This window comes from Rhamphochromis sp. 'chilingali', assembly GCF_963969265.1.
Source record: "Rhamphochromis sp. 'chilingali' genome assembly, chromosome: 6".
In the NCBI taxonomy this organism is placed as follows: domain Eukaryota; kingdom Metazoa; phylum Chordata; class Actinopteri; order Cichliformes; family Cichlidae; genus Rhamphochromis; species Rhamphochromis sp. 'chilingali'.
Genome location: NC_137933.1, coordinates 10,347,782 through 10,419,870, shown reverse-complemented (window position 1 = coordinate 10,419,870; position 72,089 = coordinate 10,347,782). Strand labels below are relative to the sequence as shown.

Genomic DNA, 72,089 nt, shown 5'->3' with positions numbered 1-72,089 from the left:
GTGCCTTCTTTCACATTAACAGCAGCTATGTGATTAACAAAACATCGATCTGGCATGCAGTAACATTTGCTGTTGAGAAATCAATTGTTTAATAGATAACTATGGGGAATCACTAGCTATCATTAACATAAAACAGCCAACAACAAGGATATTAGCAACAAGGATAATACATATATTTCCCATCAAGATATTTCAGCACTTAGGTATTAATATTTTATTCCTGTCCACACTTACTGGTTTGGAAATCCCAATGGTGCAGGTGGTGCAATGGTCCAATCATGCAGGCTGAGTGGTGTTTTTTTTCCCCAGCATAAATGGTCTAACCTCAATATGAACATTAAATTCAATACATTAAATGGCATTTGTATTAAAGTGTCTAATGCCTCTCATGTTCACTTTCATATATGAAATGATTCTTCAGGCATCTTATAAGCACACCTCTGGAGGCCGGAGACTTAAACTAGTCTGCCTCAATGTGTCTCGTGATGACACTACAGAGAAAGCAGCTTTATGGTAACAGCTCAGAGGATATCAATTTCAGCCTAGTTGAATAAAATGAGAGCATTTTATAAAATAGAAAAAAAAAATCCACTGCAGTGCTTGTGATAATGCAAGAAATAGTTTTCTTCTATTCGTTTTTAAACTGAACTGAAATAGATTACAGCATCGTTATAAATACCATCCCATAAGCAATTAGCAACAACAAGGAACCAGCAGAGGGCAACAAAAAATCATCATCTTCCCAGTCTCCCATTTAGGGCACCTCCAGCAGCTACACTTTATAAAACGGATGCACTGGAGTCAGCCAGGAAGAAAAGAAGAAGAAAAATAAGTAAACAATGTGAGGCAGCCACATGCATATGGGACCTGCATCTGACAGTTAAGCAAGGCAAACATATTGCTGCAATATTGTGCGCAGTAGTAGAGCTGTCAGTTTGCTTAAATCTAAACGCACCAGCAGTGCACAACTGGACTGTGCTGGCTTTCACAAAAGCACAAACTTCAGAAGCAGTTGAGTTGTTTATGCTTTACAGCTGTTTGTTAGTTTCTGTTTTTTAATCTCTCTCAAAAAAAAACCTTTAATTACCACATTTCAATAAATTTGAGGGGGAATTTGGTACATTGCTGAGGCACATTGATTTAAGGCAACACTGTAAAAAAAACAAAACTGAAACTTTTTTTGTTTTAAATTAACAAATAATGGCACAAGCAATGAAGTAACTTTCTAGTTACATAGGAAATGGCAGACTATCACATTTTTTTTTCGCAAAAACATGCACAATGCATATTTGTAACATTTGTTCAGGTTTTCAAAATAATTTCTGCACATACTTTTAAAATTGTAGCATTTACAATTTCAACTTAACAAGCAATAACAACAGTGTAATCTATAATTTCGACTTGGACCATGAGAAACACTTGCTAATACATTGCATACTTAAGCGTGACAACATGAATTTAACTGAAAAAGAAATTATTGGAAATACACCATGTAATATTAATGGAAAAGTGAGAATGTTTGTGGGGCTAGAGTACTCTACAAAAGTCTTGAGCCACACCTCATTTAAATTTTTTATTTTATTATTTTGCTTCCAGGTGGATTTTCCTGAGCTTTTTTTGGGTCTTGAAACAATAGTTCTTCAGGATCTTTGAAGGTCTTTCAAAAGTTTTCTTTGGACATTGGCTTGTTTTTTAGCCGAGATCTTGTACCTGACCATTTTCAGAGGAATTGTTTCTTGTTAAGCCATTTAACACTGACCTGTGAATAATTCAAGGACAAAAAGGAACCTAATTTGAGGGATGAACCAGTGTCTACACATAACAGGCAACTTAGCAAAGATTAAATTTGAAATTATATCTTAGCTCTGGCATGAATTGGTGTGGCATTTCAGCCAACATTGTTGAGGAAAAGTCAAAATGAATAGAAATATGAAAGCAGAAAAATACTATCAGACTTTGATTCACCATGCAGTACCTTCTTGAAAGTGTCTTATTGGAAAAGGTGTCATTTTTCAGCATGGTAATGATCCCAAACACGCTGCCAATGCAGTAAAAGGATACTTGGATAGAAAAAAAAACACTGTAACACCGGGATTCCCACATGCCGCCAGGCAAGTCAGGCAACAGTTTGGGCTCCCAAGGCCAGTGGGAAGCCTCAGAAGGCTGACAAACTTCAAGCTACATCAGTGGCAATGCACATTCTGTTTAAACAAACCTAATCACAGCAATGAAAGCCCCTCAACCAAAATTTAGTTATTCATCTAAAAGAGGAAGAAAAAAAATAAAATAAGAAAATGATTCAAAAAATGAGACAGTGGTGAGTGGCGCAAATAACAGCAATTCATTTTAATGCTAAAAGACTAAATGCTGCTAAACTATCTGGATGACAGACAGTTGAATAATGTAACTTCAACTAACATAGGATCATTTCTTTTACTTACTTTAATTCAACTTTAGTTATCTTAGCTTACAAAAGCCTACAGTGCTTAAATCTGATATCTAGGATTTGTGTGGGTTGAGCGGGTGCTACTGAAGTCAGAGTCTGGACACTGGCAGTCAGCTTGTTAGTGCTGTGTTGTTAGTATTAACACTTCATAATCAATCAGTTCTTGTCTTGTCTTGGCCAATGTTACTAAAATAATAAACATAGTATCTGGTATTTCTAGAATAATGGTTTACTTCTTGTTTTATAAGACTGCTGATGCAGTTTGTGGCGCTGTCAGAGTACTTATAACACACGGTGATGAAAATTGGTTGAAAGGGCTTCTTATCAATTTTTCTCTAGGGTCCCAACAGTCTCTAGACGCTATCAGTCATGTATTGGTCTCCCCAGAGCCTGGACCTCAATATTATTAAAGCAGCGTGGGATCATCTTGAGACAGACATCCAAAAAAGAACTTTGAATGCTAGCTGGAGAGCTATTCATGAAGACTACTTAAAGAAATGATAAGAATGCTTGCATAAGAGAGTTCAGGCTGTGTTGAGGAATAAAGGTGGTCACATCAAATATTGACTTTCAAGCTTGTTAGATTTGTACAAATGCTGTATTTCCATTAATGTTTGCACGTTTCAATAAATTGGTATAAATGTCCATTTCCCTTTTTCCTAGCAAAATATAAAGAAATGACAGGTGGCGCAACTCTTGCACAGTACTGTATACGTGACTGAGTGAAAACTAGAAAAGCATTTCTATTGAAGCAGTTCTTCTGTTAAAGCAGAGGCAGAGACTTTTAAGTCAGAGCAAATGACGCTGACAATGCCTTTGCTGACAGGATTTTTGTTTTTATTCGTCATCACTTGACCTTTACTCATCTTCAGCGTCATTGTGAAAATGATCAATCTTGACCTTTTTACACCCTTCCCATGGAACACTGACACATTCACATTCTAAACAAAAGAAGTACTGTTTAAAAAATAAATTTAAAAAAAGGTAAGCATGTCTGTGCTTTTGTATATTGCCCCATTCGTCTGCCTGCCCCTACTTACTAGTTATTTTGTTGCACAATTTTGCAGTCTGGAAATTTATCTAAGTTACTGAATAAAAACAAAACAATTAAATTGGAAAAATAAAGCCATATCACAGCATACGACAGAATTTTTCAGTATTTTTAAAAATGCTGATATAAACTCAATTTGGAGAAATCTTTGGAAATTCAGGAAAAAATATTTTATTTTTCATCGGGGATCAATTAAAAGAATTCGGAGACTGAAATGATGTGGAACCGGACCCAAGTTGATAGCTCGTTCGTTTAATGCCCCATCTCCAACAGAAAGGTTTAAACATCAGGAATTTGCAAAGAACAGATGTGCTAGTCTGCAGCTCTTCCACGACTATATACAAGGACACAGCATTTTACCTTTAAGGTTCAATGTAAGAAGTAATGTAATAATGTAAGACATCCCAATCATTTCACCAGAGAAAACAATCTCCATTCCTCAGATGTCAGATAAACCCAGTTTTGCTTTGATAATAAAATATGTGTAAAACAATGTATCATCCAACATCTACTTGGCTTGCAGCTCATTTAACCCAGATGTGGAAATAACAAGATTAGAGGCAAGCCTGCCAAATCTCCGCTGGATGTATCCAATCACATTATGTATGAAATACACTGCGGGAATACAGAATATTTCACTAGTGATAGCTGAGATGTGTGGCGGCAGCTGCATAGGCACTCTGTCTTGTGGCTGCTTCTTGAAGCAGGGATGTGCGCCAAGAAGGATCTGAGTCCCTTGCAAATCTATTCACTGGGAATGGTTGTCATCCCTCCAATCCATTCAAATTTGATTTGGCAAAAAGTAGTTTGCATGACAGAACCTTGAGCTTCAATTGGGGGAGGTGATGAGGGGGAGGCAAATGACGCACATGCCCAGGAAGCTAAATGAGTCAGGAGGAGGATTCCCAGTGTTCATACAATACACTTGGTTATTAAATTTAATCCCTCATTTTGAAATGGCAGTTTATTCAACAAGGACATAGCCAGCATTTGTTGTGTAGTGTACACTAAATACACGGAGTGGCAGAATGCAAGAAAATAATAATTAAGGTACAGTATGCAAGTATAGCTTGAATAGTAGCTGTTCTATGCAATTCTGCATTCTGCTATTCTGTACTATGCTAAAAATCAACTAATGCACTGTGATAATTTATTTTAGAAAATTCAACAGGCAAGTGGGGCCATGCTTTTCAGTACACATAGGGTATCCTTTCCTTGTCTTTCTTCACTGAACCAAGTAGCAGCATGTTAAGCAGTTACACAAAGGTGGTTATCAACCGTGGTTTCCCAATCTAGCTATGGTGACAAAGAAGCAGTGTTTGCCGTTTATGATAGCAAACATAGAAAAATCTAGATGCAGCAGAACAGCAGATTTTTACAAGCAAAGAGCAAAGCATAAAATTTGAAAACTAAGATGACTGCTTGTTGTGTAAAGTCCTTCGAATAGTAAGAAACACTATTTAAACAGCACTTTCTTCAAAGTCTATTTATTGATGGCCATGGCTCCGACTGTAATTACAGCTGTGAATGTCTTTAAATAAATGTGTTGTAAGACATTTCCACCCGCCTTCTTTCAACTGCAACCCTGGTGATAATAAACTGTCTTAGACCGAGTAAAGAACAACAAAAAAAGAACCATATTTAAAACCAGTAACTTGCTGACTTGCAAATTTCAAACCTCCCCAAATAGGTCACAAGGGTTTTTTTTTAGAATGATATTGCTATACAGCAAAACTACAGTGGAATAGCCTGAAAACTGCTTGGAGCCAGCAGAAAAAAATAAATGTGAAGAATTAAGTCACCATCTGCCAATAGCTTGTATTTGTCATTCATGCTCAGAGACAGGTGAAGGGTTTATAAAAACTACAGACTTGCTTGGTTCTGTATCCAAGGCCTGAAGAATCACTCTGGAATGGTGACGCTGTGTTCCAGACACCTGATTAGCCAGGAAGAGGTACTTTTGTGTCTTGACTCGAACATAACCTGCTCCAAAGCAAATCAGCTCTATAACATAAGGTAGCAGAAATAGTCCAATAGGTCAACCACTTTCATAACTTTGGAAAGCCAAGTACCCAGGGTTAAAGAGTTAGAGCATCTTTGCTTAATGGGCGACAGGTTTGTGCTAGAGTTTTGTTGCTGCATCTGACCCCAACTACTATATTATATTATTATAGCTGGCGGAAAGACCCACTCCAGTCATGGTTGCTACTGCTGAATCTCTTGTCAACAACGGTGTATTTGCTAAAACATGTGTCCCTGACAAAGACAGAGAGTGAGGGCATTGTGAATTTGCTGCCTCTGCTATCAAACTAACTTGATCATATAGACAACACATGTTGCAATACACACCCCAAACCACAGACACACAAACAAACTGTTAGGTAATTCATGAATGTACTGAAGCATAGTATTTGGGGCTTTAACGTGCTTCTTTTTTCAATCAGCACCAACCACCTGATTTTCTTTTTTCTGACAACATGTATATATTCCAGAAAACAAAACAAAACAAAGGACTAAGGCTATTGTTTGACTTGCAAGTCAAGACAAGACTTGACCCGAAGTGTTTGGCTGTCTTTTACTCTGTAATTCTATGTGCATTTATTAAACATGCTGATCAGTACAGGGAAAGAGTAAACTGCAGAGGAACATTGCTACTCTTGTAAAAGAGATGGGAGAGGATGCATTAATTGAATTAATGATAATAATGTAGGTAAGACATATTGTGCAGTGTGCCTCAGCACTTTCAAGGAGAATTCAACATCATAACTTTGGCTTTAGGGTCTTCATAAAGTCAATAAGATGGACCTGGTATAATGCCCTGTCAGATTTACATTATAAACCAGCTTGCAGTTTTATATAGCAAGCACTTTATGAGATTAGCACTTTTTTTTTCCTTCATGAGCTGCTTCTGGAACAAAGCACAAGCTGCATTTAGCAGTATTATTTATGGGCTTTTCTTTGTTCAAATGTATATTTCCAGCTTAGATTTAGAATAGAACAGGTTGATGCTTTGGACCCTGAAAAAATCCAGTTGATGAATTTGTGCTGTCCATGACCTGCCAATAGGGCTTTGGCATTTCGTAATAACATTATCAATTAATGATAAGTGTGACTCGTAATCTGTGCTCATTTCTTCCCCCTGTTTAGGCACATTCTAATTATCCATGAAATAAGGGACAGGTGTTGCTGTATGTAATAAAAATAAAAGGCAGCTATGGATTTCTATTAGCACATGAAAGTTATAATAAATTCAGTATTTTTATTGATGATATTTCTAGTCCAATCTTTCCCGTTTGAGGAGGTTTTCAGAGCCTCGGGGAAAAGAACCTTAACTGAAGAGAAAACAAAACAAAAACAAAACAAAAACAAAAGAAAACAAAAGAAGAGTCAAAGCAGTGTTCTCAAAGCCAAAGTTATAATGAAGTCCGCACAGACGTGCAGCTATCTTCTCTAGCTGCAAAAAACGCTGCAAAAAAAAGGGGTTGCCACAGTGGAGTAGCCTGTATGTATGAATTGGCAGGTTTTAGACCGGATGCCCTTCCTGCCGCAACCAAAAAGGGATTCGTCTCCTCCCAGGACTGAACCAGGGATCTTTTACTTGTTAAATGAAAGTGTAAGCTCAAATATAAAATTATACTGTATAAAAACAGTTGGTGGATATTGTATAGACTTTTATGACTCAATAGAAATCTTTTTTTAGTGGAAGTATACTGCATTGAAATTTTAAATCGGATATCGACTATTTTAATTGTTTCCACCAACCATTTCACAGTTGCTTCTTCCTCATAAATATCGGCTGTGTGGGTAAAATATGGCAATATGTCGTTCTGCATTCTAGACACAATTAGCAAGTTGCCATGCAGTCACCAATTAACCCAACAAGCACAATGTAGTTTTGTACTTTAACCCAACCAAGTAGCAAATAAAAAGAAAGACAGGAAAAAGAGGTCCAGGCTTTTGGGAGATTATGTAACTTTATATTAAATATTCCCTACTGTTTTTTGGTAATCTTTGATAATGCCAAGCTCAGACTGCACACACCACTGGCTCTGCCTGGCTAGCTGAAGCTGTTTTGCTTTGATTTCTCTAATGATTCTGCCTAAAATGTGATCTAACTCAGTCAAACAGTACTTTTTTATGTGTTTAAATACAAAAAAAATAAATAAATAATGAGAGGAAGAAGAAAAAAATAAACTGCTTAACTCCTGTATTAGCAACAGCCTTCATCAGACATTTCCTGTTGCTTCTTATGCAACTTGAACATAGGGTGAAGAGAAATTTCAGAGTATTCTTCCCTGCAAAAATGTTTTATTTCATCATCATATTTCTGGGATGTCTTGATTAAACAGCCCTTGTTAAGTCATGCTATAGCATCTCAGCTGGGTTGAAAATTTTTCCAACCATCCTGCCATTGATTTACTTGTGTGCTTTGGTTCATTGTCTTGTTGCATCACCCAGTTTTCTCCTAAGCTTCAGGTCCAGGCTTGCTGCTCTTATGTTCTCTATTCCCCCTGAAAGACATTTGAAAACCAAACCCACTACAACACAGTAAAGTATTCATAAAGCAGAGAACACACACACCCTTTTCCCTGTGCAAGCATTCTACAAATAGACAAATGATTGGATTTAAAGCACATTCTCTAAAGCATTAGCATATCTAAAGTTTAGAGAAAATAATTGCATTTGTGGATGCAAACAGGTTTTTGGGGGTTTTTTTTGTTTTTTTTCAAAGCACAAGAAGTTTATTACGTTTATATCGGCAAAGTCAGAGCAGGCAAAAAAACAAAACAAAACAAAAAAAACCCAAAGTGAGGCCTGAGTGAAAGGATTAAGAGAAGAAGAGGGCCCAGAGCAAGAGCTGCTGCTGGTCTGATAACTTTGCTGAGGAAACTGATTCACATTGGCATTTGGCAGACATCAAACCATTACCACTCGCAGAGGACATAAGGAAAAATAAACCGACAGTTCACCCGACACCCGCCCCTTCAAAATATAGCTTGAAACCACAGCACACACTGGTTCAAATATTCTTTTGTTTTTAGAGCTGCAGCTCACATCAGCTACAGCCACTTAACTTGATTTATACATGGCTCACCAAGCTTATTTAGCCAGCTCCCCGAGTTAGTTTATATGGCATTGATGATCAGTAAATTAACCTGATAGAAAGGGTATATTTTCAGTGCCAACCTGAATAAGCTACAGCACTTTGCCTCGAGTCCTTTTTTTCTGTTAGGTGCTAGAAATGAATGCCTAAAATCCTACACCAAAACATTTAATTGTCTGTGAGCACAGTTCATGTTTGCACTCAGTAATTACTGAATTACAAGTAATGACTCCTTGAAATTAAACAGTGATGGATCATTAAGATCCATTTGGGATTTTTTTTGTCTCTAGATTTAACATACCAGTAATGACTATGGCTCAATATTCAACCTATTACCTTTGTTCATTTTAATGGTTTTTAACAAGTAGTGGTAGAAAAATCAGCATAAGCTTTAAATTTGATTTAGTAATTTAGGACTGACAGCATGCATAGGAGTAAACATGAAACATAAGCCTAACAGTCTCAGGCGTGAAAACAATGATCTTAATTGTCTGTATTTGGAAAATGACCAAATAAATGCAGAATGTCAAGAAGAGAGGAGTCAAAGAATGTCAAAATACTGAAGAGGTATTTCATAGAGTATACTTATATCATACCCTGATCTAAATGAGTGATATTCAAGTGTTGAGTGAGTGACTATGTGCCATGTAGGGTTACAGTACTGAACGTCAATAATGTAAATTCAGGTGACCATTTGGTGTGTCATGAAGCTTTTACTGAAGCTAAAAATCATAAACTCAATTACACTTTAATCAATGAGGAAAAAAAAAAAAAATTATGGGTCGAGTGGCACCTCTACAGCACTTGACCTATTAAACATCCTTCATCTGATAGAAAAAGCTGGGCAAAACATAAGGAGATGGCCTGTGTAACAACTTGTGTGTTCTTGAGCAGGACTGCTAGCGGTTATACTGATAAATGAGAAAAGGAGTCGAATGATGTGATTTCTAGACCATTCGGCTACAGTCATGAGCCCCTTTAGAGACACCTGTTCAACTACTCGTTGATGCAAATATCTAATTAGCAAATCACACTGCAGCAACTCATGGTATACAGACATGCACAAGACAATCAAGACAAGTTCAAATCGAGCATCAGAATAGAGGAAGAAATATTGTCTGCATGACTTTGAAAGAGGGATGGTTGTTTGCGCCAGACAGGCTGGTCTGGGTATTTCAGAAACTGCTGATCTACTGGGTTTTTCCCCATGCAACCATCTCTTGGGTTTACAGAGAATGGTTAGAGAGAGAAAATGTCCAGTGAGCGGCGGTTCTCAGACAGAAAATGTCTTGTTGATGCCAGAGAATGGCCAGGCTACACATGGGCTAGGCTCCAGTCGTCCAATGACCCTGAACTGGATAAAGACAAGATAGCTAGTTGGGTGGATAGAAAAAATAAGCTCCAAGATTGTGACACTTTGTCAGAAAATCTTATGGTGAAAATTAAGGGGAAAAAAAAAAGACCCATGGAAAATGAAATTGAATATTTCACCACTGAGACCTCTAAATACTTGTTTAAAGAAAAAAACCATCAGCAGTTATGATGTGCATTTTGATGTCAAAAATGTTAAATGCCACAAGTGAGATATTGCCTCAGGAGCAGTTGACTGTACCGGCTGGCTGTGATGAATCAACAATCAATACGATAACCTGTGTGAAGCTTAATCTGAAGATAATCTATCCCAATTTTAGCAAAGATTGAAAAGAATTTGACCAATGACTTTGACCCTTTGCTTAGACACTATAGCACTTGGATCTAGAGGTGTTAAGAGACTTCAGAAAAGAATGGGTACCTACACAGCTATGCTGCTTGGCCACCAATAAACTTTTTGAGGGAATTCAAACTGAACCAGTGAGCAAAAACAATCAATTATCTGAGCTTGTTTGATTGAAAGCTTAAAGGTTTCAAGGGTTTGTGCCTTCAGCCATTTAGAGCCAGTACCCCTCAAAAGCCGGTCTTTGTATAAAAGTGGTTCCTCAACAGTTATTGCAAACTTTTTTGTAATGTAATGTCATTTTAGGCCAAGATTCAAGAGAAACACACACAAAAAAGGCTTCAAACAGCACAGTAGCACCAAGATCCAATAAGCCCTCATCTTCACCCTTCAATTACATCCTTGAAAATGGAGCTGATGACACTCCAGTACTTTTGCTATTTAAGGCCTTTTAATACACTTTATAGACACTTAAAAGGTAAATTATTAAATACTAAAACAAATACTCGCTTTGGGACAGAGGTCTTCTTCAGAAGAGATGCCATGATTTGATAACAGAACGTAAAATGTTTGCAATCCAATTTTTTTTTTTTAAAAATACCTTGCCTTTGCATTTTATTAAACCTAAATGGCCTTTCCTCCCAATACGTATTAGAGTACAAGATCATCCTGGTCACTTACAATACCAGTAGTTCTCTGCTCCTGATCTCTCGGGGACAAGTTCATACTTCATCCTAATCCCTCTTCACCATCAAAAATAAACCTGTATGTGTTTAACTTTGTATTTGTGAGTCAGGTGTCTGTACCCACTCAGCCCCACTTCAGCGTGGTTTAATGTGCCACAGCAACCCCCTGAGCTCTAATATCATCTGAGTCTTTCTTCATATTCTATTCTTAATGCGTCTGTTGCTGCTGAACTTTTCAGGCTGACAGGCGATAAATATTAATAGGAACGCATAATGGAATGAATATTGGGAATTATAATATACATAATATTAGGATGAGCAGTCTGAGTCTATCAAAATGATATTGTCAGATTTCAGTCCAACTTTCACATTGCTTTATACTTTTGAGTTTTTAAATGCGAATGATTTTTTATTTATTTTTTTTTTATAGATAAAAATCACTGAACAGCAGCTGCATAGAAAGAAAGAAGTAAAAATCAGAGAACTCATTTCCGTTGAGACATTGTGTCTCTGACATTGTGAGCTTCAGAATGTCATTTTCTGTGTTACAGGCTGGTGTTCGGTCTCTTTTGCAAATGAGCTTACCAGAGATCCTCATTAATCAGTTTGGGGGGGGGGGGGGGGGGGGGGGGTCTTGGCAGCGTTGGTGCAACACAAAAGAATATTTTTGTTTATGTTTTCTGTACATTTCTTGTTTTCACCAATTTTAAATAAGCCTGCGGCACATTTGACAGTGTTCTGTTTTGAATGAGTGTAGCGGTGGAAACAATGGGATAGTGGCAGCAGAGGGAGCTTGTTAAAAGAACAACAGCTCTGGCTTTCATGAGAAATGAGTATGCCGACGACTGAAGTCATGCTGTGCGAGGATCCGCAGACGCCGTGAGATGCCTGCACACAAATGCACATGCCTGTTCCTGGAATGGTGGTGTGAGAGCGAAACAACGTCCACGGGTACAGAAAGAGTTCTTTCATCCAACATGTGGTCACTTTTGGTAAACAGTGTTTGAGAAAAATGAGCAGCCATTTCTGTCTATGCTGTATTTTTTATAGGTTAAAGATGTGCTTTATTTACATATACAGAACGTCAGGTGTCTCCCTGGGCTTGCATTGAAAAATTAACATGAGAAAGATCGTGTTTTAGAAAGGAAAACTGGATTTTATTTAACTATAGCCGAAAACTTAAGAAACAGAAAACCTACACTTATTTTACACAATTACACATTTTATTGGCTTTTTTTTTTCTTTTCTAAATCGATTGAAGCAGTCAGTGAAATGCAGCGTGATGTTCATGCCTGGCATACACCGAGACCTTGATTTCAGTCCAGTCAGACTTGAATAGAGAAACATTTGAACCTAAGGACATTGATTTGACAGCTGCTCACTCATGAGTTGTCCCACAGTGCTTCACAGTGTTCCTTCAGATTCTTCCAGATCGCAGGCATTCAATCTCCTTCAACCCTGAATCTACCCTTACCATCAAATTTCATCAAATTTGAAGCAGGCTGGCATGAAAGGCAAATGATTACAATCTGCTCTCCTGATTGAACTCCACTAACCTTTCTGCCACAAATGTCTCTTTGAAAAGCACCATCAAATATCAAACTATTCCTTTTTCTTCCATCGGAAGGGCTGAGGGGTCCAGTCCACATTGCTTCATCTGGACTGCAACGTCAAACAGGTAGTCGTAGCATTCGCACCTGGAAAACACAGGAAAGATGCAACAGAAATTATTAAAACTAATATGCTTTTGCAAGATTATGACACAAAATAAATAAATAAAGCCATAAGCAGAGATGGTCTGACCTTTGCACTTTAGTAGAGGGGATTTGTGCAGTCAGGTAAAAGTCTTAAGTCCTGGAGTCTAAGTGGGTGTTGTACAAATTAGTTGCTTATCACGTCATGTAACCACTAGGTGGCGTTTTAGAGCACCCGCTATTTATATTTTACTGTATATCAAATGTAGAACAAACAATGAACATTTGTATCTCTGATAATGTTTATCACATAATGCCAAATTCCTGTTGAGAACAGGTGAAACTATATCAGTGAATATTGACATTGACAAAATTTGCCATGCTGCCACAGACATGCCCTGCAACAAAACCTCGAAATTTTTACAAGTTAGTTTAATCTAAAAGCTTTTGTTATGCTAACCAAAGAACAAGTATATAAGATTCAATCAAAATGGGGTGTTATTGTGTTTATTCTGTCACACAGGCCTAGAGAATGGTCAGCAACCATTTGGCAACCAGTCAGGAGGGAAAAGTGTTCATCACCCAGCTGGTTGCATACTGGTTGTTGGGAACAGTGATCAAAGGGGAGGTTTGGACACTAGCATGTGGCTATGGTCACCACTAGATTGGTTGGAATATGCCAACTTGTCGGCAAACAAACAGCTTGCCAAGCAGTATTGAAACTGTTGAAAAATGTGATGAACTGGAAACCGAGAACGTTCACCTTGAAAGTGAAAGTCCATCATGCTCCATCAATTTGGAAAACATTCCCTTGTACTCAGAAAAAAGTCAGTGTCTTGCATGCAAACTATAGCCGACTGCAGGAACTTCTAAAATAATCAGAAACCAATCTTTGAGACAGATTTCACCTGATGAAAGCCAGCAACCACTTGGGAGTACACATTTTTCGTTAGCAACCAGAGGTTGGCAGAGGGTTGCCTTTGTGACTGTGGTCTGAAAATGGCAAAAACCTGTTAAATTCAAAGTAGTGAACTTCCTGTTATATTGAGGCAGTGGTTTCAAAAATATTTCCTTTTTCAAAGCCATTCTTCATGATGCCGGGGCATGGCGTTAAATGAAAATGCAAATTTTTCATCATAAAGCATCATCTAGATCTGAAGGCTCTTCTGAGTAAGCTGGTAACTGTGCAGGGGCGGGTCTAGCAAAGTGTTGGCAGGGGTCCATGTAGGGCATTAAAAGGGAAAGGGGGGCACAAGGAAATACTTTCTTATTCTCATTTAAAATGTCTCACTTTTAAAAAAATAATTATCTGAGTCTTACAACAAACGATTGATAGATTGATACATATATACCATCAGAACAGTGTACATCACAGTCACAACAGTGTTTGTTTTCATTCAAAGGCTTTATGATTTTTCCTATAATGGCAGGCCGGTCTCTAGTCAAAATGCCCGGGACGATTTTTTTTGTCCCAGTCCAGCTCTGTATGCAGCTCATCTGCAGTCTGGTGTTACCTACATCTTCCTATTCAGAAGGCAGAATTTCTGAGTTCTGAGTACAATCGAAAGCACCACGACTGCAGTTTTTTGTGTTGCATGTAAAAAGCGAGGATAGAATGGCTAGGATAAAGTCAGGCGTGGGATTTCTCTCGTGGAAATGTGCACATTATTTTTTCCTTTCTATTGGTAGGTGGCACAGTGCACTTGTGGCAAGTAAGCAAGCTAGAAGACTGGCAATCTTGCTGGGTATCCAGTTACGGAAGCAACACATTAACAAGAGAATTCTGAGTTAAACCAAAGTTACTTTCCCTAGTAACTAGTTACTCTGAAAGTAACGAGTAACTTGAAGTAACTGAGTTACTTTTGATAGAAGTAACTAGTAATGTAACTAAGTTACTAATTTAAAGTAACTTACCCAACACTGCTCATTAGTGATATGTAGATATGTTCGGGCTATCTTTTCATTAACCACAAGAGGTTTTGGACTGATTGGACAACGTATGTATGACTTACAACAACTTAAAATTTCATGGTGAAAGACAACCCTAATGGAAACTCCAAATCTTAACAATTCACCTTCTACGGAAAGTTTGACAAACTATACTAGAAATGTCAAAAACTTCATCAAAAGTCTTGTTTTGCATATCTTATCATGTTTATAGCAACAAGTGGAATAGTGCAGTGAAATAAATGCTCACATAGTCTTCGCTTTTTCCCACGACTCGCCCCACACATAGACACCATGCCTGCGGACAAGAACTGCACATGAATCTGGGTATTCTTCCATTGCCCGAGCCATCCGGTCTTTCAAGTCCTTCTCCTCTGGTGTATTTTCAATAATCGGCACAACCAGGAAGTCATCATACCTGTGTAAACATGACAAATGACACAAAGGCTGATAACTGCTAAAGTTGTTCCTTTTCACCCTTTTCCCACCAGAGTACAGTCAGATACATGCTCTATATGCTTGTTCTCGGAGGCTGACACTGCCATCAGCTTGCCAGAATCTTTGATTGGGTGGCAATCAAAAGGAGGCAACACAGTGAGGGTAAATCAAGCTTTGAACTTAAAATAGTTGAGCATGAACCCTGTGAGGAGTTGCTGTTTCTCTTATTTGCATTTTATAACCAGGTTTTAGACTGCTGATTAAACAAAACAACCTCAGACCTGTGCAGCATGTTAAAAGCTAAACAGTTCATCATTTAATATAATCTGCTGCCACCCTATTTCAACAGGGTTTAACCATGGTGCCAAAATTTCCTTCATTCATTCAGCTGTGTGGTTAGATAGCTATCAGTACATAACAATGAACACTGCATAAAAGGTTTCCTGACCAACATCAGGGTTATTGGGAAAGAGATGGCAATAAACATGGGCAAGATGATGATGTATAAATAGCCAACATATTAAAAAAAAAAAAAAAAAAAAAAAAACCCTCTTCAGCACATACTGCGGTTATGCTTTTCTTAACCCCGACCAAAACAATAAACCAAACATGTTTCCACGGAAAGCTCGCTGAACTACTAGGCAAATGCTGGAAATTTCTACTGCCAGATTGAAAGTACACGAGCTTGTGCCAAAACCCTGCCTCGACTTAATCATTCTCATTGGACAGGTTTCCACTTCATTTACCGTAATTGTTCTCAGCTCATGAGTTTGTTTGGGATACGTTGGATAACATAAAAATAAATAGTCTATACCAGGGGTCGGCAACCTGCGACTCTTTAGTCCTTCTATTGCGGCTCCGCGTGGTTTGGGAAAATAAATTACAAGTACTTAGCTGAAGTGTATTTTTTGTGTTAGTTCTTTTTAAACTTGTAGTTCTAAATTGGAAGATTATTGTGATTTTGAAATATAAAAATAAAATTATATTTTATTATTTTTCGTCGCTCAAAATAAGTGTCACACTCGCGGAAGCCGGTATACACGCTGAAACGCCATGCATTTACAGAGACTTTCAACCCCAGGTTGGCCAATTATGCACTGCAGACCACGCCCCGCCACACACATTTACCAGGTAAAATAAATATAAGTAAATAATATTTATGCAGAATTTTACAAATATTTATTTTTCATTTTTTAGTAAATGGCCTGTATTTGTATAGCGCTTTACTAGTCCCTAAAGACCCCAAAGCGCTTTACACATTCAGTCATCCACCCATTCACACACTGGTGATGCAAACTACACTGTAGCCACAGCGCACTGACAGAGGCGAGGCTGCCGGACACTGGCGCCACCGGGCCCTCTGACCACCACCAGTAAGCAACGGGTGAAGTGTCTTGCCCAAGTGTCTTGCCCAACGACCGAGACTGTCGGAGCCAGGGCTCCAACCGGCAACCTTCTGATTACAAGACGAACTGCCAACTCTTGAGCCACGATCGCCCCGTTGCATAGTAGCATAGTGCTTTATTCCGATATAAGGGTGGCGGCTCACAGCAGTTTTTGTTTGCTGGATCATTTTAGTTCAGCTGGGTGTCTTTCCTTTTTGTTATATTTCTTTAAGAGTTCAAAATGTGTTCGTTACATAAATAAAATGTAATTTTCTCTGTAGCACTTCATGGATTTCATAAGCAACACACTTTAGTTGTTCACAAAAAGCATAAAGGTAAAAAACAATACATACAGTGTTATCTTCATTTTAGATGTCAAAAAGTATTTGCAGCTCCCAGTGTTTTCCTTTGCATAGAAACCGGGTCCAAATGGCTCTTTGGGTGTTCAAGGTTGCTGACCCCTGGTCTATACGTAGCCTCAAGTTTAACATATCTAGTGTCAACCACTTCATTCAAGTTTGTGTTTCTACTCCTTTTCCGTGACCATATTTGCATAACAACTTTGTTACACCATGAGAAAATAAATAAATAAATAAATGCTTAGAAGCTCGTTGGACTTCACTAATCCTTGCTGCTTGATTACATACCGATAGTTTGTGCCTGAGGTGCCCTTACGAATCCCCTTGATCATCTCCTGGTGTGTTATCCTGAACTCTTTGCCAGGATAGAGCAGCGTTGCCATGACAGCAGCCTTCGAGTGGGTGTGTATAACTGCCTGTGCCCCTGTATTTTAGCAAAGGAAGAGGAGATTTTGATGTGTGAGTGTTGTCTATTGGTACAGTCTTTCGCAAACGATAATTTAAAATAAAATAAAAAGTTGTACCCTTCCCCTAACAATGACCTCAAGTTAAACTATGCTTAAGTTACAACTTAAACTGTAATAGTTTTATGTTGTGGATCTCTTTTAAAGTTATTATAGGGTAGGCTATTTCATTAAAGGTTGGCTTCTTATTACAATTCCTTTATTAAATACTGCTTTCATGAGTCTGAGCTTGTCTGCTTGCTAATAAAATCTGTTCCATATGGAAGACATTTATTTTGTAGACAATCTTGTGCTCGTCAATTCACATTTAATCTCTAAAAGAGAAACCTTTCTGGGTGTTATGCCCTTGAGTCAAAAGTCAGCGGTTGGTGTGTGTGCTGATTGAGCCACATAAGCAGAGTGATAAATAAGCTCAGAGTGAGACATCATTTCCACAAGAGATCTTTGTATCCTATGTGCGGAAATGGAGCGAGGGAGCGTCCTGTTCACTAACCTATCTTTGATGTACCCTTTCGCTTATGATGTCGTGAAAAAGTGCTCCGGCAGTTATTAAATAGGGACTAGTTCATGTTCACGCTAAGAGTGCTCTACACGTTCGCACCTCGGAAAACGTTCGTCTTTGTGAGTATTGACATGTGTAGAGACAGTCGTTATATGTGTTTACATGGAGCGAACTGTATGCTGATGTAATGTACATGTTAAGCTAGGCTAATCGGCAAGTTGTTATTAAGATGTGTGTTAACCAGCGATTCATTTTCATTTTTTCTCATATTCTAGTTACATAAAAACAAGAAAGTCAAGCCTTGTGTGGAAGACCTCTTCTATTTGTTCGCTAGCTGTCTAACCTCACAGGGTCACGTGTCGTGAGGGCAGCATAGTAAAAAGACGGAAAAGACGCCTATTCAGCGGGTTCAAACATACAGAGCTACTTTAAGCAACATGAGTCTACGCTCAGGAAGAAATTACCTAAAAGACTACGCTGCTGAAGAGCTAGACGAAGCAGCCGGTGGTGAACAGCAACCAGACGTTGCCACTCAACCAGCTACAACGCAGCAACGGTCTCAGCCATTCGACACCAAGTCGCAGCAATCCAGAACATCGACAAGGCGTTCTCAACGGACATCCTCATCAACAGCTTCTGCAGCTGCAAGGGCCTACGCCAAAGCTCAAGCAGCACGAGCTCAACTGGCCTTCGCTGAAAAGGAAGCTAATGCAATGAAACAGAGAGCTGAACTGGATGCTCATCTACATGTCCTCCAGTGCCAAAAAGCAATAGCCGCAGCTGAAGCAGAGGCCTCAGCCTATGAAGAAGCAGAGATTCAGAGCGGGGAGCTCTACGGAGAACTTTGTGAGGAAGCTGAGCCCATCAGTACAGTGCACCGCACTAACGAATATGTTCAACAACAATGTGAGTTACTCTACCCAGACACTCAGCACGACTCAGCACAGCCTCCTAAAGGAAATTGCAATGAAGTAGATGCACAAGACAGTACACAAATAACTAATCCTTTTATAACCAACACTCAGACGAAAACACCACCTGTAAATAGAGAAAGGAAACAGGAGCAAACAGTGAACACTGGTGTAGTCGACACGTACTGGTCCAACTCCACAAAGCACACCCCCAACCTTAACAACTGTGTACCTGAATCAAGTGAAATGCAACAGTTTGCAAAATACCTAATTCGCAAAGAACTAGTCAGCACAGGTCTCTTGCAATTTGATGACAAACCTGAAAACTATTGGGCATGGAAAACCTCATTCACCAGCGCAACCAAAGACCTAAATTTGTCTCCAAGAGAGGAATTAGACTTGCTAACAAAATGGTTGGGTCCAACATCATCCGAACAGGCTAAGCGCATTCGTGCTGTACACACCCTCAATCCTGCTGCAGGTGCGAAGATGGTCTGGCAACGCCTTGAAGAGTGCTACGGCTCACCTGAGGCTATTGAGGACGCACTCTTAAAAAAGGTAGAGGACTTTCCCAAACTCACAAACAAAGACAATGTTAAGCTGCAGGAACTTAGTGACATCTTATTGGAGCTACAGTGTGCTAAACAAGATGGTGCACTCCCAGGACTTGCTTACCTGGACACAGCTAGAGGAGTCAGGCAAATAGTGGAAAAACTTCCCTTCAACCTACAGGAAAAGTGGACAACTGTAGGAACACAGTACAAGGAGACTCATAGTGTGTCATTTCCTCCTTTCTCAGTTTTCACACAATTTGTCCAGCGGCAAGCGAAAATGAGGAATGACCCAAGCTTTGCTATGTCCAAGGCCAACACCCATGTCCCTTCTCCCACAGAAAAGCTGAGGTCTTATAGTCGCAAACCTACCGTGTCAGCACACAAAATGGACATTACGGCAGAGCCGGACCAGAATAATCTCAGTCCAAAGAAAATGGAGGAACCGGATCGCCAGTGCCCAATCCACAAAAAACCACATCCACTCAAAAAGTGTAAGCTCTTTAGAGACAAACCTATTGAAGAAAGACAAGCCTATCTCAAAGAGCACCACATATGCTACAGATGCTGTGGGTCTGTCCAACACATTGCAAAAAACTGTAAAGCAATGGTTAAGTGTATTGAATGTGACAGCCTCAAACACTTATCTGCAATGCATCCTGGTCCTACTCTTGCCCCTAAGAGTACTACACCAGGAAACAACGACAATGAAGAGCAAACTGAGAGCTCACCTTCAGTCGAGTCGAAGTGCACAGAGATATGTGGCCAAGGTGACAGCCCACGTTCATGTTCTAAGATCAGTTTGGTCAAAGTGTATCCCGCAGGCCAAAAAGAGAGAGCTATAAAAATGTACGCGGTAATAGACGATCAGTCCAACAGGTCACTGGTTAAGTCAGAGTTTTTCAGCCTTTTCAAAATCAATGCCAAACCCACTCCATACACCTTAAAGACTTGCTCTGGCAGAGAACAAGCCTCAGGTAGGAGAGCTGTAAACTTCTTCCTCGAGTCCTTGGATGGAGAAGTCAACATCCAGCTACCCCCTTTAATTGAATGTGACTCTGTTCCAGACAATAGATCTGAAATACCCTCTCCAGAGATTGCCCAGCATCACCCACATCTTCTTCCAGTGACAGATAACATCCCACCTGTCGACCACCACGCCCCAATCCTTTTACTCCTTGGAAGGGACGTCATCAGGGTCCATAAGGTACGTGAGCAAATCAACGGACCCAATGATGCACCATACGCCCAAAGGCTAGACCTGGGTTGGGTTATTGTGGGGGAGGTGTGTCTAGGAAAAGTGCACAGTCAGTCAGAGGTCAATGTCTATAAAACACACACCTTAGATAATGGACGTGCATCCTATTTTGAGCCTTGCCCAAACACAATTCACGTTAAAGAGAATTATGGGGTCACTATGAATGCAACCTGCATCACAGACGATTTGGGACACTCTGTGTTTGTTAGATCTGAGGGTGATAACAAACAAGCCATGTCTATCGACGACAGAGCATTCCTGACAATAATGGACAGTGAAGTTTATCAAAACCAAGAGAACAGCTGGGTTGCACCTTTACCCTTTCGCTCACAGAGAAGGAGGCTCCCTGACAACAGAGAACAAGCCCTAAAACGCCTCTGCTCTCTCCGAAAGACTTTGGAAAAGAGACCAGAAATGAAAGATCACTACATCCAATTCATGCAGAAAATGTTGGATAACGACCAAGCCGAGCCTGCCCCTCCTCTGCCACTAAGTAAAGAACATTGGTATCTGCCCACGTTTGGGGTATACCACCTACAGAAGCCACAACAAATACGAGTCGTGTTTGATTCAAGTGCAGAATGTGATGGAATTTCGCTCAATCAAGTGCTTCTTGGCGGACCTGATTTGAACAACTCCCTATTGGGAGTGCTGTTGCGCTTCCGCAAAGAGCCCATAGCCCTGACAGCCGATGTGCAGCAAATGTTTTACTGCTTCGTTGTGCGCGAAGACCACAGAGATTATCTGCGTTATCTGTGGTATGAGGACAATGACATTACAAAGAGCATAGTTGAGTTTAGAATGAAGGTCCACGTGTTTGGAAACAGCCCGTCACCCGCTGTTGCCATCTACTGCATGAGACAGGCAGCACAGCAGGGAGAACGAGAACACGGATCTGAGGCAAGACAGTTTGTTGAGCGTCAGTTTTATGTTGACGATGGTCTCACATCAGTCGCCACGCCAGAGGAAGCAATCAACCTGCTCACAAGAACGCAAAACATGTTGGCAGAGTCTAACTTGCGCCTTCACAAAGTGGCATCAAACTGCAGTCAAGTCATGGAAGCTTTCCCTGTTGAGGATCGTGCAAAGGACCTGAAAGATTTAGACCTAGGAGTAGACCCTCTTCCAGTTCAGAGAAGCTTGGGACTCTGTTGGAACCTACAATCTGACAGCTTCACTTACCAGGTGTCAAATGAGAGCAAACCATTCAAACGGAGGGGAGTATTGTCGACAGTTAATAGCCTCTATGACCCTTTGGGATTTGCTGCTCCCATAATAATGCAGGGCAAAGCATTACTCAGAGAACTGTCATCTGATGGAAAAGACTGGGACACACTCTTACCCCCTGAGAAACAGGAGAGGTGGGACTTATGGAAAGACTCTTTGCAAGCCCTTGAGAACCTCCAAATACCAAGGTGCTACAGCCCAGGTACGTTAAGCACAACGAAAGTGAAAGAACTTTGCATTTTCTGTGATGCCTCCACTGTCGCTATAGGTGCAGTAGTCTATCTGCGTACAGTTGACAGTGAAGGACAGTGTCATACTGGGTTTGTGATGGGGAAGTCTAAACTCGCACCCCGCCCCGCACACACTGTACCACGCCTGGAACTATGTGCTGCTGTGCTCGCGGTGGAAATGTTTGAGCTCATCAGAGACGAGTTAGACATTAAAGTAGACAATGTGACTTTTTACACAGACAGTAGGATTGTGTTGGGGTACATACACAACACCTCCAGACGATTCTACATGTATGTTGCCAACAGGGTTACGCGCATTAGAGCATCCACCCATCCGAGTCAATGGCATTATGTACCAAGTGAGTTAAATCCACTGACCCTGACAGTCCTGCAGTACTCACTCCAGCAGTGCTACTAACGCAGAAGATGAGTGCTGTGTCTGCTCCACTTGGGAACTGTTCATCAGGGCAGTTGTTTGGGAAACAATGGAAACATGTTCAACACCTTGCTGATACCTTTTGGAAAAGGTGGAAAGGAGAATATTTGTCCACCTTACAAAGTCGTGCAAAATGGACAGAGACTAGACCTAATGTCAAACAAGGAGATGTGGTCCTGCTAAAGGACCCCCAAGCCAGCAGGAACGAATGGCCCATGGGACTAATAGTAAAAACATTCCCCAGCAGCGACAAGAAGGTCCGAAAAGTGGAAGTGCGGACTGTAAAAGATGGGACTGTTAAAATGTTTCTCAGACCAGTTTCAGAGATTGTTGTTTTGCTTGCAGAGACTGAATGAATATTCTTCAATGCTAGATGATGTTTGAATATGTTGTATTGATGTTTATTGTGATATAATGTGTGTATATCAAGCGGGGAGTGTTATGCCCTTGAGTCAAAAGTCAGCGGTTGGTGTGTGTGCTGATTGAGCCACATAAGCAGAGTGATAAATAAGCTCAGAGTGAGACATCATTTCCACAAGAGATCTTTGTATCCTATGTGCGGAAATGGAGCGAGGGAGCGTCCTGTTCACTAACCTATCTTTGATGTACCCTTTCGCTTATGATGTCGTGAAAAAGTGCTCCGGCAGTTATTAAATAGGGACTAGTTCATGTTCACGCTAAGAGTGCTCTACACGTTCGCACCTCGGAAAACGTTCGTCTTTGTGAGTATTGACATGTGTAGAGACAGTCGTTATATGTGTTTACATGGAGCGAACTGTATGCTGATGTAATGTACATGTTAAGCTAGGCTAATCGGCAAGTTGTTATTAAGATGTGTGTTAACCAGCGATTCATTTTCATTTTTTCTCATATTCTAGTTACATAAAAACAAGAAAGTCAAGCCTTGTGTGGAAGACCTCTTCTATTTGTTCGCTAGCTGTCTAACCTCACAGGGTCACGTGTCGTGAGGGCAGCATACTGGGTATAAAAACAAACAAACAAAAGGAAACTTGACTTAAAATAAATAAAAACAGAACAAACTTCTTGAGAGTTTATGGTTTTCTACAATTGAATTTTGTTTCCATGACAAAACGGTGTACCCACTTAAGTGAACATAATCACAGCATTTAGTACATGAATCAGGAGCATGCACCACTCCCACATTTCATTTAGCTTTTTAAATTAGAAAACATCTGTAATTAAAGAAGTCTTTTCTTTTTTCTGTGTGCTGTACTAAATCATCACTCAGACTAAAAGAACTGCTTCATTTAAAAGATCACTTACAGATCTTTTTCTTTTTTTAATTGGTGTATGCAAATAGTGGCTAACGTGGGTGGTAAGCATTGTGCAAAGAGCGACTAACCTCTCATAGTATAGGCGTTCATAAAAAGTGGTGTGCACTGGCTCTTCTTCAATGTCTTCCAGGCAGGAGGACAGCTGATGTCCCTCTCCTCCATGTCACAAACAAACATATCTTCTGGCTGAAGAACAGAGTTTCAAAACTGTTGATCACTCACATCAATCTGCTCTCTATTGGGCAGAACAAAGTTTCACACCACTTACAGTCTCCTCACCTGGATTCTCTCTTTCTGAACACCTGATGGTGCAATGTAGATCTGGTCTCTGTAAGTTTTACAGCAAATACAGTTAATATCATGAGGATAACGTAGTACATCCTTCTGATGTGAACCTAGAAGTTATTTCTTCATAACTCCATGAGAAACTAAGGGTTTCCACGTCAGAAAAAAAAAAACTAGTAACTTAAATTTAGAAGGTATTGCATGGCGGCTCAAAATTTGACGTTACTTTTCCATGTTCATAATTCCATCAATTTTGGCACAATCTCCAACACCACTGGCTCAAATGCAGCCCTGAACCAAGACACAGCCTCCACTGTGTTTTACAGATGGCAGAAGACAATGCTGTAGCTGTCCCCATGCATTTTTAGTCCACTTCCTGTATACCACAGCCTTTTTTTCTCCACCCTTTCCCTTTCTTAAGAACCATTTCTGACGAGTCTTCTGCAAACACTAGATGGACCAACTGAGGGCTAGAGGCATCTCCAAGTTCCTGCATCAAGTCTTTGCTTTTCCTATTTCCTAAGGACATGACTCAAAAAAAATGTTTATCTGCTGAATATCATCTGCTTGCATTTTTAAGCCAGCTGCTTCTTTTGTCCTTTACTTGTCCAGTTTACTCAAATTTTTTAAATGACACTGCGCACCATGTGGACATACGTTTTCACTTAATAGCTTTTTTAAGAAATCACGTCACTGGTGCAAAATCACTTTATATTGTACCATCTTTTGTAGATTCACCTAAAGAAATTGGAACAAATGATTTCCAAGACGTACAAGAAAGTCTGTCTCTTGGAATCAAACTATATCCAAGGACAAAAAATATGAAAAGGGGTGGTTCAAGACTTTTGCAATCCAATTTCACTTTTTTCTTTTTCCACCAGTTAAACACAAAGTTGGCTCAGAGTTTGGCCGTTCAGCTGGAGCACTTTATTGCTCTGCCTTTCCATTTACTTGGAACCGTCTTTGAACTGCAGTGTAAATATCACAACTGTTATGTGTGTAAATATCATGTGACATTTCCCTAATACAGCATTCTCTTTGTTAGAAAACCTGGTATTCTATAGCCTTGTTCACAAGACCTGATGGAACAAAGCCTGGAGTGAAATGCAAACAAATGCAAGTGGCAGTGTTAAATAGAGAAACTCAGCTGATTCCCTCAAAATCTCTGAAACAACCTTTCTTTTTGCTTAAATGTTTTGTGCCTTGACATTTCCCAATAGAGTCTAGTAGATGGAACCATTGTTCCCGTCTTTATCTAGCAACAAACATTTCCAGATAGAGGAGTAGCTTATTGATTTTGAGTGCAAGTTTCGGTGAGGCTGCCTCAGGCTGTGAGTCATTTCTGAGTCAAACCAAAGCAGCTGTGAAGAGGAGGGTGGGGGGCAGGAGAAAAAGGCAGAAGAGCTTAAAATTCAGCCCTGCGCTTACAGCAAACAAAAAAACCCCGAACAACAACACACTTTTGTGTAAAACAACACTACTGCATAATGTATTCTGGCTGCCTGATCGATTCAACATTAGGTCCAATACATATGATTTGTGTTGTTTGGTGATATTTTCTTTTTATCATCACAAAATGCACTGAGGTGATAAATGTCATGGCCGTAAATTACCACGGCATACTCCATCTGTAATGACACAAGCCTGCGTCAAATTTGTCCTATTTTTTTTGGCGGGCGGGCGGGGGGGGGGGTATGATGTTAAAAATAAAAAAAAAAAGTCAAACTGAAAGATAGTTATTCTGTCAAACTGCAGGCTTTTTGAGGAATGATCCAAAGTGGAGCTTACAACTGCTCATTTTCTATTTGAATCTAAAGGTATAATCATTCAACAAGATGGAAAACTCTCCCTCAAATCATTTTAGAGTTGCCAGTGTGCATGAAGCTGTGGCTGAATGGTTATCTGGCTTCACTGGAAGTTTCATCAAGTTACCTTGCTGGCTTAAATAAATGTCTGCCATTCCACTCTTCAAAGACATTTGCTAATGGGAGGTGCTTTCTTTGTAGCTGCCTTCCAAGACAACATAGTTCAAAGATGCTTGTAATAACCTGTCAAAGCCTTCGGTTTGAATTCTGTTTCATTACAGCAAAACTACGGCCTTCTGCTTTTAACCTAGATTCACACACACTGTCAAAACTAATATAACAAACTCCCTATTAGCCTCACCGAATCCTGAATCACTGCCATGCACACACATCCACCAACAAAAAATATTTTTTGGCATCTTCGGCGTTTCCAAAGACATTCGTATTAACGGTGTGCCAATCAGTAATTTTAACAGGAAATATCCTTCACAGATGAGCAACAGAGGATAAGCCTCAACATTTCCAATATTTCACAATGCTCTGCATTGTAAGTTGAAAAAAAATTAAAAATTTACATACGAACCCTTGTTTCAGACTTATCCCTCCACCCGTCCCAGTCACCCATCCCAGCTGGTAGAAGAGCCGACATAACTCAGGAATGAGGACACGTGGATGGTCCTTGTCCTGTAACAGACGCAAAAGTGTAACTTGAGTAACAACAGTTGAACACGTTGCGTCAGCCAGCGTCAAGAAAAGTAAAAACTCATGCACTGCATTTTAAACTTTGAACGCTACAACATTTACACGGCGAACTTCAGTGTCTGCTGATACTTAAAATTGAACGGTATTTGCACATAAAGATAAAATTAACTAGATATTCACAGATAGGGTGGTTAAGAGCCAGATACTTTTTTCCCCACCTCAATATGAAGCTTTGTTTCCCCGGCACAAAAGAATAAATAAATACCAATTAAATTACAACTACCAGTAGCCTATTTGCTTTTAATGTTATACCAAGATACAATCACTTTTTATTGTAGCAAATCAAGGTTTAGTAATGTGGCAACTACATTAACAGTGGAATTTATGTCTGTAAGCAGTACTTCAAATTGCCATAGCAACAGTTCATAGAAAATTATTTGCATATAAAGACCAAAAATGAAAGTCCTCTTTTTTGACAGCTTTACAACCATATCAATCATGGCAGTTCATACATTAACCTTATTAGAAAAATGACATAAAAATCAGGCTTACAGCATTTTATATATCCATAATGTAAATTATATAGATTTAGTTTACGAAGACAAACGTTTTCACCGATTCTTTTAACTACAGCACCCTTCGAACCCTCAGCTGGGCCAATAGATTTTAAACGCGCACATCATTAAGCCGTCTACCTCACTAACATCACGCATGAAGCTCAGCTGTAAAGTTACAACCAACAAACTACTCTCTGCATTGTCACTGGAATTCAGTGAGTGATGCAGAAATATAAATGTGACTGAAACTTGATTCTAAATCTGCTGCCAAGTCTCTTGTACTCTGGAATTGTAGCTACTAAAACACACAGTGCAACACCTAGAAAACCGACACAATCAACTCCTTTTATTTCCCCGTGGGTGAGTCATTTTTCAAACTAATTCAGTTAATACATCCTAAGCTCCAAGGTGTGACTGTTGTATTAGCAAGGATAACACAAAGTGCATCAAAATAATTAACTTCAATTAAAATGTTTATTATTTTATTTTATAATTTTTAGCAGCATTAACTTCCTGTCTTTTGCATTTTACTGTAACAGTTTTCAAATTCTCACAAGTTTTTAATCACCATCTCGCTTAAGAAAGGCATTTAGAAGACTTCAGTTTATACAAATACCTTAACATAAATAAATAAAAATCTCTCATGTCACGCACTACACTTGCCTGCTTTTCAGTGGTCTCTTGACCTGCATCTTGAAAGTCATCGCCGGTGCCGCAAAAAGACGACATCTCCTGTCAAAACAGTTAACGGCATTTAAAAGATGTGTCATAATGTCAACAGAAACTGGGCAACGTAATCGGTAACACTTTATTTGGTGGAAGGAGGAAGAGCGAAGTGATTTAAGGTCAAAAGGGAAAAGGATCAAGGAGGAAGAAGAAAGAATTACAGTTGGACTAATTTCCCTTATTCTTTATTCTCCCACATGTCAGTTTCCAAGAACTGACATGTGGTTTCCTTTGATCAATCTTAGATGCTGAGTAACATGTAAAAGGTTATGCTCCAGCTTGAAATCCCTTGAAAACACATTGTTAAATGTATTTTCCTATTATGCAAGCATTTAGGCTCTTTTCTTTCATTAAGACAAAAATTTTCCATGCCTCACTAGATTCAGAACCAAATACAATGATTTATATTGCATTTCAGCACAGGCGAGTGAGAGCAGCATGGCACTGGCATTAATAAATAGAAAGCACTATCATTAGTTTCACGATGAAGTGCGAAGGAGTTTCTTTTATTTGGAGACACATCGTCAATGAGGAAATGAAAAGCAATCAGCAAAGCAGACCATGACAGACAGTCTTTCATATTTACAGCTTCCCATGGTCACACCGTCTGCACGGGCATTAAGCACTGCGTGAACGGTTTGTTTTATTTGTGACTGCCTTTACTTTTAATGGATGATTTTTTTTTTTTTTTTAAAGGAACTTCTTAGCAAATCTTTTGCTAAATATTAACACCCAACTAAAACAAATTAACACACTGGTTTAACATAGTTGCATAACCTAACTGTAACTGATGTCTGCAAGCTACAGCTATCCAGAAATGGCTGAAGTTGAATGTTGGATGAATTTCGCAGTGTGGATCACACTAATTACAGTTAACTGTTTCCTTTATTCTGCAGTACAGCACTAAAAGTCCATCTGTCCTGTATTTTTTTTCCTTTTTTTTTTTTAATTTTTAATTAAAAAAAAAAAAAAAAAAAATTAAAATGGCCAAAAGTTGCTTTCTGTCTTTGCTTCCTACATTTTCACATGGAAAGGTAAATTTATGTCACAGACATTCAAGAAAGAGATAAATAATAAACCTTTATTTCAAGTAAATATATAAGGGATAGGGATTTGTTTGTTTTTTTCCTCCATAGGGGACTTTTACATAATGAGGTGCTTGTTTATTCAAACATTCTTCTATATCACATTATTGAAATACCACAAAAAACACACAGATTCCTATTAAAGACTGTAACAAACTCATTCCACACTGCACAACGAGGAGCTTTGTTTTATGGCTTATCTGAGATTCTAACTGCACTGAAAGAAAGACATAGCGATAAATAACATAATATACATACATGTTTCTAGCATTTGCGATTCAACGTGCAGTAAAACTTTTGGCTTGCATAGCAGGTAGTTACGTACCGGTCTACTATTACAGAGGGGAAAAGCCTATTTTATGCCACATGCCAAACACTGGCAGTACAATTACTTAAAGGTTGTTGTAAATGTGCAATTCCAGTTTGAGAAATAAATAAATAAATACATATATTTATGGAAAATAAAACACAAAAGGATAAACCTTTAATATATTTTCTATCAGCCTTGTCATTCATTTCTGATATGCAGATTTTCACATCAAATATTAACTAATCCATTATATTCAAGACGTTTATCGTCATATACACCGCAAAACACAAGTGGTTACGCAGAACAATGAAATTCTTACTTTGCAGGTTCCCTTCACACAACTAAATAACAACTAACTAAAATGAAGAATAAACTTAACCCTGAGCATAGAGCATATATAACCACGGCGTACTTTTCAGTTCAGTTTCTAAAATCATACATACTGTCAATATAAATGCAGTTAAAGAACATACGTGGACTTCACATTTCACCTCAAGCATTACCCTGTGCACCACAACTACAAAGGTGACTTTTCGGTTTGTGTTGCAGTTTCCAATGAAATACAGGCTGCTTGCTAACCTACATAATATATATTGTCAAGTCGAACATATACCATTTGCTACACTGTGATGAAAACAATAAAATCTGATTTATCCGAGTCAGTTTACACCGACAGGAATAATTAGACAGCGCTGCTGTGCAAAACATAGCTTTGATGTTAACTTTGACAAGTGACAGCACATATGAAAGTCTTCTTCTTCGAGGAAACATATGTTATCGCAATGCTCACAACTCAGCATTCAGTGTGAGAAGATGCTCGTTCATCTCAAACAAGGGAGGATTAGGGGAGTTCATCAACTAAGTTCCTGAGGCTGAGCTCAGTCTGGTTGCACGAAAAGTTTGCAGTTGTACCATTTGTGCTAATAGCTATGGCTAACATGTAGCAGTGACGATAGCTTCGAAAAATGGTTCCCGAAGCGTGAAGTCTCGTCGTCAAACGTTAAAACAACGACTCGTTTACCTCGACTCTGTAAGATCAGTAAAATAAAAGTGTAAAATACACCCACTTACTGGACTTTTGGTGCTAAATCAGTCTGTGTGCGATATCAGCGTTCGGACGTCATCAATACGCGACGTGCACAAGCGCGCGTGCAAATACACAACACCGGATGTGATGGCTCATAAACTTTGGCATTTAAACATTTTCGCAGAGCCATCTGCGTTATACGAGCAGGGGGGAATAAAATAAAACAAAACAAAAAGTATTAACCCTTTATGGGGCACTAGTTGAAATGTATATGTAAATTGTCAATTCTAACTCTAGGCTTGTTTTTTTCTTCACTTGTGCGACTTTTTTCAAAACTGTTTATTTTTATGCTGTAAATCAGGCCCAGTGAAGTTACTATATATGGTTACTCACTAATTTAGGGCGCACTTCTTTTTTTCAAAATAGTGTGTATATAAAAACTATAGGAAGAAACAAATATTTGAAGGAATATGTCTTTATGGACACTTTTTTCTTGACTGACACGTTTGCTTTTCACATATCAAAATGCAGCCCTGTCTAGTTACAGACAAAATCTTCACAAATTGCAATAACGTCCAATAAGATATTGTGGCTAAGCATGTATACGTTTTTTCAAAGGTTTATGTTAATTTAAGTTTATTCCCTGAACTGAGTATGCCTGTATATATAAATATAAAGTAGGCAGCTGCAACAGAAAAATTACACACTTTTAAGTCAATTTAAGTGTAAAAATTACACTGCTGTAAGGTCAAAACAAAAAAAATCACACATTTCACTATTTCTGGCTAGAGAATTTTCATAAATGAGTTAAATTTCTCAATGGATCACTGTACACTGATATACAAAGTTGTGACTATAACATTTAGTATGCATCCAATGCATTGTCAAGTATTGTCCTATATCTATCATAGGTTGTTTTGCTTACCAATGTAAGCTTTTTGTGGTAGTAGGAAGGGGTGAGAACCCCATTTGGAATGGGGCATTAAATTAAACCCATAAAAAGTAGAGTAACCATGCCAATGCACCGACATAACAGTTATTAGTCCACACCAGAATATCAAAGTGCAGTTTAATTCATTCAGCACATTTGTACCGGAATCTTTACTATACTATGCTGTGTATAATGTAGTATAATATATAATATGGATATATGGATAATATGGATAACAACTAAGCAAAGATGTGCAAGAATGAAACAATTTTTTTTTTAAATTACATATTGGTATAAAGACTATACTACATAACAAGGTATATCTGTAATAGTGTGCAGCCCTACAGAGCTGTGAAAATGCAGTGCAAGTCAGGACAGCATCCACAAACATTAGATGTTATGTTGAAAGAAATCTTCTGCCAAAACGTGGGGAACACTTGATTTATGTTGTTGGTCGTTGCTGTTGTTGTTTGGAGACTGTTGAGAGGTGGGGGTTCTCATGTGCAATCCTGCCATCTATACTGTTCTCCGATAAACCCACAGTATCATCAACCCAGGCGATTTTCAGAGAAAATGTATTCATAACAGCATGTTTTTTTCTTAGCGCAACGGAGAGGGAGTGAAAGAGACATGTACTGCTTTATGTAATAACTTTGTTATTGTTCATTACCAATAGCAGGGGTGTTGAACTCCAGGCCTCGAGTGCGGGTGTCCTGCAGGTTTTAGATATCACCCTGGGTCAACACACCTGAATCAAATGATCATCTAAAACCTGCAAGACACCAGCACTCGAGGCCTGGAATTGCCTACCCCTGCCTATAGCATCGTTGTCAGCTATATGGTTTGCCTGTTCAGACTATACAGCATCTGCTACCCTTAAATGCACAACAGTGCCTGTGTTTTACCTGAAGTCAGAAACTTACAGATTATTTCATAAGAATTTGTGCGCCTAGTCTGAACACGCTATCTGTTGGCTTGAAGCCTTTCCACACAGGCACTCCTCCCTCAGTTCATCCTTCTATCTTGTTGAACTCACTCAAAATCCTATTGTGTATGGGGAAGAGAGACTTCAAAGAGCCCTGTGGGCACTCTGTGAAAGTTCCCACATTGGTCACTTTTTAATCTGTCAGACATCAATGAGGGTTTTCCTCTAGCTGAGGTAAGTGGAGCAGTAGGATTTGTGCAACTGTTACCTAAAAATGGCCAAATAATAAATACATAGATAAATGCTCTAAATGCCATTAGCTAGATATTTGATGATCTTTCCTAAACTGACCCAAAATATACAAAATTTATACACTGAGACTTTCCTGGGTCAAATATGATCCATATTCATTCAGATGGATTTTAGAACCATCACCATGGAAAAAAGGTGGCAATAGGGAAGCTTGAAAATGCAAAACTACACATGCCATGTCTGTGAGTATCTTTTTATCCAGCAGTGGTGACAGAGTTCACTGTCATGGAGTATAGGAGTGATGATATATGATCATGTATTATGTCATAAGGAACAGATGTACACTGTATTGCCAAAAGTATTCACTCACCTATCCAAATCACTGGTAGTGTTCCAGTCACTTTCGTGGCCACAGTATTTTAATGGGAACGAAATATCTAACAATAATATTATAGTATAATATAATATTGCCAAGCAAGCTAGAAATGTATTTGAACAACAAGGAAAACAGAATTCCAACTTAATTAAACCAAAAGGATAACATGTAAATATGATAAGATAAAAAAAAAACTTGTTCTGGGAATTTATTTTACATTATAACCAAGTATAATCTTTTTTCTTTTTCTTTTTTTTTGACTGAGGGAATTGTTTATACGCTGGCATAATTCCTCCATGTTAAACAAGATAAAAACATGATTACTGTGCTATGCTACTTATGCATAGAAATGTATTCTATGCATAAGTAGCTTTTCATTTTCATTAACCTAATCCTATATATGACCAAGCAACAGTAAAGTCAGACTATCCAGTAGGGTTTATTTTTTATTTATATTTTTTAATAAAGCAGAAAGCCTGTGAAAGAAAAAAAAGAATCAATGGATCAACTTGACTTTTGTGACATATATGAACAAGCACTCATTGCTTGTTTGCTTTAAAGCAGTACTTCTTCATAAGGTGAAATAAACTAATATACAAAATTAACTTTTTGTTTATGGTCATTTAAGATTTGGTTGCCTAGTTGTGAAGTATGATGCAATTAAATGCTCCTACCGTTCCTATATTAAAGTAAGCACAGATGTTCTAATAATCCACCTCTGGGTTTTGGAGCAGTGTTGTTATGCTATTATAAACAGAGAAGCAAAGGAAACAGTTTAAGTCATTTTTAATAAAATCATCAATCAATCACAAAAAGTGATTGCTTGCGTTGCTTTTAAGTTGGAGTATAACCACAATGCAACCAGCGATGCGTGAAAAAATGCAAAAAAATGTGTCACAAACGAGTTGACTGATTACACCATCTGATTATTTACAAACTCTCACCAGTTCTCTGAGGATGAGTGCAGTAAGCCAGCGTTGTAACGTGATTGGAGACAGGTTCCTTCCCGCCAGGTGGGAGCAAACGTGGCTGCCCAGAGGCTGAGCGAATTGCATGCTCAACCTTTGGTTGAGCCATTGGTTGCTTGCACTACTTCCACGTGGTTGCCAGATGTGAAAAAGTGCAAACCAATCATTAAGATGATGCCACCTATTTTTACTCGTGTGACTTTGCCACGAATAGCAGAGTTTTAGACAGTATCATACACAACATGTATTTAATCATTAGCATGTCTCTTTATAAGAAGTACTTTCACTCGTTCTTTTTCCAAAAGGGTCATCACAGTGGCATAAACTTTACACCAAATGTTCCTGATGCTGTTTTCCCAATTCCCAGGTTTGGGTCTCTGTCCATAATCAAACAAAGGCTCGTTCACTCGTAAAGCAAATGTGTTAACCACTACACCACAGAGCCATAGTGTTTGTATGCTTTACTGAAAAGCATTGCTTAAAAACATAATCTGTCCTGTCTTTAAAGGGAAAAAATGATAATCTCTTACAAGAAAATACATATGATGAAAACACCTCAATAGTTTTTAGGGAATTCTGCTGATTAAGAAAACATGAGGAAAAATCTCTGCCGCATTTTAAAAAGCCTGAGCCAGTGGAGCAGAGGTTTGGAAACAGGGTTCCTACGTGAGACCATAATAAACAAGCTTTTTACACCAAGATCGAAATATCTTTCAAATGCAGATAAATAAAGCAGCAAAAGAGCAGACAACTTCAGATTTGTCCAGACTTGGCTCCCTCACCAAGTTATGAGAATCTGAAAATTTCATCACGCATGGCCCCCGCAGTCTTTGCAGTGCAAAAAGAATATTAGAATAAAACACAGTTTGCCAATAAACCTCATACCAACTGTGAAGCATGGTGTTAGAAATTCTATGAGTTGGAGTCTCTTTGATTTCACACAAACTCCTGGCAATGTTGGGACAATCAGTTGAGGATCTTGTCAGCAGCTGTCCTTTCTCACATGTAGCTCACAGCTCACAGATAGTCTGCTTTACACGCCTGGATAGAACCCGCAGGAGGCAGGACACATGACGCCCACTCGCTCGCTGTGAATTCACTAAATGGACAATTACCTGGACTATTTTTACATGGGTTCAATTAGACATCACACAGACTTTGAAGTTGTGAGCTGGCGAGGGGAAAGACCGTTTAATGTCTGAACCAACTGAGTCTGACATTTGCATTCTAACATACAGCTCTGCTGGGTAATGTCTGTGGTTTCAGGTACTGGTCCGTCAATGATTCATCTATAAATTAGGCCTCATATCAAAGAGAGCTTGAAGATAATGCGAGGCCATATTTTTAAAGTATTTGACTGGAGCTTTCAGCAGAATAATGATCCTGAGCACACCAGCAACCAAGCTACAACAAGAAACATTTTTGAATCACACTGAAATGTTGTGGGATATTTAAAACCTTTAGTACATGCAAGAAAAGAAAAGAAAAAAAGGGAAGGAGGAATGGCTGAAGATGTCAAAGTCAAAGGTCATATTAAAGATCTATAAGATAGTATGTTTGTTAAAGGGCCTGTCTCTTGATTTTATTTATTTATTAACCCTTTAAAACCGGTCAGAGTGGGCACGCTCCGTTTTGCGTAACTATTTTTAAATCCCGGTAGCACTGCAACCACGTAAGCTAGCGCAATAAATTTTTTTGCATATGAAACCGGAGGAGTTGTACTTACATCTTATGCCATCAGCTTGTCCTCGGTCACGGTTTCCTTCCACATATAGCTTTGCTAAAACTGCATAAAAAGCGCTTGCAGCAACAAAAACATAATATTCCAGAAACTCGCTTTGCCGATCCGATCAGCTGTTCATAACACTTCCTACATCATCAGCGTGAACTATCGCATGTCCGCCATTACCTGCCCGGAACCGGAAGTGACGTCATTTTCGCGGAAATGTAGTTTTTTACCATCAAGGCCTCATGAGCCTATACTGGTGTTTTTAAAAGTTATGTTTGACTTTATGACTTTCTGTGTCGTTTCTGGGATGCTTAGGACTCATATTGCACTGCTGGAAATAGTTTATTTTGATGCATATGCTGCTTTTTTGCAAATTTGCACTATAATATTTATTTTCGTTTTTCCTGCAGTGTATAGAAATTGGTGTATTTCAAAAATAAAACTATGAAGACACTCAAAATAAATTTCCTGTGGTGGGAAACTAGTTTGTGCAACTTTTTTGTATTTACAGTTTTGAGGGATACGCCTCTTAAATTTCTCTAACTAGAAATATATGTTAAAAAACAAAAACGATTTTCAATTTTTTTGTAGTTTATTGCACTTTTTTGCAATTTATGTAATTACTATGCACTTAATGCATGCATATTATTAAAATTTAGGCTGTAATGGTTGTATTGATGTATAGCAACTTGAAATGCTCCCAAAAATGGCTCTACAACATGTAAAAATATAATATAAGCTCTGGCGGACTTGGTTCTATGGTCTTAAGGGGTTAATCAAATATTCCTTTTGGTGTACCGACAGTAACAAAGTGGACTGGCTGTTTGTTTGTGCAGTTTCCATGATGTGATGACTTTTCCCATGTTACTTTACAACTTAAAGGAGCGGCACCCTACCTGCAATTTTTTTGTTTCATGCCAGGTAATGTTTTATCACATGTTCAGTGAAGCACATAGTCGGCCAATTGCATGTTCAGCACAAAAAAATAAAAATAAAAATGCCTGCCTAAACAGAAACAAAAACACCATTTAGTAATTTAGAACAGGTTATATACATGTTCCTTTTTCTGAAACATTTCTGTACGTCCCTACCTAAATAAAACTACTGGCTGGTTGATAAGGAAGAAAATTATTTGGCAGAGTCCCATTCTATCTGCCCTCCAGTTAAACTGCTTTCCTTCTTGTTGCTTCCAGGCAATATGGGGCATCTCTGAGGTTGGAATGTCATCCAGATAGGGTCACAACTCATAACTGTGTACTTCCTCAGAATTGTTAGCAGGTCTGATCTGTTTTCCAGCGAAGATTAACCCATATAACAGAATTCCAGTCCAGAGCTGAACAAGGAAGTAATGGTTAGAACAAGCAAAAGATTTTTTTGTTGCAAGAGAAATGTGAAACGGAAGAGGAGAATGTCATTGCCTTCAATATACGGCACTGTGCAAAAGTCTTGAGAAATCCATCATTTCTTTATGAGCAATGCTTTAGTGAAACTTGCAAACATTCTTGGAAATACCGGAAAACTGGACAGTAAGGTGAAAACTACACCTGTAGATCAATACTTGTAAACCTACAATAATTTGAACCAGCCAATCTGTGAGAGACACATGGAACTGTTCACTCTGGTGGCTCAAAGACACTGCCCAGTGTTATATAAACAACACAGAAAAAGGTGATCTGCAGTGTGTCCAGCGGACATCAGCAGCAGAAGCTTGAAAGTCAATATTTGGTGTGATCAGTTTTATTCTTCAGCACAGTCTGAACTCTCTTAGGCAAGCTTTCTTGTCATTTCTCCATGCTTTCTGAAGAACATTCAAAGCTTTTCTTTTGATGTTGGCTACCTTTTGTTCCCTTCTAGGTAGATGTTCCCACACTGCTTCTAGGTAGATGTTCCCACACTGCTTCAGTAATGTTGAGGTCCGAGCTCTGGGGAAGCCAATCCATGGCTCATATTGTTTCACTGTGTGTGTTTCTATCGAGGTATGCTTTTACTGCATTGGATGTGTGTTTGGGACCATTGCCATGCTAAAAAAACCCATATTTTTCTATGTACAGAATTCCATTAATTTTGACAAGATCTCAAACCATGACAGAGCTGAGAAGACATTCACTGTAGTACCTCATTCCCGACCTCCCTGATACATGCTGCAGATGATATGAGCCAACAATTTCTCATTTGGATTCATCACACCATGGCTTTTTGAAAGCACCCTTCCACTGAGGCCACTTTCTGATGAGGCTGCAGTGAACAGTAGATGGATCAACTGAAGAACCAGTGAAAACATTGTTCTGTTTTCATTTCCCTAAGGACATGACTTTTGCATCTACTGTATAGAAATTGTTTTTAGACCTGACACTTTTTCTTTTGTCATATGCTTCTCTAGTTACCTCAAATTTTTTAGAGACAGTTGTAGAGACTCATACTCTGACTATGATAGGCCATTGAAAATCTCCTTTCTGTCCCGGCTAACAGATGGATCCAAGTGCAGACAAACACGGGAGGTTCAACGTTCCAGCACCGACTACTCTGTGCCGCAGCGTTAAATAGTCCAGAGGGACGCTGCCTGATCAGCAACAGGTGTAGTAATCACTGCTGGCGGGTGGGCCAAGGGTGAGAGCCCACAATGAGCTCCACCCAGGCAAGCAGGAGAAAAAACAGAACAAACTTGTGGCCAACATGAGCAAGCCAGAGAGGCACAGGGACCATGACACTTTTTGGTGCATAAATCAACTATTAAATCAAAGTCGAATGAAAAAAATAGGAAAAGTATTATTTTTTGAAAGATTACTTGTAATAAAGTGAAGTTTAAAATTTGTTCTTTGCTAGGCTTTCTGTTATGTGTAGAAACAACAGTTGTTCATCCATTTAGTTGGGTAACTTTTTTATGCATGAAGGATTTCACAGATCAGTCTTAAGTGGCTTGAAAACAAAAAAAATGGTAAAAGGACTGGACAGAAAATGACTGAAATAGTAATGTCCAAAGAAAAACTTTGAAGCGCCTTCAGAAAGCCTGGAGAATTATTTCTCATGGTCATTTTAAACAGTATTTTTTATTTTGATGAGCATGTACACATAAGCAAAGTTTTTTTAAATTTTACAAATCTTAAATTCACAAAGTACATTTTTATTTATTAGGTTTTTTGTTTTGCTTTGTTTTGTTTTTTAGAGCTCTTCTTCAGTTGATCATATTGAGCATTATTGTTCTTTGTTTCCCACCATGGTATGTTAAATCCAAACACAGCGTTGAAAGCTCTGACTTAAAATAAAAGTCATGCAATCATGGTTTTAATTTAAAATACAATCAGTAGTTATGTATAAGCGTGTGGTCATGTCTATACAGTGGAATTACATGCAGAGTTATTTATGCATAAAAGTTTTAGAAACATCCAGTAAATATAGTTATTCCATTTCATCCATCCATCCATCCATTCGCTTCCGCTTATCCTTTTCAGGGTCGCGGGGGGCGCTGGAGCCTATCCCAGCTGTCATAGGGCAAAAGGCGGGGTACACCCTGGACAGGTCGCCAGTCTGTCGCAGGGCTAACACACAGGGACAGACAACCATTCACACTCACTCGCACATTCACACCTAGTGACAATTTGGATTAATCAATTAACCTATCCCCACAAGCTGCATGTCTTTGGACGGTGGGAGGAAGCCGGAGTACCCGGAGAGAACCCACGCAAACACGGGGAGAACATGCAAACTCCACACAGAAAGACCCCGGCCTGATGGTGGAATTGAACTCAGGACCTTCTTGCTGTGCGGCAACAGTGCTAACCACCGTGCCACCGTGCTAATTCCATTCCATTTCAATTCAATTAAACAAAAATGCTTATGGAAATGAATTCGACAGTTGCAGTGTGTAGGTCACTGGGTTTGAATGCCTTGGGATTTTGAAGAGGGGAACAATGGTATGAAACATGATAACAGTAAGGCAGAGGGAACAAAGAATGGTTGCTAATTGGTCTGCACAAACCCAGTGAATATGCCACTTGAAAAAAGCCATGCTGTTTTGTAAGTGTGCTACTGTTTGTCCATTCATGTATCCCCACCCCAATATTAAGGGCTCCTTTAATATTGTCTTAAGGATGATGAAACCCATAGTTGGCTTTCATAGGTGTGCTTCGTTTTCCACATTTTGCCATTGCTTCAACTTCTCCAGAATCCTTGGGCAAGATGCTAACCTCAAGTTGCACTCAGATGGATACATATTTGTGTGACAGAAAGCCCTTACATAGAAAGAGCATAGAAAAAAGTGCTGGTGTGAGTGGCTGAATGAGGTAAAGTGCTTTGAGTGCTCTGATAGAGTAGAAAAGCTCTATATAAGAACCAGTCCATTTACCATAGCTATAATCTGAAAGCTCAAAATACTCTTAAAAGTTCAACTGAACAATTTAATCGTGACTATAGTTCTACCAAACTATGTGAAAGACTAAGGCTTCCATGCATTGTACCTCATTATCATTGAATCACTTGCACCGTCTGGTTTGTGTTTTAGCCTGGTGATTCTTCCTACTGTGCATCATAGCTAATAAATTGTGAAATTCCATTCTTAACAGTAACAGAAACAAGCCTCTACTGGGTGTGGAATACAAGTCTGGACAAGAGCTCACCCACACACGCTGAGTAATTCATGACGAATGTCACAACTTCACGAATGCGCCAGAACACCTGAGGCAATAGTCTTGCTGTGACGCATGCATCAATTTCCATCAGATACCAGCATATCACAAGTGCTATTATATACAGCACACACTGCCTGCAGGAAGGTGATATTCAGCTGAGATTGTAACAAAAATCTTCCTAGTGAAGTCAAAAATTGGATATTAAAACTATGAAACCAGGCCAACAATGTATTGCCTTGTTTTGTTAAAATGTCAGGCTTCTTCTGTGACATGGTTATGGAAGATAGAATGATAAGAAAGCAGTGATAAAAAAGGATGTGTTGTCTCATGCATCTGTAGAACTGCACATAATGTATCATTTGTCTAACTGAGTCTTGAGCAGTTTCCAAGCCTCTCTTCTGTCATCAACAGATTTTTCCATTTCTGTGAAGGCTTTTTTACATGGTACCCAGAGTTTCACCCGAGTTTCCCTATTATTCAACTGCTGGTTGGATTGCATTACATAACACCCGAGCAATCAGTAATGATCCCTTGTATGTTTTTCTTTTCTCTTGCATGCTTCTAGCCTGCATTACCAGACATGGAGAGATGTAATCTTACACTCATACACTCCTTTCAAACAAAGGCAACAATGGCTAACTTTATTAGGCTTTTAACAGATTCAAATGTGTCAGAATAAGTTCCCGTGTGTATCTTTCTTGTTAAAAAAAAATCCACATGTCATACTTAAATGTAGGTCAATTAAAAAAAAAAATTGCACCTACCCCTTAAGTGACAGGCTCAGGTCCTTGCAAGTATTTCATGCAAACTGTATTTTTCCATTTCTTATATAATCTTAGTAGGTTTATAGATTAGGATACTGATACTGTTTTGACATTTGGTGCATATGTTTGTGCAGCACTTTCTTTCAACTTTTTCTGGCCCCTGTTAAACACCACAGAAACATAACAGAAACACATGGACTACTACACACTAAAAAATGTTCTTGTTTTGCCTTCATGTGATACAGCCCTGCAATAAATGATAACCAAATCCCATCATGCAACGCATTTGTTAGAACTTTCACTAGGCAAGGAAAATCCTGAGCAGGAACTTTACATTGATGTAATTTTGACATGAGTGCTGTGCCTGAGGGAGAAAAAAACCGTGAGAAAGTGGATAAGGAAGAAGGCGAGTCAAAAGGTGTGTCTGAGCTCTTGTGTGTTTCTGTGACGCTAGCTTTTGTGCTGTTATGACCTGCTGCTGTATAAAAAGGCAAAGGCATGATTTATCTGGCTCAAAGTATCAGTTCACTGTGCAATATAGTTCCAGCTGACTCTTAGTTACTTCCAATCCTTGATTTTAGCACCTTTCTCTATTATGAAGATGAGGAATCTTCTTTTGGGAGTTCTTCTGGGACTCCTTGCTGCTGTTCATTCAACACCTGTTAATAGTAAGTGGTATTTTTTTTAATAAGTATTGTAGTAAATTGTTTTTAGCAGAATTTTCAGCTTTTTTATTTCAATGTGGATTTGTCTTTGATAGTTAAACTGTAAAAACAACCACAACAAAGCTATTTATTAATTGATGATGAATGATGCTGTATAAAAAAGATTCCATCGCAAGATTTAGGAGCAAAGGGTGTTCTGTCTCAGACAAAGTAATTCCTTTATATCAACTGAAAGTTCACCACTTCCTGTCGAGCCTTTCTCTTTACCCCGTGAGTCAGCACTCTCCTGCTACTACCTAAATCTCTTTATATTTGAAGTATGGCACTTCCTTAACGAGTCACATTTCATTGTTAGTGCACAGGTCTCATTGGCAGAGCTCAATTAAACACAGAAGTCTTTGTGAAATGTTCTGTTCCAGGAGGTGCATTAATGAATTTGTCTTGAAACCAAAGATCAGCGAAGAGCTGTTACACATGTAATCTCATAGGGAACACCAGAGCTGAATGTGACTGGGCAGAAATGTAGAGTGGAGATGTGTGATTTGAGCTGAGCCGCTTTCTTTCATTCATCCTTCCTTTCTTTCTGTATAAATCTAAACTATACATAGTTTCATTGGTTTACTTACACTATTCCATCAGTGTATAAGTGGCATTTAACAACATAAAGCATTTTAAATATGGGCTACAAGGTTAAGGGGGACCTTTGGTAGTAGAACTGCTAACAACTCAATTCATGCTCCAAGATACTGCTAATGTAAGGTCTACTTGAAAAATACCAAGTAGTTGTAGATGTCAGGTAAATATGAGAATGAATTAACTTATAAAGTATCTTAAAATAGAAATATTTGAGAAAAGAAGCAATTAAATAAAAATTTAAATGTTTTCTATTCACCAGCGATTATAATGGTTTACCAGAAGATATGTGACTTCCTTCCTTTGTGACACAAAATCCTAACAATGGCTTAATACTTTTTGAAAGACAGAAAGCAGTTATGTTGGCCTGGTTTATTTGGCGTGGTATTAAAACTGATGCTTTGATGGAGCTGTCTCTCTTTTGTTAACACACTAATACACAAATAGTCACCTAGGTTAATTATTACTGTCTCTCACCACACCTTATCAAAGCGGGTCACATAACAAGCTAACACAAGACTTTGGGCTGAAGCAACATAAGCTCTGTGTGGTCCTTTTGTGTTTAACAAAGCTTGGTAACTTTCCTCCCTACTCATTTCAGAGCCAGTAGGTAAACACTTAAGATGATACATGGATTTTTTCCTTTTTCTTTGTCCTAGCTGTGACCCAGAACCCTGCCAACCCTGATGCAGGCTTTCTTGAGGATGCCATGACGGAGGGGTTCATTGTTGGTCCATCGCCTACGCTTACAACTGAAACACCCAAAATAAGTGCCACAGTTCAAGCATCACAGACACCGGTTTACAACTCTGAAGATATGACCGAAGGAAGTGCTGCTGGAAAGATCAGTGACATCTTAACAACGTCCATCTCACCTCATGAAACCACAACGCTGAGTATTTCAAATGCTCAGACCTCTGGATTCATAGAGAGTGCCGTGAATGATGGCAGTGGTTTAGGAGAGAACAGTGACGAATCACCGATCGCCTTCACACTCGATACCACAACAACGAATGCCACAAATGCACCGACTTCTAACTCCACAGACAGTTACATGTTTGAGGGGAGTGCTGTCGAATCAACAATACCCATCGCACTTGATACCACAACAGCAACGCATGCTCCGACGTCGGACTTCACAGAGCATTACATGTTAAAGGGGAGAGGTTCAGGATATACCTCACCTTCCCTCTTTAGCCATACCACCACAACATCAGTGACAAGTGAAGACCAGTCAATCAACACTTCAAACAACAACGTCTTCTCGCAAACTACTGATCCTACTGTCTCTACCAGTGACGTCACAACAAACCCGGATTCTGGTTCAGGGTCTGAACTGGTTTCTAAAAGCACCACTATGACATCTGGCTCGAGTGTAGAAACTAGCACTGTATCATCAATACTATCAAAACAAAATCGAAATTTTCAGCATCGGGAGAACATTAATAAAGGTAAATATTTTGTAATTAACAATAAGTACCTGTATGTTAAATTGTTGTGGTGTATATGGAGGGGTTTACAATTCTATTTTTATGTGCAATTAGCACCACAGACACAGACGCAGACGACAAACACTGAAACGACACACAAAGGACACGTTACACCTGGTGAGTCAGACAAAAACCACACTTCTGCACAATTAATACATGAATAACACTCATTCCACCTTTATAACACACCTCTCCCATATGACCAGATTGGATCATCATCCTTGGCTTTATCGTTGGTGTTGCAGCACTTGTAATACTCTGTGTTGCCATCGCAACCAGACACAAGTAAGACTCATATGTCAGAGAAACGAACAACATATCTGAGTAGATCTTCTCAAAGCACAGAATTTTAATTAATGTTTTTTATGTTGCAGGTGGAATGGACCAAACCAGGCAAATCTGACAGTGGCTTCAAATAACCTCTCGAACCAGAAGAGGGAGCGAGAGATGGAGACTTTCCTGCCTAATGAGAAACCCAAGGAGAATGGACATTCAGGGGAGTACACTGTCATTCCCCTGGAAGATGTTCCAGAAAATGGTCCCTCATACTGAGATCCAGAAACAAACCCTCTGAAAAACAGAACCGTGAGACTGTGTTTCAAGCACAATAATTTAAAAGAGGAACAAAATTGTCCAAACTGCGGAGCAAAAGGGGATTTGTGGACTCTCACACCTCTGATTCCTGTCTGAATGACAACAATATGTCTTTTCTTTTTTCCCCCACTGACTTTGAAAAACTTTGATGACACCTTTATAGCTGCAGTAAATTTTGATTAGTCTATTTATTGCATTATTACGTTTTTTTTCTTTCTTTTTAAATTTTTAAATTATGTGTTGGTCAGGTAAAGTGTGGTAATGTCATTTATTTCAAATGGAGCTAAACTCTCTACAGTGTTTTTTTCCCAGTTTTTCTTTGTAATTCACGTGGTTTCCTTTTTTCCAGCTGGCCTTTTTTTTTTTTTTTTGTTAAAAGTGTCATTTGTTACAAAGCTATTTTCTGTAATAATCTTATTGAAGACTGTGTTGTGGACTGTAACTTATATTAAGCTGCTCTGTTGTTTTTTTTGTGGAATCTTGGAGTACTGAATGGTACTCAGGTCACTGAGTCTAGTTCCTCTTGAGAGCCTGCACAGCACTTCAGCAGTGGTAACATGCACTTACTGAACATTCATATACTGTACTGCATCCTGCCTCCTATGAGGAATAATCACAATGGTAGCTCATCAATAAACATTTATTTGCTTACAATAATCTTTACACACATGCATTGAAACATTTATACACTTTCGGTCCATTTTTCAGACAAATATTTTTGCTCTTGTGATGTGATGGTGAAGCACAAATCCCTTCACTCTTACTTCCATTTAGCCAGTCAGAGCTTAGCATGATGATGAATGTCAGACACAAGAAAATATTTAATGCATTCTCAGACAGACATGTGTACAGAATCCCAAACAAAGATACAAAATAGGAGTTTAATCATCTAAAGATGGTACAAGTCTTACATCTTTATAGAAAACACTTGCTATGGTAGGCCAGTTGACTAATAACATATCATCAACTAATGACCAATAATAAATTAAAGAAATGGAGAAGCATAAAGAAAATCAGTGACAAATGACTGGCTTACTGCAGTCTTTCCCTTTAGAGATACCCATATTCTCACATACTGAAAAACCCCCATAAGCTTGCTCAGAACCCTTAAGCAACCAAATATGCAGTGGGTCAGTAACAATTTGTACCCACACTGACAAATAGTGGACTTTTTTCCCAGAAAACAATTTGCAATCTTTCTTAAAAACAAACACATGTAATGGATTCTTTGTTAATGAATAACCCTAAGGTCACAACCTATTGAGATAACTAATGGCCCGTTAAATAAATAAATTAGCATTGTTCTAGCATAACTGCAAAGTTGTATATCATTATGGTCATTATATAAATTTTTTAAATAGCAAAAACCATTATGATGACAAAAATATCAAGTCTATACATTTGATTTGTACACTTTTTACCTAAAGAGAGTATATACACAAAGTGCAAGCAGGCACTTTTATTTATATATATATATTTATATAAGCTTCTGCTTATATGAAAAAGAAATGAATAATCCAGTTTCATCTAGTTTTGAACACCAGAGTGAAACTCACAAACATGTACATACTGAGCCAACATCCAATGACCTTGTTGTTACAGCGTCAGATTTATGCGAGTGCTGGAGGCAGAATTTAGTGTGCACTTGCTAAACAGACGTGACCATAGCTAATTAACTGTAGGTGTAATTACAAGCTTGTTATTTCTATCTAAATCTGTTTTGTAGATGTTACAAAACCTTGTGAAGAAGGCCCAGCCATCCTCACTCACAAAACTTCTGTTACTCTTTTCTATTCTAGCGCGACAATCCATACTAGCTTTCATCCAGAAATGCTTCAGTGATCATGATCATACTAACTGCACTCTGCAGGTGACATCATCAAGGCAAGGTTGTCATATAGTAAAGAAATAAACGGTTTGAAATAAAACACTGGACAATGCACTGGTCTGTTGAGAGTTTGAGAGACATCCCCACTTCTTCTCATTAAACCTCCAGTTTTTTGTTCCTTTTCTTTTCGTTAATCTCCCCCACTCTCTGTCAGAAACACACTCGTACACACATGATTTCTAGGACACAGCAGACTTTTGATTATTAACAGAAACTCAGTTATCCATACATTAAGGACATACATACAAAAAACAAAGAAACAAACATATGGATAAATAACTGGGAGGACACCCTTTATGTAATCTATTTGAGCTTTACTCTCAGCAACACATTCTGTACTTTGTGTTGCTACATTTAGAGGCCACGCTCTCTGCTTTTAAATCCTAATCTTCACTTATCAGCTCTGACCTTGTGTGTGACATCAGGGAATAATCCCATGAGCTGAACAGTCAAAGGTGATTCAAGGTTTAACTGCCATGACCTTTCTCTGCAATTCAACAACAAGACACTCTTTGCTTTGGTTTCTTTTCTTTTCTTTGCCATAAGCTTACAAATTGTGAAACCGCTGATGGTATCAACAATTCAGCAATAAAATCTGTCAGATTCTGATGCCTTTTATATCACATGCTCCTCGTATATAAGTTAAGCAGCAAGGCCATCAGTCACACACCCTCCTTTAAGCTACAAAGAAAATGGTTTGGTACAAAAGAAACATGACATGTTGCACAGAGTAGAAGAATTTGTTTGCGTTGACAGGACAGGTAGCTTGCAGCAGCACCAAGTAAGGCCCTGAGTGTTGTCAACTGAATGTTGTCTCTACAAGTGCATGGAAGTTTATTACAGTTTGTGCAGAAGTTATACAAACACAAGATCTGATCTAGGGTGAAGATTTGATCCATTCAGTTACCCAGATGGATAAAGGTATTTTCAAAATCTGTCCGACTCCTGTTAACCTCCCCTTAATGCTTTCTTTTCTTTTCTTTTATGTCTTCTTCTTAATATGATTGCTTTTTGTCGTCGCTTGTATTTTTGCAGTTGTGTCGGCAGAAGGTAAAAGTAATACTCATGTAAGGTGCAGCGGCATCTGAATCTGCTTTACCCGCATTTCCATGGGTCTTCCTCAACAAGAGAGAATTCTGCAGTGTTGCCATTTTTGCCCATGGTGACCTGTAAGCAATTATCAAGAACAACTAACTGTTGTGACCAAGGCACTGTTACTGACAGACTGTCAGTGGTTGGGAGCAGAGAAACCATTGCTTCATTACATGTTGGCCATTGACCTTGGGGCTGAGTTTAGTTAGTCCCCGACAGACAAAAACACGTTGTCATGCAGTGATAGACAAGTACATTAAGTCATTTTTCCAGAGTTGGCCATGTATTTAATGGATTCTCTCCCCAACCAAATTACAATAATGATATTCATCACTATACAGGCAATGAACGTGAATAATTTTTTTTTCTGTTGTTTGTTTAGAAATCTAGCTACAGTATAGACAGGAGGCATGAAACAGGCATTTCTTAAATGAATGCATCACTTTGGATGATTGATGATGATATGGAAAAAACAGCAGTCTTTATGTATACCACTGGCTAAAATCACTTTGAAAATATGGTTAAAAATGTAAGAACTAATAATTTGGTCAGGGCTACCATAAATACATGTCCAATTAAGTAAGCAAATGAAATAAAACAGAAAAATATGCCACATGTACGAGACAATGAATTAGATTAGTGTTGAGCCTTTAAAATAAACTGATTCAGTTTTTATAAACAATAAGAACAATGTATGATGTAGAAGTGAACAAATTTTGATAAACCTGGTATCACAAAAACTGCTTTTTCATATGATCAACAGGTGAATAAATAAATATAAAAAAAATATTTATTTAGCTTTTCACCACTTTAAAGATGACATTTTTCAGTCAAGAATGACTTTTACTATTCACACAGACACCAATATGCCAACATAGGAAGCCACAGAGAAAAGAGTAACAGACACAAAAAGAAAGACAAACACACAGCTGGGAAGGATGCGCTACATACAGGTCTCTATGTCCGTTAACGTGAAATGTACCTTGCAGTCGTCTATCAACACTGAGTTGTGGTGAGCGTACATATTCTGGTTGGTGTTATTTTCAAAGAACGATTGTGTCTTTGCCATCTCAAAGTCGTCCATCCGGACCTGCTGGGCGTCAAAGGAGTCAAGCTCGTCTTTGGAAAGGTGGTACACGATGCCTGCTCCATAGGAGTCCCCAACCACATTAACAGAGGTACGGAAACGATCCCTACATGTTAAAAAAAACAAAAAGAAAAAAGCACTAGATGAATAAAAACACCATCCATGCATGCATCCATCAATTGTCTACTGCTTATTTGGGGCCAGGTTGTGGGGACAGCAATCTAAGCAGTGACACTCATATCTCCCTCTCCCCAGCTACCTCCTTCAGTTCTGGGGGAACACCGAGGCATATACAGGCCTGGGTCTACCCTGGTGCCTCCCTCGGTCCTCACCCAGGAGATGCCCAGGAGGTATCCTTGTCAGCTCAAATCACCTCAGCTGGCTCATTCTCGAGGAGTAGCAGCTCTACTCCGAGCCCCTCCTGAATGACTGAACCAGCCAGCCTTCATAGAAAGCTCATTTCCTTACTTGTATTTGTGATCTCAGTGTTTGTGACAATCCAGAGCTTGTGACCACAGGTGAAAGTTGGGACGTAGAGCAAATGATAAATCTATAGTTTTGCTTTTATGCTCAGCTCTCGCTTCACAACAATGGACTGTTACAGCAGCACCAATTAGTTTGTCAAATTTCTGCTCCTCTCTCCCACCACTTGTGAACAATACTCCAAGATTCTTAAAATACTCCATTCCTTACATAAAATCACTTTATTTTGTTTTTAGGGAGTTTTAAATGATGATTCATTTTATCAAGGGAAAAAAGCTAAACCTAAACCTAATTTGGCCTCTATGAAAACATAACAATTCCCCTTGCTAAATCATGAATTAAATGTGATTAACCACATTTTTGGTAAAGCAGGGTTCAGTTTCACTAGTCAAACTGAGGCCTCATTCCTGCCACTCCTGATAAATCAAGAAAGCTCATAAATAAAAGCCATGATATAAAGAAGCAACTTAGAAACAAAGTCACTGACACCTATCAAGAGTTCCAAAGCCATCTCTAAGGCTTTGGGACTTCAGTAAACCACAGTCAGAGTCATTATCCACAAATGGAGAAGACTTGGAACAGTGCTGAAGCTTCCCAGGAGTGGCGGGCTGACCATAATTACCCCAAGAGTGCATCAACCACTCTCTCAGGAGGTCATAAAAGAACCCAGAGCAACAGCTAAAGGACTACAGTCTTCATATGCCTCAGTTAAGGACATAGTTCAAGTTGCAACAGTGAAAAAAAGGCAAAAATGCCATACATGGGAGAGTTCCAAGGCGAAAAACGCCTGCTGACCAAAGACAACATAAAAATCATCTTGATGGAGACTTAAGAGAAAATATTCTGTGGACTGATGAGATGAAAGTCTTTGGAAGCTTTGAATCCCATTGCATCTGATATAAAACTAACACAGCATTTCATAACGAGAGCATCATACCAACAGTTAAACATGGTGGTGGAGGTGGTAGTTTGATGGCCTGGGGCAGCTTTGTTGCTTCAGGACCTGGACAACATGTCATAACTGAACCATGAATTCTGCTCTCTACCAGAAAAAACAGGAGGAGAACGTATGGTCCATCAGTTCATGCCCTGAAGCTCAAGCTACCTTGAGCAGCACCTCTGAATAGCTAAAAAAAAAGAAAGAAAACAACCTCTGAATGCAAAATGAAGGCTCTGGAGTGGCCTAGTCAAAGTCTGGACTCTTTAGATGCATTTAGATGCTTTGAAATGATCTTAAACAGGCGGTTTATGCTCAAAAACCATCCACTATAGCTGAATTAAAATAATTCTACAGGGAAGAGAGGGCCAAAATTCCTCCAAGGCAATGTGAAAGACTCTTGCTGTCAAGGGTGGCAAAGCCAGTTATTAGGTTTAGGTAGGTAGGTAGGTAGATTTGGATAGCTTTTTTCTTCTTAATAAATGAAAGATCATTTTAAAACTAAACTTTTACTCCAGTTATCTTTGTTTAAATTTGTTAAAGATTTGAAATGCTGAAGTGTGACAAATCCCCCCAAAACAAACAAACAAACAAACAAACAAACAAACAAACAAACAAACAAACAAACAAACAAACAAACAAACAAACAAACAAACAAACAAACAAACAAACAAACAAACAAACAAACAAACAAACAAAAAAGATCTAAGGAAAGGGGAAAATACTTTTTCATGGAGCAAATGTGTAGGTGCTAGAACTTTAGACATTTACTGTGGTTATGTGTTTTCTGAAACAATACAAATATTTCACTGTGTGACTCAATTAAATGGTTTTTCATTAAAGAACTTAAAACCATAACAACCACAGTTATAACAGTGATTACACATGTTAGAGGCCAGTAAAACAGGCACTCTACTCTTTTAATATTAGCAAAAATGTGTACATACAAATAAAATGATTACTTTAGCACATATGCTTGGGAAATTTACAAAAAAAAAAGATTACTTATTTGACTACACGTGATAATATATAGCGGGAAGGATTTGTCCTTATTATTGTAACATCTAAAACTGCTTACATAAAATTTAAAAAGTAAGAACATTGAATGGTGTTAGAATATGTCTGCATGCTTTTGTCATGATAGCAGTGTTGATGTGGCGCTCACAGAAGCCAGTCGACAGCAACCAGGAGGCTGATGTCCTGAGTGGGCAGCCCTACTGCTGTTAGGATCAGAAGCATGGTCACAAGTCCAGCACTCGGGATACTAGCTGCTCCAACACTGGCCAAGGTAGCTGTCATGCTAAATAGGAGAAATTTTCAAGTGTAAGGTTTTAATACACACACATCCTTACTATCTGTACACAGCTAACACCCTATACTATCTCTACAAAAGGTTTTATGATGACAAAAGTATTTTGATAACTAAGTATTGAAACTGGGAACTGTAAGAGTGTACACTGTCTAAGTAAATTTAAACCACAACCTTATTCTACACAATGACTTTTCCTGTAAAGTGAAGAGGGATAATGCAATAAAAGAAATAATGTGTTTTAGTAATTTGGACACCATGTCCATAGGACAAGCTTTTACAAGAGTGTGGACGTTCTCCCCTGTCTCCCCAGTTTGGGTTGAGAAATGGTGACTGTGTAGGCTACAGCATGACTGACAATGCTTTTATACTAATCAAAGAACAGAGGGACTCCTTGTGTCCTATGGATAGGAGGACTGTAGGCTTACCTTACGGTAACAATCTGGCCCCAGTCGAGGCTGATGCCATTCATCTGAGCGATGAAGATGGCAGCAACAGCCTCATAAAGTGCTGTGCCATCCATATTGATTGTAGCTCCCACCGGGAGGACAAAGCGTGTCACTCTCTTGTCAATGCCCAGGTTTTCCTCTAAGCATCTGAACGTAACAGGCAAGGTACCAGCACTGTGGCAAATAAAACAAGACGAAGCTTGTTAATATGACATGAGAATGAGATTCAGCTTGGAAATTGTGCACCCAATTTGACACTATAAACGTGTAGGAATAAAGAACTCTGCAACAAATAATAGACTGTCTGTTGAGAATTAATTTGCCTGAATCACTCTTTATATTCCATTGATTTTTAAATTTAATTGCACCATTCTTCCATTCAAAATGAAAATAATTTACTCCAAACTATGGTAATTTGATTCATATAAGGTCTTTCAGGCGTTTTACTTTTGAAAACAATCAAAAACTTTAACTTGTTTGAATTTAAGACAGAATATCATAGAAATAACCACAGCTGTGACTCCAAACTTGCGTGGCTTCTTTCTTCTAAGGTTGTGGAATGGTGAGCTGGAAGGAACTGGGAAAAAGCTGAGCTCACCGCTGTAGAGGGAAGCGTGTATCTGGTGCCATTAATAAAACATGGAGATATTCCATGTGGAGGCAAAGTGAGAAAGTGTTGCTAGCAAGCTAATTCCATAGTTATCACTCCAAAAAAACGGTTGCCCTGATTATTTAGCATCTGTGATGGAGTATTTATAAAAGTATTTATAAAAGCATATATCACATTGAAAAACAAAGCCTGATTTCTAGACAGGGATACTGTGGTCCTCTGAGGGTCAAGGAGTCTGAATTCTACAATGTTCAACACAAACAGATGCAAAATTCCCCATACCTGGACGCTGTTCCCAGTGCCGTGACCCAAGCCTGGAATATTCCCATGAAGAACTTGTAGGGGTCTTCTTTTACTATTATAAAATATATCAGTGGAAGAAAAATTCCTCCATGTATGATAAGGCCCACTATCACAGTAACCATGTACATTCCCAGTTGTCTTGCAACCACCTCCAAGTCAGCAATAGAGATGATTTTTCCACAGATGAGGCAAGCAATACCAACAGGGGAATACCTGAAGACAGAGTGTGTATTTTGGTTACAAATATGTCAGGCACAGGAAAATATAGTATATAGCATTCATGTCTGTGAAGGTTCTCAGTCATCCAGGTCATTGTAGTCAAATGAGCTTGCAAAGAAAAGCGTCTGGACTTCTTTAAGTTGCTTGAAGACGTTTCACCTCTCATCCGAGAAGCTTCTTCAGTTCTAAGGTCAAATGGTGGAGAGTCTGGTGAGATATCTGGGACTCTCCACCATTTGACCTTAGAACTGAAGAAGCTTCTCGGATGAGAGGTGAAACGTCTTCAAGCAACTTAAAGAAGTCCAGACGCTTTTCTTTGCAAGCTCCTTTGACTATATAGCATTCAGCTTAGATCCTACAACAAGTTGCTTCATGCTGTACACACATATATGTATATATATATATATATATATATATATATATATATATATATATATATATATATATATATATATAAAAGAGAATAAATTGTTAGGAATAGGCAACACAGTTTTGCTTTGATTTAGCAGCATGTTGTTATTCAAGTGGTTTGATAGTGTACAAGGCTCCTGTATTTACTCGAGAGTCTCTTTTCAAGCTTTAATGTTCCCCACAATAGAAGCTTTAGGCCAATCACTGGGCTTTTCAATCCAGATAATGAAAGTATTAAAGAGCAAAAATACTTATTATGGAAACCAACGCAACCTGTTGAAATGCATTAGGAATATCCCTTCAGGGAGTGGCGTTTTAGTGTTAGGGGCTTAAAATGGAGTGGGGTGAACTGCAGGTGGGGGGCATGTACTTTTAAGTTCTGATAGCTTTTTTCTACCTTTTAAAAATTGGGGCCTGCAGCTGTTTTAACCTTGTGTGGAACAGTGCTTGTGATGAACTGAACTTACCACATAATTGCACCAACGAGCTTCATAACAATCTCATTGAGTACGTTGAAAAACTCCAACATTAGCTTGGCCTTTTCGCCCATTTTCCCCATAATAACTCCAAAAGCAACAAAGAATCCAATTAAACCTGTAAGACACGGAATATGATAATTTAGTATAAATTAATAGAAAGTTAATCATTTTACTTGCTCGGAGGAAGAATTATTCAGACATATTACTAGACAGCAAAGCAACATTCTGCTATGTACAATACCTAATTTTAGAATATATAAAGTACATTTGTATGTATTGTAGACTAAATCTAAAGTGACAGGCAACCAATCATTCATTTTAAGTACTGTACAGAATGAAAGGCTGTCCTAGGTGTTGGGAATGTTCAAAATACCAACTAGAGCATTTAGTTATAGCATTAATGAAATGAAATGCAAACTAAATACAAATTAAAGTGTGTAAAGAAAATTCAGCCAATGTAAAGTTATAAGTCTTTCCTAAGTTGGTAATAATGTTAATAAACATGAGCACAATGGAGAGGGAGACACCCTACATTAGGCGCCCCTGGTGAGGAGCTCAAAAATCTGTGTTTGCAGACACAGATGCCAATCGATGCCTTTGTGTTATCTGAATGTTTCCCTTTGATGATGGAACTTTTTTTTAAAACAGAACTTTTGTTTTACATCAGTAACCCTGCTAAGTGATTCCATTTATGCACTGGGCGTGCTTTCAAACCTACCCAGGACATTCATCCCACTCTTGAACTGAAGTGACCTTTTGACTGTGAACTGCGGAGGTGCTCTGGTCCTGTTAGTGGGTACTGGTACTTTGGTGGTTACTGTCTGGATCTGGACAGCAAGCAAAGAAAACAAGAATCAGTTGGAGGAACTGACATATGAATCACATTTTTGCGGTGGACGAAGACCATCTGTGAAACTCCTACCTGCTGGAAACAGGCCTGCACTAAGTTCTCTGGGAAAAGATTTCGGATGAGATCAAATAAAGCATCCACACTGGACACATCGTCGTTCTTCTTTCCCTGTCCAAGATTGGCCCTAAGCTTGGGGTTCCCGGGATGGATGGCCAGCACCAGGACCACTCCTAGGACAGCCGCAATCACCGTTGTCGACATATAGTACACCATGGCCCTGGTGCCTAGTCGCCCACTGGATTTGGCATCCAAACCAGCTAGTCCTGTTGGCAAAGTATGTTTTACAGGATATAATAATATTTACTCAGAATGACAATAATGAATCAAAATAGGCACTAAGATGTCATTAAATTAATCTGTTTAAATTAATCGGCTACTGTAACCAAATTGCTAAAGTCCTTCCAAAAAGAGCAGCATGTGGCATGTGAGCTCTAAAGTCCACTTTCAGATACATTAGGATAACATACAGATGGGAAATAAATCAAGTGATTTAGAAATATTAAGTATGAAGTCCAGCAAGGAGTTAGGTCACAGAATGCCATTAGAACAGCTCAGCTGCGCTGTGACAGTCTCAAACTCTGAACTTGCCAATGATTGATGTTTAAATGAGTGCAGTAAAGAGTGCCATCTAGCATGACATGTTTTCATCATAAGATAAAGGTGAGGACTAAGTAACCTTTTACTGATGGATGCGACTGCGGTGGCAAAATCAGGAGGTGTGTAGGAATAAAGGGTTAATGTTCTTACTGTAAAACTGCCATTTAAGTATGAGCAAACTTACAGTGCTTAACAAATTTATTAAACCAAGTATCATAAAACTAAGAAATCACAAATATTTCAGACATCTGTAAAAAAACACATTTAAAACGTAATAATTATATTGCTATTTGTTAGGCAAACAACAAACTGAATTCGTGTTTTTCTACCCGAATTTGAGCCAAACTTCTCTGAGAAGTCTGACATTATCAAGCATAACATTCAACCAATAAAACTAAAGTTTGCTTTTTAGGAATGGAAGTAAATAAATGCATCTTGATATAAAAAAAATAATGATAATAATCATGTGCTTTACTATTTTCTGTATGTTTACTAAAACACTAACATCAACAAACAAATTATTAGATTTTATAATTAAAAATATAATTTGGATTTAAGAGCATGCACACACTGATGGATTAACCATTATAGAAACATAAAAACTCATTTGATTTATTGGTATTGCTAGTTTAAAGCAGCTGTGGCCATAATAAAAGCACCGTATCAGTCTGAGAGAACACATTTTGCAACTAAAACTAAAACTTAGGGAAACATAACTGCTGTAAATAATGATGGGGTGTACAAAAAAAGACATTGTGCCACAGAACTGAATCTTTTAACTAGAGACTGATACAGTATCAGTTTGCTAGTATTATTTGCTAATATATTGGTCAGCAATATTTAGTTTTCTTAAAAGTAATTTGATATCTCATGTTGTAACCTCGGATATTTTTGAAATGAATAAATATAAAGCTATAACACAACTATAAGGCATAAAAAGGTCAAACACAATCCTATATTACAGTCATTCTGCTCAGCTTGTTAAAAAAAACACCTGGCTCACAGGGAACTTACTGTAACTGTGTCTCTATGCTTCACACCAATGCGACTTTCAGCTCTATTTTTTTCTTTGCACAGTAACAGACTGTGGCTCATGCATTCACTAAAAATAGATCCCAGTGTAGAAAAACAGTAACACCTGTGTACTTGTGCAGTATGAAATCAACAAAATCTGTTCTGTGGCTCTTTTTCCTCCCACTGCTCCCCCCCCCCCCCTTTTTCTTCTTCTTCTTCTTTTTTTTCTTTTGCCAAAATGTAAAAAAAGCAATTTTAAGATCATTTTTTCCCCAGTTTACCAGGAAAAAAAATACACCCACTCTCACATCTCTGCTGTTGCGACTCAACTCCAAGGTAACAAGTAGCACCGTTGACCTCATTTCACGACAGTTGTCAGCAAATTCAGCAGAACATCGTATGTTCGAGTTACTGTGCCTCACCCACCTGTGACCAGACTGGAAACAACAAGAGGCAAAATAAGCATCTTCAGCATCCTCATTAGGATCTCTCCAGGAAAAGCAATGATCATTATAACATCAGGAGAGAGAGGTGATATGTGCCGCAGAAGCATTCCGGAGATGGAACCCAGAAACACACCTGAGACAACAAATAAAAAAGAAAAAATCAAACACAGAGCCAGTCATTTGTTTAACATCACCTGTCCTCCCACAGTCACTGTGTCATAGTATTACTTGTAGAAAGGTGATAAAGTGTGACAAAGTGTGAAAAATCAGACTTAATAAGGTTGCTTATTTTTCACCTTACAGCAGCTAATAAAGTAATGACACCAAAAATGTTATCACCTTGACTTCAGTCTAAATATTTTTCCAATTACCGTACATCTGTAAAAAGTTTGCAGGGAAAAAGCTCCAAAGGATGACATAAAAGTTACTGAAGCTTGTAAACTATTCTTCTTATACACTGAAATTACGTTTCAAAGTTAGTTCCTACTTTAGCGTTTTGCACGGCAGTCTAAATGCAATACAACCTAGGCTGTCATGGCTGCCTGCTAGTTTAACATCAAGAAAGAAGCTGTGAACATTTATGCATTTAAATGGCACTCAGGAGCACACAGTGAGAGCACTGATAGAGCAAGAATTAAAAAGGGAAAAAAATATTGGCTGCTTTTTTTACATTGAGTGGAGGGGATTTTTTTCCCTCTTTTTCCCCAAAGGTGATTTTCTTCTAGAAATGCAGTAAAGGTCAACTGCAGCTGCTTCACTGGTCGGAGCCAGGTGTTGCCATTCTCCCCTGACTGCGTAACCTCGGGGCACACGATGAGAAACACCTGCCTCTTATCTGCTCTAACAGCTGATCAGATGTGGGATCAACAACAGGAGGTTCCATTGAATAGAATTGTATTTATTTATTTAATAGGAAAGGTATTGGTTTGTTTAGTTGGATTTTGTACTAAGAAGGTCAATAGACTCTGTGTACTTTAATGGGGACTTCTAATCAGAAAATATCTGTGAATGACGTTAACATGGCACCGTGCTTGCGGCGTCTCTTGTTTGTTTAGTTGTTTTTCAATATTTTCTTTTTGCCTAAAATTTCCTTTACAGATTGTTCTCAAAAAGTGCCCAGTACAGTTTACGATAGTTCCATTTACACAACACAAAGCTTTTGCAGCATGAGGAGAACAGTGATGGCTATGACAGTCGAAATATCCTATAGCTTTTTTTTTTTTTAATATTCTTCCATCACGCACCAAAACATTGGTCTCATAAGAAAAATGGAAGGAAGAAGTTCCTTCTGTACTCTCTGGGCAGCGTTTGGCAGTTGACACACAGTGATGGATTGGTATGTCGACATACCTTGCATGATGATCCAGATGAATCTAAGTTTGTGTAAATACCATCATGATGATTACACTACCTATATGTATTTTAATAAGTTCCCTGTCATAGAAGAGCCCAATAAAACAGACTGGAAAAAAAAAAGATCTGATAACATTTTATTAACCTGGCATCATACCTTACAGGATGTGAGGCTTTATTTGCTTTTATTTATTTATTTATTTATTTATAGGGTCACTTCACAGGCTATAACAACTGCTGGAAACTCAATCCTCATTGCAGATTTCTATCGTTGCCCTCCTGCTGACAACACCTGCACTTTTCCATCTGCACTTGGAAACCTGCCGTTCATCTAGAACACAATTTCTCTCACTCTGTTTTAAAATCACCCATGAAGCATGTATCCAATAGGGACAGTTACAGTGTTTTTTCACATCTGTAAGCTAAAGGTCTTGGACAGCCTAAAACTGCACAGTGTAAATGTAACCATGAATAAAAGCATATCGTGGAGGAATGAATGTAAATAAATAACTTACCAAGGATGGTGAGAGTGAGAACCATGTTCTTCATAATCTTATCACAGAGGGTTCCACATGGATTCTCAGGTGGGTCTACCCCTGGTCCCAGATGGCTCTCATCCATCCTGACCTCAACTTGCTTCTGCATTTTGTTGGCACTGGAACAGGTAAAGAAGGAAGATGTTATAATAATAATTGAGACCCATCATGACATCTCCGCCACACTACTATGTTTTTAGTGTAAAGCAGAACAAATGCTTAGTAAACAAAACTGCATTGATTTGTAGCTAAGAGAACACATAATCAATGTTTAGATTGCACTCAGATAAATTGTAATTATAGCTGAAATGCAGGAACACTCAAGTGCGATGTCCGCACGTGTTAATGCAATCTCACATACTGAAAATATATAAAAACAGTAGTGTGTGAATAGATGAGAAGGCACGAAATGTCCTTGGGCAGGTTAGTTGAAAGCCACTTAAAGATAATGCTGTTGTCACTGTACTAGCAACTACTGCTAATGCAGTAACGGTCAGCACAGATGATGATGGGCTCTATGAATCTCACTGTCCCCCCATATCCAGTTGCTCCTCATTGCAACTGATTGACACCGTAGAGGGGGCTCATGCCCATCTACTGTATACACTCAAGTTTCAACAGCCAAAGGAAGTTGCAGTTAGAAGAAGTAACATGAATACAACCCAGTGTGTTGCAGGTTCAAAATCTGCGAGGAAAAGCTGGCAAAATAAGGAAGAAATTGTGCTTGTAATTGATATTACACTTCTGGACAAAAGCACTGGGTCACCGACACACTACACCCACAGGAGTTGCTCAGTCATGGAAACGCATACCAGAAAGCACCTGATGCACGGTTTTTGTGCTGATGCTAAAACCACAGGAGGTTTTATTAGTCTGCATTCAATGAGTCACCAGAGCTGTGGCGACTTCACTGTCCACTATGTAACTCCGCACTCTGTGTGTTCTCCTGCTTTGCAGTAAGACCACTCACAGTTAACAGAGAGTATCTGGCAGGGAAGAAATTTCACAAACTGACTGTTTGCAATGGTAGCATCCTCTTATGGTAACTCACTCAAATTCAGTGAGCTCTTTAAAATGACTCATGCTTTTATAAAATTTGTAAGGGCAGACAACATGGCAAGAGGGTTGGTTTCATCACATGGTAGCAAGAAGACTGAAAACACCTGAATTCAAGGACTAAGCCCAAGGGTGACCCAGTATTTTTGTCCATAGAGAGTATGCTGAAATACTAGCTGTTAAGAGAACAGATGGCTGGATGGATTGATGCTTCTATGCTTCTGACATGTTTCTTGGTTCGCCTCTGCTGATCAGTCTCTTGTCTCCGGGAGCTTTTCTATGTGGAGTATGAATGTGCTCCCTGTGGCTGTGTGGGAATATTCTAGTTTCCTTTCACAGTTGGAAGACATACATACTGAGTTAAATGGTGATGCTATTCTGGGTAAAATACTACCTCTATATTTAATTTAAACAGAGAGCAATGCTCTGTTTAAATATATGAGTAACTTTGACTTGAGGTTTAAAGGTGTTTGAGTGGTCAGCAAGTCTAGAAAAGAGCAAGTGGCTAGCTAAGTGCTGGAGTTTTCTGCAGCTATTGTATAAAAATACAAAATGTATATATTTGCTTCACTGATTCATTTTTAGTTTTGAGGATATTTTCTTGGACATGGTGCTTTGTGTTAATTTCAGATAATGAGCTCATCCATCTGACTATGTACTTCTTTATTTTACTACCTTTTGATGCCTCTGAAGCAACAAGTATCTCAGGTTTGTTGTGGTCTGGAGTAAAGCCTCTTTGACTTAAAGATCAACTCTCAGCTGTACAGCCTTTAAATCCTGTAGAGCACAGACGTACACAGTTATGCAACAGCGCGTGCCTGTGTCATTTGGGCAACCATGACCTTGATGACACGAACAACTGGAATGATGTTTTAAAACAATAAACTCTAGAAAAATCCCTTTTCACCTACTAGTTAAAGTATTTTAAATATCCTGCAGATGAAAATTCACGGGTAACAGGAAAGACAAAGCTTCAGTAATGTGTCATATATGTATATCTGCTAAATCAATAGCATATTTGATGATTCATTATTTAAAAAAACCCTTCTGTCTAAGACATGTAAGTGGGCAGGGAACATGCAAGGTAAGGACAGAACAACTGCCAAGTCAATCATGCCTGTCTGATACACTGTGCTCTGGCATTAATGACATGTAAGCCTTTTAAAGAGGATAAATTTAGCACTTCAGGCATTCAAGTGATTGAGTTATGCAACAGACAAGGGCTTCCCAGGAAAAGTCAAAGTGTCACCACTACCTACCTAAAACTGTTATGCATGCATGTGAATGCTAACTTAATCTATAGTTTGGTATTCAAAGCGAATTTCTTCTTTTCTGCAGAAGGAGAAAATCAAAAGCACTGGACAAATAATTGGATGTGAAAAATGAGTAAGCAGGGTTGGACAGTGACCTCACAAGTGAAAGGTCTTCTGGAAAGTGCAGGCTAGGTAATAATTTTATGCTTTTACCATTAAAAGAAACACACCCCTTCAATGTGAGGTTGATTCAGAGCGAACTGAAGAATAGAACAGCAACAATGAAAAACAACGTTATCTACTAAAACATCACCAAGGACAGCAGGTCTACTGTAGCTGTACAACAGACAAAAGATTGTCCTTATAGCTTTTGTTTCTTAAATGCACTTACTGTATAATGCATCAAGCCCGTGCATAAAGTTGCATGATCCTTTGGAAAGTTTCACAAAAATTGCTAAAAAACATATGAAAAAGTATTTTGAAGACACACCGTTCACTGCCGTTACTCATCTCATGAACTACCACCACATCACTACATCCTGCGAATTGTGCTTACCAGTTGGTTTGTATGCTGCTTGAAGTTGGAATTGTACTTGTAGAGAGGCACTACACAACTACTGACTTCAGTGAAAAAATTAACAAAATCATGGCTCATGCATTGGTAAATCCTCCAATCAAAGCCCCCCCAAAAGTATGTTTTTCTCCCTTTACACAAAAGCACCTTCAGTGCTTAAAATTCTGCAAATGACTTCCTCTTTAGCAATTGATGTACATCCACAATCACAGATGCCCGTTCATTCAGCTGCAGGAAGGTGCATAAAGGTGACTAACCTGGAGGTCTGACAGAAGCCTCCCAGACAGGAGGGGTGGAGTCACCTTGCTAAGATTAGCCAGAGAGTGGAAATCCTCGTCGCCATCTTTATTTTGTCCCTTCTATTTTTGCGGGTTTTTTTGTTTTTGTTTACTTTGTATTTGAGACAGAAAGGTTGCATGTATAAGTCCTTGGGGCAATGCAAATATGCAAAGTCTATTCGAGAGTATATAATTAATACTTTCAAATTCAGGGGCTGCACAAATACCATTCTGTACAACCCATTTTACTCATAATGACAGTACTGTAGATTTCATCATTCAAAGCCTGCTTTTCATGGCTGACACCTTTCATAATAGGAGTACTTCACAAGCTCTATTAACCAGTTTTTTAAATGTAAATGTACATTTTGGTGGAGATTAGGTAAAATCATAAGCATGGCCGTTTTACATAAGCAGTGCTGCTACCGTCTTTTCCCCTTGAAATTTTCAGCTTCATATGGCTCATGCTGCTATGTATTTATATCAGGTGCTGCATTTAATAATGGCTAATCAAATGTGGCCCGCTTATTAGTACTGCCTTATGGCTTGTTGCAAACTGATTTATTTGTAACATGATTTCGCTTGAATGTTAATCGCATGCTTCATTAGTACATTTGTTCAATTAATTGAAGGGTTTATGTCAAATTCTCAATTAATATTAAGCAAGAAGTTTAGAGTAAACAAAAACTTCCAAATTAGTCAGCAAAAAAGCTTGAAGGAGAAGTTATTTAGCAGAATAACGCTGGTTTATTAGAGCATAAGGGAAAAACTGATTGCAGCTTTCGTGTTATTTTCATTTTGGAATATTTAATCAGACACAAATTAACACTCGTGTTTGAGTAAGATTTTGTGTCTCTCGTCAATTTTAAAGGCAGTTTTAGCATGCAGGGAGCGTCTGTCGGAGTCACAGCTTAAAAACAACAAGACTGAGATGATTGTATGACTTTGTTGAAGGAAAAAGTAAATCAAAGTAAATTAAACCCTATATATGTCTGTTATAATCCAATAACATAACACTGAATGTTTCTCTAATTCTACCGTGTTTAAATCAAGCAAACTTAGCATAGCAACAGCAGCAGCAGGTTATGCGTTTATTTGAGGTATCTGCAGAAGCTCGTGTGTTTAACACAGCTTCGACATTGATTGGCCCCAGTCTGATTGTTCTCTTGCTGAAAGTTCTTTTGGTCTAACAGGGTGACATGAACATGTTACATGCACTCATTGGTAGCAGGACTCCAGCCTTTATTTTAACAAATTAAAAAGAAAGATAGAACAAAAGTGTTGGAGTGATTGACTTTAGGTGGAAAAGATGATTACAGAGATGTGCATGATATCAGAGGAGCATTTTAACAACTTTGATAGTCGTCACACTGGCGAGAATCAAAGGAGATTTTTATTCAAAGGCTACATAGCTGTTCTAAGAAGTTGGCCTATTTTCCGCGCAGTTTGCAGAGTTGCTGGTTATAAGACAGAGTGAGGATTCCAATTACGGAGCTGCTCTCAGAGCATGAGCTAGGAGAAGAGATGGAGTCAGAGCACATGGCAAAGCATTTGTTCGTGCAACTCCGGACCTAGCCCCGCCTTTTTCTCCTCTCAGCAACAAGCCCGCCTCATGCCGCAACACCTGACAACACAAGCCACGCTTAGACTGCAGGTGTCTATAATTAACTAATCTGTCCTGAGCCGCCCTAATCCAGTGCACATACACACCGAAATGGATCAGGCACACTTGGAGAGCAAGTCTTAAGCTGTCATAGAATAAATTTCATAAAATCATTAAGATATCTTCTTTGAATTCCACAGCTAGATGGTAATATTATCAGATTTAGGAAAAATAATAATAGTAACACTCACTAATTATAAAAAAGAGCAAGCTAAGAACACCAAGCCCCACCCTTATCACAACTACTACTGCCCCTTCCAATCTACACAAATACCAGCCATTCTTACATTTGCAATCACTCCTGACTGCAGTTTGCAGTGCAGATGCTGAATTTCACCGCAAATAACCACAAGTCTGATTTTATTTTTAATTGTAATATTTGGTTTTGCAATTTAATGACATGCACGTTAAAATTCAAGCAATTCCAAGTGTCTACTATTTGCATTCAGATGTGCAAACTATATTTGTGCTGACCTCAGCTATCTAAAGACAAATTCAGTAAACCAAATGGCCATTTTATAATTGAATAAATGTTTAACTGAACAACTTATTGTTTGATGAGCAATAACATCAAGTGCGTAAAATTTAGAACAGCTGTTTCTTTTAATCTGATGAAAATAAAGCAATAGAATGGTGTGCACAGCTTGTAAGAGAATTACTATCAAATGGTTTCCTTATTGGTTTAATGTTCATTAGTTAATCAGGTAGCTATTGTGCATATAACTGAAGAGGATAAATCAAAGCCCAGGAACTGTGGGTTAGGGTTTAACAGTAATTGTTGTTGTCGCTAATGGGCCAGAGAACGAATGGCACAATGAGCTTTGGAGTATTTATATTCAGTTGCAAATGTGCAACACAAGATGCATGAATGCTCTTTTTATGTTTTTTTCTGGAGTCTGCATGGAACATGCAGGCTTAGGTGGTGAATTGAAGTTTAAGGTCCGAGCAAAACACCAAGTTGGTTCATCATCAAGTGATGAAGTGTGAGATCATGGGTATATACTTTGTCATGGATCCCAATTTCACTGTTCAGTCAGGCTAACAGTAGCAGATCTGATCAAAAAGTAGACAATTACATCAGCAAACAGTCTGTATTTATTTATTTTTCACCCCAATCAAGGTCGGGGGTTCGATTCCCCTGAACAGCAACCCTGAGGTACCCCTGAGCAAGGTACCGTCCCTACACACTGCTCCCCGGGCGCCCAGTGGCTGCCCACTGCTTCACTGAGTGAATGGGTTAAATGCAGAGAGGGATTTTCCCCACGGGGACCAATAAAGTACACTTTCTTCTTCTTCTTCTTTAAAGTTTGGTTGAATGAGTATTATGGATAAAGCATGGTGGCAGCATGGTGGCTGGTGGTTGCAGCGATTAGCACTGTTGCCTCAAAGCAAGAAGGTCCTGAGGTCAACTCCACCACCTGGCCAGGGTGTTTTTGTGTAGAGCTTGCATGTTCTCCCCATGTTTGCGTGGTCCTCTCTGAGTAATTAACTCCCACAGTCCAAAGACATGCAATTAGTGGCATTAGCTTAATCGAGGATTCTAAACATGCCCATAGGTGTGAATGGCTGTCTATCTTTCTGGGTTAGCCCTGCGTCAGCTTGGTGACCTGTCCAGGGTGTACCCCACCTCTCACCCTATAGTAACTGGGATAGGCTCCTGCCTCCCTGCGACTCTGATGAGGATGGGTGGATGCGAATAAAGTATGCTTTTAACTAAAACCAAAGTCATTGCTACACAACTTATAATAGGACCCCTGCTAGTATGTTCTCATATTTACGGGACATATTTTAAGCAAATTAAGAAAGGAGGAATAATTGCCTCTTTTTTTCTTTGTAAATGCTACAAGGTCAAAGGAATACAACTTTACTGTAGTGCTTATTTCTACAAAACACACATTAAGTGAAAATGAGTAATTTCAGTAGGATTTTTTTTCTTTTTTCTTCTTGGAAGAAAATAAAGTCCTGTACAAAGACTAAATGTCTCATCGAGACAGATGGCATTTTTACTGAATCACATTGCAATGTCCGAGATAGATATGCAGAATCTGTTCTATTCAGAGAGTCAGAGGAATACTAAATCAAAGCACTTTATTTCTTTTATGCACCAAGAAGAAGTAATGAAGTAAGTTATGTTTTTTATTTGTCCTTTGAATTTTCCTTTACTATTGTGTATGGTTTTGCCTTGACCACTCATTTGTATTCTGAGCATTTTCAAACTAATAACACACACAAAACAGTCACCACGGTGTTCTGAAAAATAGCTTTGACACTTCAAAGATATAACAGCAGCACGAGACTTTAGTGTATAGACACCGCCAATCAGTCACGTCTGCTCACATCCTGCAAATACTTTTATCAAGAGATTCTGTGTAGAGAGCAAACCAGAGATAGTCTATGCAAAATGTTCACTTAATATCGCAAAACATGACATCTGAGAAATCCATCTTGTTTAAAATATGTGTTGTAAATAAATAAATAAATAAAAATAATAACTTAAATCAGTTCATGATAGTTTACTACTGTAACATCCTCAATTGTAAGTCATGACTGATGGACTTGATGATTTATTTATTATTTGTTGTTTTTTTTAACAAAGACATGTATATGCCTTCAAACTGCAACAAGCTAAATGTCATATAGAGTGAGTGTTGTCACTGGCTAACAGCAGCCCATCATGCTTTGCATAAGTATGGATTGCAATCATGATTTACCACTACGACTGATGATCATATTTCAGTGATGATTTTAATGACACGTGTCTCGTAAGAGCAGGATTTCAGTTGGATCCGAGCCAGGGCTTTACTCCAGCTCCTGATTATGAGAGTTAATTGCTCTTACTTATGCAGGAGATGTACAATTAAAACATTTCAGATCGGATAAGGGGCTCTTGACTGGCTCTGCCATCATGCTCTCCACTTCAGAATGAGAAGCAGAGGAGGAAATGCTGTTTCTACTCAGACTCGTTTCACAAAGTCCACTTTTCCCTCATCGCACAAACTCAGGCAAAATAAAGCTAAATTATGCACATGCGCTTCTTTCCTGTTCTACCAGGCGTTGGACAAGAAGACTGATATTATTTTTTTTTGTCACTTTGCATTCAGATGCTGAAAGTGTGTAGTCTGGCACTAGATGCAACTGGCACTGATAATAAACAACCCATTCATTAGCTCCAAAATCATAAGCATACCATGTGTCAGGTTTTGTTTTGTGCTTTTTTTTTTAATAAGGAGGCATCATGAATTTAGGAGCTGATGAAAATGACTTACACCTCTTCCCACGCTGCACCGGTGTGACGTGTTTTATAGACAGTGATGACATTTTCAGTATCGCATCTGGTCTTTTAAAATCATTTCAACATCTGCTACCAACTGCACAACTGAAGCTCACTTATAGAAAACTGGGGGAAAAAATCTAAAATGAGTGTTTGCATCTGTAAATTATAGTATGGCACATGTCAAAGTTCCTCTTGGTGCTTTTCAGCCTTCCTGTACTCTCTGTGCCTACTGAGAGTAATTGCACTTTTAAAGGTTAACAGTTTCCCTTATGCCTGGGGTCCTGAATAGACAAATGGAAGAGTTGGAATTTTAAGCCACAAAAAGATTTTAACTAGGCGAAAGACTTAGAGGAGGTATTGATTTAATTGTAGAGTAGAGAAGGTAATTCTACCCATTTATGAAATGATTAAAAACAGATTATTGTTTCATAACCAGCTCGCTTTTCTTTGCTATTGTTTTTTAGTAAGTCAGTAACTTCTGCAGATGCTCATCCGAAGCATCCCCATATCGTAGCAAAGAAATGAGAGATGAAGCTCTGATCCTTTTGCATCTGTGGAACTTTAGTTAGGTTTAAATATACAGTAGCTGAGCGTCACCTATAGGAAAAAGATGATGAAGTTCTCAGTGATTATAATAATACTACTTGGTATCAAAGGCTACTTAAATCTTTCTTGAAAATTTCACACACAGCGTTAAGAAACAGGAAGTCGCTACTCTGAATGGTTTTAATAATGTAGAGTGTTTTGCAATCTGCTTCAGCTCGAATGTGCTTGGACATGTAGTCCCAGACAGGAAATCCCTGACAGTTGTATCTTCAGCTTGATCTTTTACCTGTAAATGTCATGGCATTTACAAGGGCTGCCAGCCAATAGAGAGTCCTTTAATAATACTAAAACAAATGAATATTAAAAACTAATAGAAACTAATGTATAACAGCCATCGAAACTACTGAAGCCACCCTGGACAGGTTTGGCAGTCAGTCACAGGGCTGATTTATAGAGACAGACAGCCATTCATGCTCACATTTAGACCTACCTTTACAATTTAAAGCTGCCAGCCAGACTTCCATGTCTTTTAACTATGCCAGAAAACTAGAAGAAACTGGATAAAACCAAACCCAGGACAGGGGGACATTTTAAGCTGCATATATGAAGGCTCCAGTCTGCCAGGACCCAACATAAATGGGCACTGTGTGCAGAATTTAAGGTATTTGCATGACTGCGTCCAAGTCTTCTGTTGCACCAGTTGGAGGATTTTTATGTATTTCAGCGTATTTTCATATTTAATCAAATACTGCCACTTTGTTAAAGGCACTGGCATCTCAGAGATGTGCCCAAGATATTTCAGCATATTCTGCGTAGGCGTTGGTGCAGTAAACCAGGTCTTGGCAATAGTGAGATGGGTCTGACTCCAAACTCATCACATTTGGATGCTTGTTGAGCAACCCCTGGCATCATGTTTAAACACACTTTGTGGCCTTAAGTGCAGAAGAAAAAGGGCACATTTAAACCTAAACCACTACTTCTTAAACTTAACCTGAATGAAGAACAGTTTAGTTAAAGCTGTAACAGCAGCAGCCACATTTCCCTCCCTCCAATGGTAATATACTAAAAAAAAAGTTGATAAATATTTTAAACCAGACTATTCTACAGCACTTTTGACCAGGGCCCACTACTGCTTCGTCACCCTTATTAGCTTACACTCCCTGACAGAAGAATTTTAAAAAACACTTTTTTAAAATTAAACTAAAAATAGAAGTGGGATTTGCAGTGTAGCCCTTTGGGATATCCTTCTGAACGTCATCCCCTTGCAGCCCTGTCTCCAGTTGAAGAATGTGGTGGGAGTCAATCGCACAGAGCAACAAATCTTTAATAATGCACAGTTGGCCAAAAGCAAGCAGTTTTCCATTCCTCTAAGAAACTGTCAGCTACATAAAATGCATTATGATTTGTTCCTCTCTTCAGATGTGAGATGTAAGTGATTCATTTTGTCTTTTAAAAGGATATTTGTTTGTGGCTTAATTCAAGTCTTTGTGGATGGATGATTTTCACTGGCTAGGCACTTTGTCAGTATCCACTGCTGACCTACAACAAACAATTGCCCTAAGAGCAGATGTGGGAATACAACCAAGCACCAAACATTACATTTAAAGTATACCTAGGACTCTGTCACAGCACTAAAAAAAAAAACAGTTTGCAGATTTTTCTTGCCAAATAGTTACAGACAGCTTACCTCACTGTGACCAAAAAAGAACTTTTCCTGACCTTGAGTGGACTCCATATGTAGTGACTTGTACACAAACCTGCTTTCCAGTTATATGCCTATGAAAATTTCCTGTAAAACAAAGGAGGGTGTTGTTATTCACCTCTCCTCTTCCTTAGATGTAAAGTGCTCACCTGTGGAAGTCTTCTCCTTGATACATTTATCGCCTTTCCTGCTCAGCTTCCTTGTAAATTTCTTTAAAACTGAAGCAGCATCAAGATTCTTTGGAGAAAAGGTAGCTGCTTCAGCGGGATCCACCTACTCTAAGGTATGGAAATCCAAGCAAGCTAAACAAACACCCTGCACATGCACAGTGAGCGCACTGATGCACGCACAGAGGGCTGTGGATTTGAGATTAGAGGTCAGTACCTCCTCTCAGGTGTGGCTGTGGTGTTCTCTCTTTTAAAGAGTAACAGAAGAGCAGACTTTCCACCCATTTTTAGCCTCATGACATCATACAGTAAAATGGAAACCTTGGGAGACCTGTGACATTGCAAAACTCAAGGTTTCCAGTTAAATGTAAATAATAAGAGAAGGGGCTATGAGTGCATTTGCAATATTTGTTGTTGAGTAGGGTGGGTTTCTCGACAATTTCTGAATGAGCAGTAGATTCTTTTATGCGTTACTGTCTAAGGCATTATAAATAAGAATATTGCATTTTCTCTGGTATCTCAAGATCAGAACTGCAACCATAAATAAGACGGCCAGCAGTTGCTTTAATTCTTGCAGTTCTCCCTGTAAGTTGCAGAGACCAACTACTGTGCTGCTCACTGTTTAATTGGCCAGCCTGAAAGGTGTCCTGCACAAAGCTGTAGAGAGCACAGCGGATGTCTGTGTCTCAGGAGTAAGAGCTAAGTTTAGCAAATCCTCTCAGTGTGTTTCTCAATGACAGCACATGTTGGACGGTCTTGCAGAGAAACTCACGAATGCATAACCTTACATGCCAACATGCTGCAGACACACAGGCACTGCTCATAGCGTATGTGCTGTGACAGATACATGCGCACACAGTGTGCTTCCATGCATCTGGACACATGCACAGATTGTAAATAAGTGCAAATTCAGGGAATTGTTTCTCAGTGTATTTTCAAGTACTGATAATGATGACGTTACTAAATTTCAGCTACGAAAAAAAAGCAAACAAACGCCTATTTGCACAGCTACACTCATCTTTAAGATGGTCAGAGGTATTGAGCCTTAAGTTGGCAGAGATTCAGTAACTTGTCAAACTTTACTTGGGTGAAGAGAGCGAACAACAGGGTGGAGATTGTAACTGGGCTCTTTTGCTTTGAGAGACGTATTGAAGTAGCTCTTATTTCAAACTCCTGATTTGTGACGGTCAAGTCCATTTGAGTTTTGAGACAGACTCTAGAGTTTGATCGAGAGAAACATTTTCTTAAAATGATCTGTGAATTACAAAAAATAATAATAATAGCAATTTCTTTTTTGTCAGTGATAATGCCAATAGCATGATTATACGCTACACTATAACCAAAGGCGCCAATATTCTTACCTGTGACAGTCAAATAATACTATTTAAACATCAGAAAGTATCTTAACCCTCTCTGCCTCTGGTATCAACACAGCCTGAAGGTATGCCTTTTGTCATTTCTCCCAAGTACATCATTCTATTATTCAATTTTTTATGCCTGCCAGTGGAGCTGGGCGATATGACCAAAAATATTTATCACGATATACATTTGAAAATTTGCAATAACGATATAACTGACGATATAATTGACACTAGACAAAACACTTTACAACTCCACAACTTTATTAGTGCAAAAAAAACCCATCAATGTATTTTCACTTAAACAAGCAGCTGTTTTTTAAGTGCATTAAAGTTATATAAAAAGTTTACAGTGCAAATGCAAATTCCTTGCTGACAGTTTAACCAAAAGGCATTTCCAGTGGAAATTGGCCGACATATCCTCAGCATAACCACGTATAATATCCACAAAACTTAAAAAGAGGTTATACACACGTAATACGGTAATACTATGTTGAAGCACAGTACGTATCACTCCGCAGAGGCTCCTGCCTACGATAGCCGTAATGCTCCGACAATCCATCAAGCGGTGCGGGTTCCTAGCTTAGCAAAGTCGTACTAAAACATTTGACAGATTTTCGTGCGCCGTGTACGACATAAAATTATTTCGAGGTCAGTAAACACAACCAGAATTCATACATAAGGCACACAGGATTATAGGGGGCACTGTCGATTTTCAGAAAAATCAAAGGATTGATTTTAAGTGTGCCGTATTTTCCAAAAAACACAATAATAACGACGGCCCGCTAGCATGCTCTACCAAAAATAGTGCTTTGTTGTTTATCTGACAGACGAAAGCCAAACCAGTTCCACACCACTGAAGTTTTACAAACCAATTGTGGTTCATCTGTTTCATTCAACGATTCGCTTTCTCCCTTCTTGTTCTCCGTCATCACCATGCTTTTTCTGCCATGTGCATATGAAAACAAAGGCCCTGCGCATTTTACCCATATTCTATCGTGATATTTTATTTTCTTATTGTTGCCCAACATTATACTGGTATTACCGTGAACGGTATGATATGGCCCAGTCCTAGCTGCCAGTCAGTTTGTTCCTGATAAGTTAATATAGGCTAACTATTTCATTTGCAATTGAAATAATTCTAAAGTACTTTATAATGACTGAAACAATGTGCAATAAAAATAATAATAATAAAATAATGATAATAACAATAACAATAACTTTATTTTTGGAGCAGTGTGTTTGAAAAAGTGCTCATACGTGTCAAAACGTATAAAAACACGAGCATATATCATACACTCCTTCCTGTCACACACTTCCACACATTAGATGTGAAAAACAGCCAAGAATATTGGGTGAAAGATTAAGAAAAACCTAGAAAAAAAAGAGTTATCAGCAAACAAAACACAGATTCAGCCACCTTGATAGGGTAGGAAGGCTCAATCTGTGTGCAGATGCAGCTACAACCTTAAAAATGTGGTGGCCAATGGTTATAAAATAAGAGCATGGAACAGTTAAAAGACCCATATTCAGAGAGGCTGATAGGTGGAATTGGGTCTCAGCAGGTTTACTGTATATTTGTTTGTAATTAATGAAAAATAAAAATGAATTTTGAATTTCACTGGAAGACAGTGATGTTAGTTTTTGTTAGCAGCCTACTTGGTATGTTCTGGACCAGATGAAGATGGGAGGACTGCCAAATGTGAAAAGTAAGTGAAAGTAGTCAAGAAAGCACTGGATGAGCTTTGAGATATGAGATTCAATTTAAATGCTGGTCAAAAGTACTCACAAGGTTCTTTGCAGATGGTTTTTGTGTCAAATTGTGTGATACAATTATTTAAACACAATTCATTTCCTAGTTGTAAATAGATTGTAAATATAACACAATTAAAGTTTACTTGAAATGGCAAAAAGTTAAATGATGCAGAAATACACATTTTCAATGCAT

General features: G+C 38.7%; 3 protein-coding genes across 3 annotated transcripts; 1 reads left to right on the top strand and 2 right to left on the bottom strand.

Annotated features, from left to right (window-relative positions):
- Positions 1-12,024: 12,024 nt before the first annotated feature.
- On the bottom strand, positions 12,025-30,326 carry apip (APAF1 interacting protein). Its single transcript, XM_080884745.1, has 8 exons — positions 30,240-30,326; positions 27,711-27,779; positions 26,372-26,472; positions 23,978-24,026; positions 23,767-23,884; positions 17,113-17,248; positions 14,893-15,060; positions 12,025-12,698 (listed from the first exon to the last, which is right to left on the bottom strand). The coding sequence occupies exons 2-8, from the start codon at positions 27,774-27,776 to the stop codon at positions 12,599-12,601; spliced, it is 738 nt and encodes a 245-aa protein (XP_080740871.1). The 5' UTR covers positions 27,777-27,779; positions 30,240-30,326; the 3' UTR covers positions 12,025-12,598.
- Positions 30,327-41,196: 10,870 nt separating this feature from the next.
- On the top strand, positions 41,197-46,077 carry cd44a (CD44 molecule (IN blood group) a). The gene is made up of 5 exons (XM_080884757.1): positions 41,197-41,433; positions 42,723-43,514; positions 43,608-43,670; positions 43,760-43,838; positions 43,928-46,077. Exons 1-5 carry the CDS (start codon positions 41,361-41,363, stop codon positions 44,103-44,105), a joined length of 1,185 nt encoding a protein of 394 aa, XP_080740883.1. The 5' UTR covers positions 41,197-41,360; the 3' UTR covers positions 44,106-46,077.
- Positions 46,078-46,117: 40 nt separating this feature from the next.
- slc1a2a (solute carrier family 1 member 2a) lies at positions 46,118-68,929 on the bottom strand. Its single transcript, XM_080884754.1, has 12 exons — positions 68,766-68,929; positions 58,250-58,389; positions 56,362-56,514; positions 54,337-54,587; positions 54,133-54,241; positions 53,403-53,529; positions 52,285-52,518; positions 51,372-51,566; positions 50,800-50,934; positions 48,110-48,320; positions 47,135-47,202; positions 46,118-46,214 (listed from the first exon to the last, which is right to left on the bottom strand). Exons 1-12 carry the CDS (start codon positions 68,789-68,791, stop codon positions 46,166-46,168), a joined length of 1,698 nt encoding a protein of 565 aa, XP_080740880.1. The 5' UTR covers positions 68,792-68,929; the 3' UTR covers positions 46,118-46,165.
- Between the last annotated feature and the right edge of the window lie 3,160 nt (positions 68,930-72,089).

Excerpts from the sequence above, each read along its gene's own strand:
- apip (XM_080884745.1), bottom strand. The coding sequence starts at position 27,776 with ATGTCGTCTTTTTGCGGCACCGGCGATGACTTTCAAGATGCAGGTCAA. Across the intron at positions 26,473-27,710 it reads AAGAGACCACTGAAAAGCAG|GACAAGGACCATCCACGTGT; the intron begins GCAAGTGTAGTG and ends CGTCTGTTACAG. Across the intron at positions 12,699-14,892 it reads TGGGAAAAAGCGAAGACTAT|GTGCGAATGCTACGACTACC; the intron begins GTGAGCATTTAT and ends TGTGTTTTCCAG.
- cd44a (XM_080884757.1), top strand. The coding sequence starts at position 41,361 with ATGAAGATGAGGAATCTTCTTTTGGGAGTTCTTCTGGGACTCCTTGCT. Across the intron at positions 41,434-42,722 it reads TCATTCAACACCTGTTAATA|CTGTGACCCAGAACCCTGCC; the intron begins GTAAGTGGTATT and ends TCTTTGTCCTAG. Across the intron at positions 43,671-43,759 it reads CAAAGGACACGTTACACCTG|ATTGGATCATCATCCTTGGC; the intron begins GTGAGTCAGACA and ends CCATATGACCAG.
- slc1a2a (XM_080884754.1), bottom strand. The coding sequence starts at position 68,791 with ATGTATCAAGGAGAAGACTTCCACAG. Across the intron at positions 54,588-56,361 it reads TGTTTCCAGTCTGGTCACAG|GACTAGCTGGTTTGGATGCC; the intron begins GTGGGTGAGGCA and ends CTTTGCCAACAG. Across the intron at positions 54,242-54,336 it reads TGCAGGCCTGTTTCCAGCAG|ATCCAGACAGTAACCACCAA; the intron begins GTAGGAGTTTCA and ends CTTGCTGTCCAG.